At 37.3% G+C, this 65,546-nt stretch overlaps 2 protein-coding genes across 9 annotated transcripts; one reads left to right on the top strand and one right to left on the bottom strand.

Annotated features, from left to right (window-relative positions):
- Positions 1 to 15,289: 15,289 nt before the first annotated feature.
- LOC121863260 (peroxisomal membrane protein PEX14-like) lies at positions 15,290 to 35,888 on the bottom strand. Its single transcript, XM_042361817.1, has 9 exons — positions 35,870 to 35,888; positions 34,807 to 34,871; positions 34,415 to 34,558; positions 34,055 to 34,225; positions 31,227 to 31,382; positions 29,700 to 29,800; positions 23,838 to 23,955; positions 22,215 to 22,290; positions 15,290 to 17,050 (listed from the first exon to the last, which is right to left on the bottom strand). Exons 2-9 carry the CDS (start codon positions 34,852 to 34,854, stop codon positions 16,890 to 16,892), a joined length of 975 nt encoding a protein of 324 aa, XP_042217751.1. The 5' UTR covers positions 34,855 to 34,871; positions 35,870 to 35,888; the 3' UTR covers positions 15,290 to 16,889.
- A 345-nt stretch (positions 35,889 to 36,233) lies between these two features.
- On the top strand, positions 36,234 to 63,331 carry LOC121863259 (DNA-dependent metalloprotease dvc-1-like). Of its 8 annotated transcripts, none has more exons than XM_042361809.1 (8): positions 36,234 to 36,322; positions 36,616 to 36,726; positions 42,353 to 42,569; positions 45,345 to 45,549; positions 46,463 to 46,571; positions 58,158 to 58,277; positions 59,510 to 59,744; positions 61,529 to 63,331. In XM_042361809.1, exons 3-8 carry the CDS (start codon positions 42,446 to 42,448, stop codon positions 62,545 to 62,547), a joined length of 1,812 nt encoding a protein of 603 aa, XP_042217743.1. In that variant the 5' UTR covers positions 36,234 to 36,322; positions 36,616 to 36,726; positions 42,353 to 42,445; the 3' UTR covers positions 62,548 to 63,331. The 8 variants fall into 8 exon arrangements, with proteins under 8 accessions (XP_042217743.1, XP_042217749.1, XP_042217745.1 ...); XM_042361811.1 differs by having other exon boundaries at positions 36,304 to 36,322; positions 36,659 to 36,726; XM_042361815.1 differs by lacking the exon at positions 36,616 to 36,726 and having other exon boundaries at positions 36,300 to 36,322.
- Positions 63,332 to 65,546: the final 2,215 nt, after the last annotated feature.

The following is a 65,546-nucleotide window of genomic DNA, read 5'->3' as shown; positions in this document are numbered from 1 at the left end:
AAAGGCAAGCTAAAAGTGGCTGCTAAGTACGTCATGACCACGAGTGCTAGCCGTCAAAACAACACTTTTCCCTTATCTCCCTCGCCACTGTGGCCCAGGGAAGTTTATAGAGGTTCAATATATAGTGTTTCTTACTTCTTTTTATTGTTTTATCATTTAAAAAGGTTAAAAATTATTTTTGGAAAAGTTGATTTTTCTCGGTTTACCCCAAGTGGGGGATACGACCAGCGGTACCCTAGCCCGGGGCATAGGGGTTAAAACACATACCCGGTATTGTGACATTTTTAATATTTTGTGGTAGTATTTTTTTTAGTACGAATGTATTTCGGCTTTTATAATGGGAAAATGTCATCCGATATACAAAATATTGTTCAGGAACAGAACCCTTTCATAAATCAGGGAATGCCTGTACAGTATTTGCAAAATATAATCCATCCAGTTTTCTATTTCTTGAGTTAAAGTAATCTGATGAGGAGGAGGAATGCATTATAGGTATCCCTCGCTATACAAATGTTCACTTTACAAATACATATATGCTTTCACAGTACAATGCTGTACAAATGTTCTATTCTACCACCTTCTTCTCACTACACAAAAGCTATTCTGGCATATATGAATATGGTTCCTTAAGGTGATATACCAAATATACATTTTATTAATTTTTTAAAGTGTTAGGCTCTAATCTACAATACTGTAATTTAGTATTATATTACACTACTGTAGTTAGGTACAGCTCTAAACTACAATACTGTAATTTGGTATTAAATTACACTAGTTAGTATTATTTTACAATAGTATGGTAGCTTTTTGTTTGAGATCTGCATTGGGGGGTTATGATATTGTTGTTTTCTTGTCATTGGGGGAACTGTATCCTATTTCTCCCTTATGTTATTTTATTTGATAATGAATATTTACTTAACCCTTTCACAGCAAGAGGTTACCCTAAGCTGAATAAAATCGTCTGGCGGTTGCCAAAATAAAATGGCAAGTGCGTGACACGCGTTGAAAGGGTTAAATGGTTTTCAAAGAACTACCCATTCTTATAACAAGTGATACGTACTTGTATTTTGCATTTAATATTTCAGGATTAAGGTATAATGTACCGTAACAGTTTCTTTTCCTGTTTTGAAGAACTGTATATCTCTTCGTCTGGTTTCTAAAAGCAAAAAGGTGGTGGTAACCCTTAAAGCCTGGGTGATGTTCCTCTACATCCACTATAGCGACCCCTGGGTGAAGTTCCTCTACATCCACTATAGCGACCCCGGGTGACGTTCCTCTACGTCCACTATAGTGATCCTGGGTGACGTTCCTCTACATCCACTTTAGTGACCCCCGGGTGACGTTCCTCTACATCCACTATAGCGACCCCCGGGTGACGTTCCTCTACATCCACTATAGCGACCCCGGGTGACGTTCCTCTACATCCACTATAGCGACCCTGGGTGATGTTCCTCTACATCCACTATAGCGATCCCCGGGTGACGTTCCTCTACATCCACTACAGCGATCCCCCGGTGTCTCACATCCACTATAGTGACCCGGGTGATGTTCCTCTACATCCACTATAGCGATCCCTGGGTGGCGCCTCTACATCCACTATAGCGGGTGACATCCACGGGTGACGCCTCTATATCCACTATAGGGTGATGTTCCTCTACATCCACTATAGCGATCCCGACGGGGTGCGTTCCTCTACATCCACTATAGTGACCCCTCCTCTACATCCACTATAGTGACCCCGGGTGACGTTCTCTACATCCACTATAGTGACCCCCAGGTGACGTTCCTCACATCCACTATAGCGCCCGGTCCTCTACATCACTATAGCGGGTGCTCTACAACCACTATAGTGACCCCGGGTCTCTACATCCACTATAGCGATCCCCGGTGACGCCTTCTCCACTAAGTGACCCCGGTGACGCCTCTACATCCACTATAGTGACCCCGGGTGACGTTCCTCTACAACCACTATAGTGACCCCGGTGCGCCTCTACATCCACTATAGCGATCCCGGTGCGCTCTACATCCACTATAGCGACCGGGTGCGTTCCTACAACCACTATAGTGACCCCGGGTGCGTTCCTCTACATCCACTATAGCGATCCCGGTGGCGTTCTCTACAACCACTATAGTGACCCCGGGACGTTCCTCTACATCCACTATAGTGACCCCGGTGACGCCTCTACAACCACTATAGTGACCCCGGGACGTTCCTCTACATCCACTATAGCGATCCCCGGTGACGTTCCTCTACATCCACTATAGCGACCCCGGGTGGCGTTCCTCTACATCACTATAGCGATCCCCGGTGCGCCTCTCTACAACCACTATAGTGACCCCGGGTGACGTTCCTCTACATCCACTATAGCGACCCCGGGTGACGTTCCTCTACATCCACTATAGCGACCTCGGGTGACGCTCCTCTACATCCACTATAGCGACCCCGGGTGACGTTCCTCTACATCCACTATAGCGACCCCGGGTGACGTTCCTCTACATCCTTAATTTTTGCGGCATAGTTTGAATGTCTACAGTAGGCAGGACGAAGTACTTTGTATAGATTATTTATATACTTGGCAACTCGATTCACGCGTAATCTTTGTCTCACGTCTAGTGGTCCAGTTACCCACCACCTATTATGATGGAACCACGTCCTACGACATCTGGTGACCCACCTCACTCTTCCACATCTTTAACAGTGGTGCTTGTCATCAAGACTTGCTTAATTTGTGTGACATTGATATAGTATCTGGTGATGGGGAGGAAACGGACCCAGATAATGTTGAGTTTGTTGAGGTGGCCAGCGGTAAGGACATTGATACAGGCAATGGTGCTCACTCCCCCTCCCCACCCAGCCAGCAAGGTCATGGGCACTGTGGATGTAGGGGGCCATGTGGACGCCAGCCACAACAGTATGCTTGGAGTGATTGCACTAATTTAAACCAGAAATTGCAGTTTTTGACTGAATATTTTTTTTTTTTAAATATGCCCGGGGCATAAGGGTTAAAGAGCAGCCATCAGTGCAATTTACAGAAAATGTAAGAATGGCCGACATCATCATTGGACGTTTCATGTTCCTTGCATTCCATTTTTGTGCATGTGGGGGCAGAGTAGGAGTTTCTTAGCTGTAGCATTTTATTTTTTGAAGGAAAATGTTGATGAAATTCTTTTGCTTTTCTTTAAAATTTAAGGAAATCTATAAAGGCTTAACTCTACCTGTATACAGTAGTACATATAATTTTTTTTTTTTTTTTTTTAGTAAACTTGTTTTACTCTGGGCTATATTCATGGAAACACCTGCAAAAAAAATATTCACACATTTTTCATGTCTTCATAAAGAGGATTTATGAAACCACTTGAACAATCTTCACAAAGCTCTGTGCTGATGTATTTTGATAGTGTGCATCGTGAAGACTTATCCTACATATTCGAGCTTTTAACAGCATTGGAGGAGGAAAATTTCCATATTTTCTTGCAAATACTACAATTTTCAGTCAGGATGAAATTGTTAAGTTCTCAGTTGTACATCCCCAGCCTGTGCCTCTCAATCTTCATTTGTGATGCAGGAATATAGGGGAATTTGTTATTATGGACTGATAAAATACAGTAATTAGATTTTAAAATTACAGAAATATTTAAATAGAACATATTGAAAGAAGCAGATAATGATTGGATAACAGAAGCACACCGTCTTTAGAGTTTGAACAGGAAGAAGAAGGTTTATGCACGTGCTACTCTCAAGAGGCAGCAGCACTGTAACGAGTTTTGTTGTCGATCTCAAGTGAGTCGGACGTGTGCAGTGGCAGCTATTGTATTAGAGTGTTTTCTGGCTTTGTCATGATAATGACAGATATTGTTTTAGAACAAAGAACAAACATCAAGTTTCTTGTGAAACTGTGGAAAACAGGGCCTGAAATTCGAAACATGTTAACCAAAGTTTATGGGGATAATGCACTAAAGACAACATCAAGTGGATTAAAAGATTTTCTAAGGGAAGAGAAGACGTGACAGATGATGACAGAAGGATGACCAACAACGAGCAGGACTGAGGAAAACCTTGAAAAAATTAGGAAAGTTGTGCGAGCTAACAGGTGATTGATGGTGAGAAGCACTGCAGATTGACAGGGAAACAGTTAGAAATGTTTTGACTGAAGATGAGAAAAGCTTTTGTAAAAATGGTACCCCAAAATGTCCATGACGAACAAAAACAAAGTTGAAATTTGCTCAGACCTTTTGGAAAGAGAAGCTTGAGATTACCTACTTCACCAAATAATTTCTGGTGAGGAGTCATGGGTCTATCAATACTACCCTAAAATGAAATGCCAGAGTGCTCATTGGAAAACTGCAAAGTCGCCGGGATGAGTTTTTGTTTCTTAGTTAGCCTTCATCATCACTGAAAGGATTCATAGAATCTTTAAAGCGAGCTTTCAGCTGGGTAATGTCAGATCTTAATACATTTAGGCCATATGTCAGTTCTTGCACCAATTGTTTCTCTTAATTTTGAGTCGGTCTCCTCGTGTTCATAGCCATTTTGTTGTGGCACTGTCATTTGTAGAGAAGTATAAGAGACATGTAACTTTGTTTTTGGCATGTGCATTAATGGTTTGCTCTAAAGAAAAGTCAACAAAAACTCTGGAAAAAAGACGGATTAGATCGTCATACTGTAAAACCAGCTATTTAATGAACTGGCTTTAAGCCAAGCTTTAGTTTTTCAATGTTTTGTAGCTCAAGAGAATAGTGGGACACCCACCTTGCATAGTTGCAATGATCTGTAATGAAAAAATGCTGGTCATTTTATAGAGAGTATATGTGAAGAGATCAATGTCATTTTTCATACAGTAAGTTCCCGTTTAACGTAGTTCCGTTCCTGAAAACCACGACGTTACGTTATCAATTTTCCCCATAAGAAATTGATAAAATACGCTAATTACATTCCCCATTCTCCCTTTACCCCTTAAAATACATTACATACAGGTGCTCCCCGATTTACGATGGGGTTAGGGACCCAAATCCAGGTCGTAAGTCCGACATAGATAAAAAAAAAAAATTACAATGAAATACAGTACTGTACAGTAAAAGTAATAAATAATGAGGAATGGATACAGTGTGACTGAGCACTTACCTTTAATGTAGTCAGCTGAATGCACACGGGGCCCCCATAATTTTCTAATTATACATGGAGACTACATTAACTGGAAACGTTTCGGTATAGAAAATGCGCGCGTCATTTGAAAAAAAAAAAAATTGGTCACGACTGCTGCGGTCGTATGTCCCAACGGTCGTAAGGTCAGAGCAGGTCGTAAGTACCAATGGACGTAAGTTGAGGCAGTCGTAAGTCGGGGACTATCTCTATACTGTACATCAATTTAGTGGAATTTTTATAGAAAATATATATATACACCCAAAAAGATAAATAAACTAAATCATTTTGTATTGTACTCACTGACGGGCAGAGGTGGAGCAAGTGTGTGATGGTTAGTGGAGGGGAGGAGGGTGGCGAATCACTGAGACCCGGAGGTTTAAAACCTCCATTTTTGTAGCAAGGCTAATGGTCTTGCGTTGCTTTTTCACAACACTAACACTTGATGGGTGCTTGGAAGCCATTTCAAATGGTTACAGTACAGTATTTAGAGCAAAAACTTAAGCACACACGTACGCTGTGGAAGCCTAACAAAGACTGGGGATGCTTGGGGACGCTGTGACGCTCCGCGAGAGAGCATAGCACGCCAAGATGAGAGAGGGTGATGCGCCGTACAAAGTAGTCTGTGTTGGGTGACAACGTTATAACGAATCTGTCGGGACGTTGTTGGAATCATGGGTATATAAAGAGTAGCGACGTTATAACGAAACAGCGTTTTCTGGGGCACCGTTAAATGAGGACTTACTGTACAGTGGTCCCTCGGTTAACGAGCACAATTCGTTCCAGAAGGTTGCCCGCTAACCGAAAAACTCGTTAACCGTAACCATTGTTTCAATGGGTTTTTGGGTAATTGGTTCCAGCTCACCGAAAATTACATACAAACTAAAAATAAATACAGTAAAGTACACTTACTTTGAGGTGTGTATGTAGAAGACTCCTGGATGATGATGATGATGGGAATTAGAATGGGGGTGGAGGAGAAGGGAGAAGAGAAGGCATTGGGGTGGAAGAGAAGTCACCCCATGGTGCCATTTCACCCAGAAAATTTTAGTTCTCTTGGTGTAATTCAAGATTATTTTCTTTAAATCAACACTGCACTGCATTATATATTGTCAATATGTAAAATACATTTCAAATTGACCAATAATTTGCTTGAGAAAACAGAAAAAAGCGTTTAGTTGAAGAGAGTCTCAAGCAAGATGTTACCTTCACTGAAAAGACAGAGACTGACGCCTGTTTGGTGTGTTGACAGGCTGTTTGGCGTGCAAGAAACTAATTTCCTGGACTTAAATTTTGTTCAATAATTGTTAAAATGACTAAAAAATTTAATATTAAACTTTTAAAATTATTGAATAGTATAAACTTCTTGATATTTACTAAAATAGTAAGGAATTTAAGCCCTAGAACCGATTACTGTATTGGCGGACTAATACTACAGCTGGTGGACCACCAAATGTAAGCGAAAACATGTGGAAGGTCACTCGTTAAAAACTTGTTAATCGAGGGATTGCTCGTTAACCAAAGTTAAGAATCTTATGGAAGGTAAATCGCTAACCGAGGGATCACTGTACTGCTCTGTCAAACAGGCAATACAGTTCTAGAAGATAGCAAACTGAATCCATGCTTTTGCATTTACAGTACACCACATTTACCTCAACAGTCGTGTCAAAATTGAACAGTCTTAAAATTAAAATGCAGCAACCAAAACATCTTAAAATGATGCTTATATTTCAGGTTGATTGCCATCTATTAAATGAAACTAGAATTATGTATGTTTGGTCAGTAACTGTTGAATAACCTCAACAGTGGTGCTCACATTGACCAGTCTTAAAATTAAAATACAGTGACCAAGACGTCTTAAAATTGTGACTCTTATTCAAGCTTAGTGTTCCCTATTGCATAAAGCTGGTTATTTATTTGGTCATTAACTGTTGTCTGATGTCAACAATGGGGCACCACCCCACCCAAACCCAGTGTCGATAACTCATAAGACTAGCCATTCCTTCCTTTCTAAGGTCAGTTTCCTTTAGCCCCAGGGGTTAAGCATCTAGACTATCAAAATGCAAATTTCAAGGCATTAGCACTTCAGAGAGGATGTTAAAAAATTTTAAACATTTATCACAAAAGGTCGAAATCAATGATGAAATTCGCTTTTGCATGAAGTCTCTTGACTATTTCTTTTGTGTTGTAACAAACTTAAGGCAAACAGAAACAAATGCCACCAAACATAGCATAATAGGTAATGAACTACAGTTTGTGTTTTTTGATATATCCCAAATCATTTATATAACTGATAAAACTCGATATAAATACATACAGTCGGGGAGGGGGGTAACACGCTCAAGAAAACAACCTCTGGACTTGGCAGGAATTTTGCTTATCTCGATGTCAACTCTCAACGCTGTGGTACTTAACCAACAAAACATTTCACACACCCACGAGCAATAATTATAATAATTATTATTATAATTATTATAATTATTAAATACTTTATCCACTAACTTGGCATCTCCCCATCTTAAATGCTGCATTGTGACAAGATTTAAGTAATAATATACAGTATTACCCCGCCTAATGCGGTTTCACTTAGTGCGTTTTATCATATACGCGGTGCCTCGCCAGAGCTGAACTTTCACTTAACACGGATTTTTTCATCATATACGCGGTGAGTGTCCGGCTCGAGACGCTATTTTTAGATTTGCCCCACCCTCCACCCTGCCTGACTGCCTGTTTTAGCTCATAAAATTCATACAAATTACCCGGCCAGAATATAATTTACATTGCTGGAATTCTTATAATTTGGTGATCATTTTGAATATAAACATCATATATTTTGCATTAGACATACAAATTTTAGATAAAATGTTTACTCTTGAGTAAATATGTTATCTTTTGTGCAAAATATATGACATTTATATTCAAAATATTCCTGGTCTTACAAGGAATCCAGCAATGTCAATTATATTATCCTAACTTTAGTTTGAGGTATTATTTATTACAAAAAAGTTAAGTATTCTGGTTTTCCCACACATCTCCTTGGGACGGTTGGTGGGGAGTGGGGGGGAGGGAGGGACTGACCGACCATCTGTTACCCTGTGAAGAATATTTTTTTTTTTTTTATTAACTGAAGATATTTGTTTTAGCTCATAAAATTCATACAAATTACCCGGTCAGAATATAATTTACATTGCTGGAATTCTTATAATTTGATGATCATTTTGAATATAAACATCATATATTTTGCATTAGACATACAAATTTTAGATAAAATTTTTAATCTGAGTAAGCATGTTATCTTTTGTGCAAAATATATGACATTTATATTCAAAATATTCCTGGTCTTACAAGGAATCCAGCAATGTCAATTATATTATCCAACTTTAATCTGAGGTATTATTTAATACAAAATGTTAAAATTTATTTTTTTCACCCCACATCTCTTGAAGGGAGGATTGGTGGGGGGTGGGGGGGAGGGTTGGGACTGACCGCGCAGTTGGAAGAGGGGGGGAGGCAAGGTGGGGTACTTTGATTGACAGATAGTGTCCTGAAGATTATTTTTTTTTTTATTAACTGAAGATATTTGTTTTAGCTCATAAAATTCATACAAATTACCCGGTCAGAATTTAATTTACATTGTTGGAATTCTTATAATTTGATGATCATTTTGAATATAAACATCATATATTTTGCATTAGACATACAAATCTTAGATACAATTTTTAATCTGAGTAAGTATGTTATCTTTTGTGCAAAATATATGACTTTTATATTCAAAATATTCCTGGTCTTACAAGGAATCCAGCAATGTCAATTGTATTATCCTAACTTTAGTTTGAGGTATTATTTATTAAAATTTAGTGGTTTTCCCCAAAAATTTCTCAGAGAGGGAAGAGCCGGCAGTGTAGTGTGAGAGGGGGGAGGGAGTTGAGTCCATTATTTGAATGGACATTAACTTGGCGACTGTATTTCTCTATTTCTCTTAAGTATTAATTGTGTGCATGTACCATCATAAAATTAAGATGTTATTTTTACTACAACATAGTTATGTGTCTTCAAAAAGTGGAGTTTGGGGGTCGGGCCGGTTTCTATTGGAATTAATCCCATATGTTCTGTTGTTCACTTAACGCGGATTTCACTTAACACGGGACCCTCTGGGTTCTATTGACCGCGTTAAGTGGGGTACAACTGTATGCTAAAAAGTATTAAAAAGCGATGTTGAGGTTTAACATTTTCATCCTGTGTCATCAAGCATCAAGAAATTTGGTGTAAATGAACGAAAATCTCGGCCAATGATGGACTAGTTATAGTTAATTTGTGTCATAGTATTCTAATGTGAGCTGTACCATACTGGCAGTATGAGTTAAGTGTCCAGCTGATCTGTTATATCAGCTGATCACTCCGTCGATCTGGCCACGAAGTCCAGTGGCTCTTCCCCTGAGCGTTTTACACCCCTCCTGGACTGTGTGTTACTTATATCGAGTTTTATCAGTTATATAAATGATTTGGGATATATTCAGCCATACAAACTGTAGTTCATTACTTACGGTATTGTGCTATATGTTTGGTGTCATTTGTTTCTGTTTGCTTTATGTTTGGTATAAACAAAGAAATAATGAAAAGACTTCATTCGAAAGTGAATTTCATCTTTGACTTTGACCTTTTATGATAAATATTTTTAAATTCTCTAACATCCTCTTTGAAGTGCTAATGCCTTGAAATCATATGCACTTTGATAATCCAGATACAGTATTTAACATTATTTTAGAGAATAACAGGCCTGCTTCTCAATTGTGAACACGTTTGGTTTGAATAAATGGACATCTACATAAACATTTTCTATGAACCAATCAGATATTTGTAGCTATAGACGAGGGACTTGGCTTACGGGCCAGGTTAGCGTGGAAATACTGAACAGGACTATAGTTTGTGTTTAACAAAAAAGTTTGGCTGGAAATCTTTGTTTCAAGGAAATGTCACAAACTGAACAAATGTGCATTGGGATGAAATACATTTATGAACATTGGAATTTTATTGCCGATTTCAGAAAGTAATCTGTTCTACATTTTTCAAATTCTTTACCATTTTAAAAACCTGGTGGAATGCAGACACAACTGAAGTTTTCTGGATCCCTAACTAAAATTGACACCACCGTCTGGCAAATCTAGAACAATTACAAAAACTGACAATTTAGTCATTGCATAGGGTATGGAACATCACCCATACCAAGCTTGTGCTTCATGTTTGACAGTACAGCATATGCTTGAAACAGTAAAATAAGATACTGTACCATCCATTGGATAAAAAAGAATAACAGTATACAGTGATCCCTCGGTTAACGAGCACCTCGGTTTACGAAATTTTGGTTAACGAATTACCTTCTATATGATTCTTCACTTCGGTTGACGAGCAATCCCTCAATTAACGAATTCCTTACGAGCGCCCCTCAACATGTTTTTGCTTGCTTACTAGTTGTCGTATTAGTCCAACAATACAGTAATCGGTTCTAGGGCTTAAATTCCTTACCATTTTAGTGAATATCAAGGTTGTAATATTCAATCATTTTAAAAGTTTTATATTAAATTTTTTAGTCATTTTAACAATTATTGAACAAAATTGAAGTACAGGAAACTAGTTTTATGCGCTCCAAACAGCCACTCAACACACCAAGCTTGGCGTCAGTTTGTTTACAGGTTCAGAGGAAGGAACATCTTGTTTGAGACTCTTCAAAATAAACTCTTTTTTCTGTGTTTCCAGTCAAATTATTGGTCATTTTGAAATATATTTTACATATTGATAATATATAGTGCAGTGCAGTGTTGATTTAAAGAAAATAATCTTGAATTACACCTAGTGAACTAAAATTTTATGGGTGAAATGGCGGCACGGGGTGACTTCTCTTCCACCCCAATGCCTTCTCTTCTCCCTTCTCCTCCACCCCCATTCTAATTCCCATCATCATCATCATCAACCAGGAGCCTTCTACATGCACACCTCAAAGTAGGTGTACTTTACTGTATTTATTTTTAGTTTGTATGTAATTTTCGGTGAGCTGGAACCAATTACCCAAAAACCCATTGAAACAATGGTTTCGGTTAACGAATTTTTCTGCTAACGAGTAACCTTCTGGAACGAATTGTGCTCGTTAACCGAGGGACCACTGTATAATATTTCTGGTTCACCTTATGTGTCAGTTCTGTTTTGCTTCAAAGCTCTCTTTAAACAGAATACGCACTGACTTATAGCAAAGAATTATCGAGTTATTCTATAAATAATCTTAAACAATTGCTGTATATAAACAATAAATTCCCCTTTTCATTCATGGCTAGTCGTAAGTTTTATTAAAGAGTGTCGCTGAACAATATTGTAAGACTAAGAAGCCCACATTTTGCATGTCTGTTGACAGCATGAGAGGCTGAGGTTATGGATAAACCTGGTTAGGGAATGAAATAAAAAAAGACAAGCCATAATGAAGTGTATCTTAGTTTATATATAAAAAAAAATATCTTATTTCTCAGGTGGGGAAGAACATTCAAACTTGCTGGGACTGGGTTATAAAAAATAGGAAATATAATAAGTCTAAACTTGCATGATATAAGGAACACTAATGACTCATTATATACAATACATTGAGCTTTACAATAGTGAAATTAATGTAACTAAATATTTACACTTAAAAATTCATGTACAGTACACTGTATTGCAATGAGCAACTAAATGGTCAAAGATTAAATATTTATACAGTTCAGGTAGTAGGTAGATAGGCAGCTACCAAACAGGGAGGTACTATACTGCCTGGGAAGATATTTGAAGCTTAATGTGTTATTTAATGGTAGACTCTGCTGCCATATGGCATCACAATAATTGTGACCAAGTCCCAGGTTGCTGATCTGACTTTCTGCCTCATTTACACACAATTGCAGGGTCTCAATTGTTTCTCTTACTTGGACAACACAACATATATAATTTCTCACTCTTGATTTATTTTTTAAATTTTGTATTTATTTATGGTTATTTTTTTTGTATTAAATTGCTATTAATTTTATTGTTATAATAATAATAATAATAATAATAATAATAATAATAATAATAATAATAGATATTATTATTATTATTATAATTATTATTTATGATTACCGTATATTTTTGCCCCCCCCCAGGCCCTGATGTGGGTTATTACCTGTGCCCGGGTGGGCTAATGCCCGTAAAAAAAAAAAAAACTACATTTTATGTTCAGTGCTGTGATTTACAGATGTTGTCAAGGTATTTGTTAAAGGTTGTTAGATTTTCGCACGAATTATGATTAACTCTGCATTTATCTCTCAACTATGAATGATTGTACCAAAGGAAAAATAAGTATAAAAACAATAATGTATTAACAATAATAAATTAAAAAGAGTGGAAGCATATTAAGGAGAACGTACAAAATATGAATCATGGTTGGTAAAGGTGGGGCCTGACGTCACTTGGCGACTGGCCAACTGGACTTCATGTACACATGATTACACTGGAGGCCACATCCATCATCAAGGGTGTGAGCACTATGTTAAAAAGTTGCTGTAGTGGGCTAGTGGCACACACAAATCCTAGTGAGGTAACACACTGTACCAACTAGCTAGGTCGTTAGCGGCAGGCCACACAGGTTACCACACTGCAGCAGCTCCGTCACTCCACATATAAAAAGCTGAAGGATTGAACACATCCTAGTTTCATACTAACTATTTGCTTGTAACGGCGAAGGTCCCGGCTAAGTGTCATGGCCTGCCTTGCCGGCCTCTAAAACAACAGCTCGTGTAAAATGAATCTTTATTTTCGAAACATGCGAACAACAGCTTGTGTAAAATGAATCTTTAGTTACGAAACATGCGAACAACAGCTCGTGTAAAATGAATCTTTAGTTACGAAACATGCGAACAACAGCTCGTGTAAAATGATTCTTTAGTTTCGAACTCAAGCAAGATGTGAAAGAAGACAGGGTAATTCATTTACAGATGTTATAATTTCTTGATAGAGCAGCCTATCACAAACTATGTATGTTATTACAAGACAGGAATCCCTGAATATAGCACATTAATTGAGTCCAGTCAACATTATGTTACATCCATATTATGTTATACTGTATTTATACAAAGAAACCATATTATAATGACTAACTCAGTCCATGAATTTTCCCCAAGTCTCCAATTCTGAGTCTATACAGTGAGCCATTTTCTGTGGCACTGGAGCCTGTCATCCCCACATGTTAGCCAGTGCTGCATGGCCGTTTCCTGTAACACACCTAACCTGCTATCCTCTTCAATGTTTTAAGGCCATTTTCCACACTCTTGTGGTTTAGCCATAATTACTTGATGGGTGATTTTGGGCAAGTCCAAATTGGTATCCCCACACTCACCGCCACAAACCCCGGGGCACCAGCCCATAAAATGCAGGAGGCCAGGGGATAGGCAAGACTGTTAACACAGTTGCCATCAGGCATGTATTGTATAGAAAAAAAAAAGCCTTTGTTTGTTTTGGAGCCTCACGGAGAGCCTGACACAATGTAATTAGTTTTCTGCTTACTGAAATATCTAAAAGTACCAGATTAAGTTCCTATATCATATCAAAGAGTTATATACAGTATTAGTGTGATAAATCTATTGATTATTATACATATTCTGTACTGGTATTTTGTGTTAAGCACACAAAGGCAAATGTAATAAATTAAGAAAACTATTCTTGTATTAATACCCACATACGATGATGAAAATTCCTCTAACCTTTATAAACGGGAAAATTAATTGTTACTACCAGTAATTTTCATTCTACCCGTAAATTTGAGGATGTTACGTACTCTTTGTGGTGATTCATATTCTGTTTATAAATATGATATCAAATTCCTGTAGCTATGTATCTATTAATGTGACTAATATTTTTCAAGTGGTTATTATCTATCATTAAGAATGAAAACTACTCCATTTGTGACAAATAAGTGAACATGTATACAAAACTTTGTAGCCATGGATTTGATTTTTTAACACCTAAATGTGACAAGATGTCAAAAGACTGGTACCAGCATACAATACTACAGAACAGGCTGATGTTTACAGAGAAACAAACTAATTCATAAACACACGGGATACGCCGAAATTTATTTCACGAGCTGTGTCAGGACCACTTATAAGAGCGTAAAATGACCAGAAATCGAGAAGATATTTTTTTCCAAGCGCTATTCGTGGCTACGATATATATATATATATATATATATATATATATATATATATATATTTTACCTCGCTTTACGCGGTTTCACTTTACGCGATTTCTCAAATACGCGGTGCCTCGCCAGAACCGAACTTTCACTTTACGTGGTTCATCTACCCATATACGCGCAGAGTGTCCAGCTCGACGCTATTTTTAGATTCACCCCACCCGCCTGCTCCCGCGGTAAGGTTGCGCAGTGCATGTCTGTTGCGTTATCGCTGACGTCATATGACGTATCGGACTGTGATTGGCCATGCATCCCTACCCCCCTCTGCTGCTAGCTGTAATTGGTTTAAAGTAATATGACGTGTCCACCCGGGGGGGGAGGGAGGGAGGAAAGACGACGCTTGACCTAGCCGCGGCAGTTTCATCCCTCCAGGCCACACTGTGTATACGTGCATCCATTGTTCTGTGATAGTGACAGTGAAGGTGACTTTGAGGGATTTGTCAGGGAAGCCCTGACAACTGTAACTGATAGTGATGGTGATGCACCTAGTAATGGTGATTCACCTGAGGGCCAGTAATCTGCCCTCTGCCTCGGAACCAGCCTCCATCCCCGTATGCCGACCCATCTCTTCTACTAACGTAAGTGTTACACCTAACTTTTAGTTTTCCTAACCTAACCTTTATTTTTCCTAACTTAACCTTTATTTTTCCGAACCTAACCTCTTCTATATTACTTGTTTGTGCATACCATCATAAAGTTAAGATAAAATTTTTACTACAATATAGTTGTGTGTCGTCAAAAAGTGGAGTTTGGGGGTCAGGCCAGTCTCTATTGGAATTAATCCCATATGTTCTGTTGTTCCATTTACGAGGATTTCACTTAATGCGGTACCCTGTGGGTTCAATTGACCGCGTAAATCGGGGTACTACTGTATGTATATATATATATATATATATATATATATATATATATATATATATATATATATATATATATATATATATATATATATATATATATATATATATATATATATATATATATATATATATATTAAAAAAAACTGGCGAGTATAAGTGAAAAGTTAAGAGTTTACTGTTGATTCCTCTTCTTGCTGTACCCACATCATTGCATCAGTCAGTATAAAATGCAGATGACAAGAAAGAATAAATCATGAGGAAGACGATGGTATAATCAGAAAAAATATAATATAAAAAATAACGGAGTTAAAGAATAAAATGTAAAAAGTGGTGGTTAGGCGCGCAGTCACCGAAATATTTATGCCCATATTTTTTTCTTGCTATTTTTTTTTTTTTTTTTCAAAATAATTTTAAAGTATTTTTTGATGAAGGATTATTACTGTACACATACCCGGTACTAAGGAAGAGAAATAGACCAGTAAAATTTTGTTTTACAAAAATTGAAATTTTGGCAATATTTCCACTTACCACTCGGACGAAGTAGGCCTTGGCATATGCACGATAATGGCGATGGCCTTACGAATACACTTCAAATAAGCACAATATACTCATTATAATTCACCATATGCATGCCTTTACTGCATTACATTTCACCATCACTTATTATTTTTCCAAGCTAGGCCTATATATTATGACATGCTTTTGTTCTACTGTACTGTATTATGAGTAGCCGTTTCACCAATGTCCCAATTCCAAAAATATTTCACTATTTCATTTTAAATATTTCAATACACATCATTTTATGACTTCATAAGAATAAATATCGAGGTTGTAACTGATAAATATTTGGAGATAACACTTGGCCACGTGGCCAGAGCACCAACGTCTCACAAATTAAAAAATATTTCAATACTGTATTTCATTATAAATATTTCTTTACACTTCACTTTATCACTTCATAAGAATAAATGTCGAGGTTGTAAGTAATAAATATTTGGAGATAGTGGTGCAAACGCCATGGTAGCCATTTTTAAATCATGCTTGGGACACACACACCTCTCGCTTACTGAGCCAGACATATAACTGTTGTCTTTGTCTGGAGGCCGCAAGATCTACCCCATGTAGACGGGTTGCCAATTAGCCGTAAAATTTGGTTCCATGCAGGAATGTGGTGTTAAAATTTGAAGTAATTTGACCAGGAACTTTTAGAGAAAATTAGCTATTAGCCACAGTGGCGTGTCTGATCGTCAGGCAAAAGTTTAATTTACATTAATTCAAAACGCCACATAGGTGTGAATGATCCCGAATGTTAATACAAAATAGAACATTGCCCCAAATGTTCAGTACAAACCCGAGGAACTTATTAGAAAAATTATGTATCTCTAGTGGAATATGAAGCATCACATATTTTATGATAACATTTTTGGAACACTGTTTAAAATCACATACAGTAATTAATATTATAACAGAACTATAGCATTAATACTGTATAAAATAGTGTAACATAAACAAAATATGGCATCAAACATTCTTCAGCCTTAACTCCTATTACTATCACCTCTAATAAATTTATAACATGGCATAAAAATTTTTCAGCTTTAACCTAAACTACTAAGTGTCCGGTTCGCCTTGTGGACAGTGTGGTTCACTGTGACATTTCATCAGATGAGTCAGGAAAGGAACCGCTGTCACCTACACTAAGTTCATCTTTATCATGTCCATTTTCTTCTGGATCAACAGCCACAATTTCTCCTTTCAGTACTTCTTTGTCTGCATAAGCAGCTTCTGATGTAATAATCACAGCTTCTGCAGTGAAGAGGCAAATTTTACTAATTAATGGTTATCCTTCAATTTTATATCAGCTATATATGTTTTTATTAACATTCCATTATATACAGTAAATGTTTTTATTATTATTCCAGGTCTCCTAGAGGCCTTCTCCTATTACATATAAAATTAGATTCTTATAAATCTTCAACACAACCCAGTCTTGCATGTCATCTGTAGATTCTTCCATCTACAGTCCAGGTACTGTCCAGTTGTACAGTACATAGTCGTACATGCAAAACATTCTCTGTATCCCCCCCCCCCTTTAACCTTCAATCTTCCTCTGTCTCACGTACAATATCTCATGGCTTCATAACTTACTTAAAAGGCACTTAAAAAAAATCACTTAAAATTACCAATACAAGTACTGTACAGTACAAAGAAAAAGTTCATATTGAGGGACTTGTCTAAGGAAGAACCCTCTAATAAGTTGTCCTGTACAGTATTACAAGAGTCACTTGGCTTAGGGTAGTAGTGGTTAGAAAAGAATACAAGTATAATATTTCTTCAACTCATCTGAACATAGATCTGAGGCCTTAATGAGGAACATTTAATAAAAATTCATATCTGTATAGTTGGCTCCACTCCTGTGTTTACCACTGAGTTTTCAATCCCGACGGGGTTTCCTCAGCTGAGAGTAATTGTCTTGTACTAACCAGATGAAAATAATTAAGTTACAATAGGATGAGTGTATTCATATGTAAAAGAGGGCAATTACAGTGTGCCCCCAAGTTTGCGGGTTTTTACTTCGCGGTTCTCTGTTATTCGTGGATGACACCCTGGATTTACCAAAGAATGTCTGTGGGTAGTTTTAAAGGTTTTAAAGTTGCTGGCATTTTCGCGACTGGGACAGGGAGCCATTCGTTCTAGAGACAGTAATTCCCGTTACCTGTATTGTATATATGTGTTTACACACACACAAAACACATGCAAATAAATAATAATTGGAAAATCCTCTCACAAATAATCAGAAACAAATTTATTAAAAATGTGAGCCTTCCCTCAAGTCCGTGCTCCATTACTTTATTAATAGAGCACGGACTTGAAGATAGACTGTCACATTTTTAATAAATTCGTTGATGAATATTTGTGAGAGGATTTTCCAATTATTATAAATTTGTATGTGTTTTGTGTGGTGTTTGTGTCTACACAAACACACACACACACACTACAGGTAAAATAAACAATTGTCCGAAGGGCAAACACATAAAGGGAATATACATTTCTTTGTACACAAATTAAAATGTAACCCCCCCCCCTCCCCCCACAAATGTTATTCGTGGATTTGGCGATTCACGGCCATTTTAAGAACCTAACCCCCACGAATTTGGGGCCCCCCCTGTATAAGCAAATGGATTATGGATATATTTGAATCTTTATCTTGTAGAAGCAACAAAGTTTTGTTTAACCTCTTGACTACGATATGGAACTTCCCCAACTTTATAAAATTGTCTAGCGGTAGTCAGAATAAAATAGATAAGAAGACATCATAGTGAAGGAATTAATTGGCAATCAAAACAATCAGGAATTGGGCACCACATATTTACTGTAACACAAACTTGATGTTAGGAAAAAATTTTCAGATGGCAGCAGTCTAGTATAGAATCAGCAAACCACATACTGTCATTCTATTGTGTCAAACCTTGTAAGATTAAATGGTAAAAAAAAAAATATTATTATTATTATTTTTATTATTATTAAATGTGCACTGTATGATGTAAAGTGATATTATTGTCTCTTAAAGGTGTTAAATAATAGTTTTATGGACAGAGTTGCTAGTGGGACCCTCGATTCCCCCAGCCTGTACCACCCAACTTGTACTCTGGTAGTCAAATCATTGCAGACAATATACAGAGTAGAATGATGTTGTACCCTAACATTCCCATGAGGCAATTAGTATTTTTTTTTTTTATGGGGAATAGCCCACCCGGGCACAGGTCATCGACCCACAATGGGGCCTAGGGGGGCGAAAAAATAAGAATAGAAAGAAATTAAAAATAGAAAAGGAAAAGGTTATATTAATCTACACCAAGAAGATGCCAGAAAACCAGCTTTTTAAACTGAGACATTGTATGAGTATGGAAACACAGAAGAAGGCAGAGCATTCCACAGTTTGGCTGTGTGAGGAAAGAAGGATGCACTATAATGGGTTATTCTAGTGTGACCGATATCCACAGACAAATGGTGGGCACCGCGGGCAAGACGTGTTACGAGCCCACGGCCTCGCCGGCGGTACACAGGATGCCAAATCCACCGAATATTGCCAGTTAAAGTACCTGTAAAAGAGAGAGTGAAGCAACATTGTGGTGAAGAGAAAGGGAAGAAAGATTGTCAACTAAAGGGGAAGAGTTAATAAGACAAAATGCCTTTGATTCCACCCTATCTAACAGTTGGACAGAAGAAGAGCCACCCCAGATATGAGAGCAGTACTCCACGTTAGGACGAATGAATCCCTTATATACTTGAAGCAACTGCTCAGGAGTGAAGTAGCTAAGGCATCTGTACAGCATTCCCAGCTTTCGGGAGGCAGCTTTAAGAACGTTGAGGATGTGTGGCTTCCATGACATATTAGAGGAAATGGTGAGGCTTAGCTTATCTATTTTAGAATTTGGCAGATGATTGTGTCCTGAAATGTGATTGGTGGGAGATTATTTAATTTGAAAGTGTAATTGGTAAATACCGAGTTTTATTATTAATGAATATAACCAAGTTTCTACCTCCCCATTCGGAGATGCTGCACAGATCCGCATTGATAGATGTAATGATATCGGCTCTAGAAATAGATTTAATTCGAGAGTTAGGGGGAAGGGGAAAATGTGAAGAAGAGTGAAGAGTAGAATCATCAGCATAAGAATGGATAGAATTATTTGTAGTGTGAAGTAAATCATTGATAAAAAGAAGGAAGAGAGAAGGTGAAAGACCAGAACCCTGTGGGACACCACTATTGGTAGAGAAAGACCGAGAGATCGATCCTCGACAACAACTGCCATGGATCAGTTCTCAAGGAAGCTAGAGATTAGAGAAAGTGGGGGAGAGAAATCATAAGAGGGAAGTTTAGAAAGCAGACTTGTGCCATACCCTGTCAATGCTTTGGAGATGTTGAGGGCCTCGACGAAAGTTTCCCCCATAATCCCTAAGAGAGGATGACCAAAGATGGGTGTAGTAGGAGAGCAGATCACCAGTAGATCTCGCCTGACGAAAGCCATACTGGTGATCCGACAAAAGAGAAAGGCTTTCAAGGTGATGGAGAAAATGAGAGTTCCAGATAGTTTTGAAAATCTTAGAGAGGGATGAAGTTAGGGCAACGGGGCGATAGTTAGAGGGATTAGAATGGTCACCCTTCTTTGGGATGGGCTGAACCAAGGCATACTTACAAGAAGAAGGAAAAGATTGGGTTTTGAGGCAAAGGCGAAAGAGGCGAGCAAGCACAGGGGCCAGAACTTCTGCACACTCCCTCGGAACACGAGGGGGTATTCCATCCAGAAAACAATACGCAGTATTTCAAGCATTATTATGTGTTAGAATAAATATCATTTCCCACACATTCTGAGTGTTTTAATTGTTGCACCTTATACTACTCCTCGACTATCTCTATATTCTGGCGGAATGTACGTTTGACCCATGGGACACAACCCCTGGACATTTGAGCCATGGGCCATGGCCCCCGGAGGTTTGAGCCATGGCCCATGGCCCCCGGATGTTTGAGCCAAGGGCCACAGCCCCCAGACATTTGAGCCATGGACCATGATCCCCAGATGTTTGGGTAATAGGTCAAAGTGATATAAATAACAATATAATAATCTAACCTAACCTAAAGGTTCCAGGCTGGAAGGTTCTCAGGGGTATTAAGGGGATTATAATTTACAATCGAGATATTTTTGGTCCATGGCCCAAATTGTCCACTCTACATACAGCACGTTGCCATAACATCCGTGACCCAAACGTCCGAATACCATTCTGATATAAGTCTGCCTATGCCATATAGTAACCAGATAATGGAATTATCAGACAAATATGATTTTACTTCATACAATTATGATTCTTGCTTGAAATACTGAGTATCATATGTCTTTGTATTCTCATCACAATTTCCTCATTGAAATGAGAGGACAACATTATTCTACTCTGTAAAGTGTCTGCAGTGATTCGACTCCCAGGGTCTTATTTTCATCAGTTTCTAATGTAGAACCATTGTCACGGTTGTAAACAAACGAAGACAATGCCATCTCGTCTCCTCTTGTGTGTTTTAATGATCTACGTAGTATTAATGAATTGTATTGTTCATTTTGCTTATACTGTAGTATAAAGATTAATTCCATCAAATATATATTCAGTGATAAACAATAATGAATCTTTTGTACATATTCTTAATAAGATAAATGACGCTATGTTTCCTTGAATGAGCACGTATACGTTGGCGTTCCCAATCTATCTCGCTTTTTTCTTTACCATTAGTGGTTAGCTACTTATATTGTTCCATTTATTAACATTAAATAACATTACTTAAAACATATAATATTTTTTTTACATTAATTTTACTACAGCTACAACCATGGTCTTATTTTCTTGAGTTTCTTATGAAAACAATGGCGACCCATCTCCTCTTGTGTGACCATATTATTATTCATTTATATTGTATAAGGGGCTTTCATAAACATTATTTAAAGATATAGTTTGCATTTTTCATTCATTTTACTGCTTTGGAGGTTAAAGAGGGTAAAAAGCTACACAAAAGATATGAGGTTAGACTTTGGAACACATCTTATTATTATTACTTATTTTAATCGTAATTAATGATTCACCTTACACTGCAATATTGGAGGACACATTACTGTCATTATTCAAGGCTTTACTGTATTGTCACAGCATTATCCTGCACTGTAATCCCTCCCAACTGATACATTTTCCATCCTCACCCTTGTACTGTACTAGTACCCCTACCCCAACACATCCCTCCACTCTCCCTCCTGCTCACTAGCAGAATGCTTCGAATTCATACTTCAGGGTTCAGACCTTAGGGAGAGAGAGGATTGGCAATGTTAAGTGGTAAACACAGGAGTGGAGCCAACTGTACATCTCTGGTTTTGTTAATGAAAGTTAACATAAACTTTAATATAGGTCAAGAGAAAATCAAAACACTTACCAATGTCCATCTCACTTAAGTCTTCTTGAAGTTTTGTAGATTGCAAAGATGTTTCTTCTGTCTCTATCACTTCAACCTGGGATTAAAAGATAATATATTTTATGGAAAGAAGGAAAGAATGAGCAATATGAATATGACATACAGGCCCCCCAGAAGTAGCGAGGTGAAATGGATATTATAGGAATGATACTGGCAGAAAAATAATTGACAATGTGCCCTGTGCAGGTCAGTCAGCTCATACATTAAAAGAGAATGACAATACCAATTTTAGCAACTTGCATATGAAAGGTGTCTATTTTTAGAAATGAATAGAGCAACTAAGTTCATATAGAGGTGAGAAATGGACAAAACTTCATGGTATCATAGAGGATTGCTGTTGAGAGTTGTCAGTCAGACCATAATTTCAATTAAGAACGAAGAGTTCCAATAGTCACAGAAAAATAAGGAACATAAGATGATGGCAGACAGTATAAAGTATTTATTTTAGGGTAGGTGGGTAATCATTGATTACCTCAAGGAGTAGCCATTCTGCCTAGCCAGCTAAGAGGGCACTTGATTATCCTACATAAAATGGCCAGTTCCCAATCTGCATAAGTGGGTTGGAGATAGGAAGGGTATCCAGCAGTAAAACTTGTTTCAAATTTACTTTACGACTAACCCATGCAGACATAGAAAATGGGTGTAAAATGGTGATGATGAGTGCAGAACAGTGAGACCAAGACTGTGACCTAACTTCTCAAACCTTTAGAAGTCAAGACTGCAACCATTCACAATTTTAGCATTTATGAATAATCTAAGATTAGCCCTCCAGGTAGTGATGGGGTGGTTATACATCATGAAGGGTATGCTGAGGGAGATCCTATCTTCAGGTGACTACAGAGGTCCACTATCATCCGAAGATTTGCTCCCCAGGTAACACCACACACTCCTAAATGGATCCTCAGTATTTTCCAATAAAAGCACCAAACCAGCTATGCAGTGGTTCAGCTAGGGTTCATCATTCACACTGAGGAGTGGAGGTTCATTCTTTTGCATTTTTGTTACCATACTACTTTAATAACCTCATTGTGCATTCTTTTCTGTTGGCGTGGTTAAACTTCAGGTAGGATAAGCTGACAGGCCAATCCCCAGGTGAATACTGTTGTCCACTATCCCCAAGTTACCCCCCTGCATTTCTAGTGTTAACCCAAAATTAATTTTGAAAAAAGAAAGATTTGTTTGAGAATGAAAGTCTGTAGAACTTAACCTAACCTTCTCTATCCGGGTCTGCCTTACATGTATACTCAGGATTTTTTTTTTTTTGGATTAGCCCACCCGGGCACAGGTCACTGACCCACATCAAGGCCTGGGAGGTGAAAATGTAAGGTAATAATAATAATAATAATAATGATGATGATGATGATGATGATGATGATTGATGATGATGATGATGATTCAGATACCGGTAAGTAAAATTTATAATAAAAATACAAAAATGAAAATAACAAAATAATAAAGATAACATACAAAAAATTTTTTCACTGTTAACAAGTAAGTGAAATAAAAATGTTCTCACTCATTGAGAGAGCCAGTTAATGCCACATGACATAAAAGAGCTAAATGTGAAACCTAAATAAAGATCACCTGGTTCGACAAAGTGACAGATGTGACAGTAGTAGTTTCCAGAGGTTTCTCCACTGCCTTACTCCGCTGCCAGGAGGGGATGGATGGTGCCATGCTTGGGGTGGATGGAAATGTCCGCCTACGATTGGAAAAAAATAAGTGTTCTATACACATTCTATGCACAGCTCACAAAAAATATTTTTCTCCATTAACAGTATGTACAGTTTATCAGCTATATGTTATATTCTTTTAAAACATTAAAGAGTCTTGATAAAAGTTAAAGAAATGGATGGCTCAACTTGCTGGCTAATGAGCAAAACTGAAAAGTAAACAAATCAACTCACTGACTGATAGGTAAAACTGAAAGGGTCAACTCATTAGATTGACAAGTAAAAGTGAAATGCAGTAGAATATATATATATATATACAGTTAACCCTCACTTTACGCGGTCCCGCATTCCGCGTTTCCACGTTTACGCGGTGCCTTGCCAGAGCCTAACGTGCTCACATTACGCGGTACGTGAACCCCATTACACGGAGAGTGTCCGGCGCGACGCTATTTTTAGATTCGCCCCACCCGCCCGCCTGCCTGCCTGTGCTCCTCGCCTCTCCCTCCTCCTCCCTCCGCTTGGGCAAGCCACGCGGTAAGGTTGCGCAGTGTGTGTCTTTGTTGCGTTATCACTGACGTCATATGACGTATCGGACTGTGATTGGCCATGCATCCCTACCCCCCTCTGCTGCTAGCTGTAATTGGCTTAAAGTATTATGACGTGTCCACCCGGGGGAGGGAGGGAGGGAGGAAAGACGACGCTTGACCTAGCCGCGGCAGTTTCATCCCTCAAGGCCACACCGTGTAAACGTGCATCCATTGTTCCGTAAAATGGCTTCCGCCGACCACCACCACCCCCAGAGAGAAACCTTTCCTTACCTGGACCCAGCGGCACTAAGCCAAAGAAGACACGACGTTCCTTAAGCTACGAGGTGAAGTATACCATCATCCAAGAGTTGGAGAAAGGAACAAGGCAGGTTGATTTGGCGCGCCAGCATGGTGTGAACGAATCTACGATCCGGACTATAAAGAAGGATGCAGCCAAGATAAAGGAGCACATGAAGATCACAAAGTCTACAGGTGCTTCTATGATCAAGTATTTTCACAACCAGGTGCTTCTCAAGACAGAAAAATTACTTGTGAGGTACTTGGTGCGTCAGGCGCGACGGAACATGGCGGTCGACACGCGCTCTGTTAAGGACTACGCACGTGAACTGTACATGGCAGTGGCACGAAAGATGGGAACTACAGAGCCCAAACCCTTTAATGCTTCCTCTGGGTGGTTACAGAGGTTTAAGATCCGGAACAAGATCACCAATATAAACATTGGTGGTGAAGAAGCGAGTGCTGATCGTGCTGCGGCTCGGGAATTTCCTCCGTTTTTACATGAGATTATGGAGGAAGGACAGTACAGTGACGACCAGGTGTTTAACATGGACGAATCTGGTCTTTTCTGGAAAAAGCTACCTTCCAAGTCCTTCGTTGTAAAGAATGCCAGCAGGATTCGGGGCCGGAAAATGCAGAAGGAACGCATCACCGTCCTGTTTACCACCAATGCCTCCGGTACCTGTAAGCTCAAGTTATCGGTGATCCACACAGCACGCAAGCCGCACGCCTACAAAACCATGGACATGACCAAGCTAAATGTCCACTGGCTGACCGCACGTAAGGCGTGGATGTTCTCTACACTGTCCCTCTCCTGGTTTGATGACTGTTTTGTTCCCGATGTAAAGAAATTCTGTGAGCGACAGAATGTGCCATTCAATATTTTGTTGCTGCTGGACAACGCACCAGGACACTCGCCCCTACTGTTAGATCGTCACCCCAACGTAAAAGTGGTCTTCCTTCCTCCCAACACTACGTCTATATTATCTATATTACAGCCCATGGACCAAGAGTTAATCTGTAATGTAAAAGCTGCATTCTCAACAAAAAAATTCAAACTCCTGAACGACTACACCAACACCAGGGAAGAGTTGCGTAACCTGAGTGACACAACCACCGATAGCAAGAGCGAAGAAGATGAGGATCAACAGTTGGCACAGCAAAAAATACTGTTCAAACAATTCTGGAGAATATTTAACATCAAGAAAGCTGTGGACTTCTTGGTGGAGTCATGGGATCAGCTGTCTATTGCTACAATTCGTCATGCATGGAGACATGTGTTGCATGGAATACCAGGTGAGAGGAGGAGTCAATCTGTGACTGGTGAGGTTCAGAATGTTGCAGTAGCAGTGGACCTTGCCAGAGAAGCTGCGCAGACTGTTACAGTTCCAGGCTTCTCCGAGACCACCAACGACGGCATCCTGGAGGTGATCAGAGATCCTGAAGTGACTGCCGACGAGATGTTGGAAGAAGATCAAGTCAGTGAAGAGGAGGAAGAAGGTGCATCATTCTCCGAAGAACACAGTTTAACTCATAATGATATTAAGTGTGCCATGAAGTGTGCAGAGAAAATGAAGTCCTTCCTTTCCCGCGACAATGACGATGACCGCTATGAAGTCTTCAATACCCGGCTGGTGCAGGCTATGGAGCCGTACATCACGGTGTATCAAGACAACATAAACACCAGCCGTCAAAAAAGCATAACCGAGTTCTTCGCCTGCAACCCACCACAGCCAGCCCAAGCCAGTGATAGTGACAGTGAAGATGACTGAAGGATTTGTCAGGGAAGCCCTGACAACTGTAAGTGACAGTGATGGTGCTTCACCTAGTAATGGTGATTCACCTGAGGGCCAGTAATCTGCCCTCTGCCTCGGAACCAGCCTCCATCCCCGTATGCCGACCCATCTCTTCTACGACCGTAAGTGTTCCATCTAATTTTTAGTTTTCTAACCTAACCTTTATTTTTCCTATGTTAACCTTTATTTTTCCTAACCTAACCTCTTCTATATTACTTGTTTTTTCATACCATCATAAAGTTAAGATAAAATTTTTACTACAACATAGTTGTGTGTCGTCAAAAAGTGGAGTTTGAGGATCGGCCCGGACTCCATTTCAATTAATCCCATATGTTATGTTATTCACTTTACGCGTTTCTCACTTTACGCGGTACCCTCCGGGTTACATTAACCGCGTAAAGTGAGGGTTAACTGTATATATATATATCTAGCTATCTATATATATATATATATATCTATCTATATATATATATATATATCTATCTATATATATATATATATATCTATCTATCTATATAGTATATATATATATATCTATATATATATATCTATCATATATATATATCTATATAGTATATATATATCTATATATATATATATCTATATAGTATATATATATATCTATCTATCTATATAGTATATATATATCTATCTATATAGTATATATATATATCTATCTATATAGTATATATATATCTATCTATATAGTATATATATATATCTATCTATATAGTATATATCTATCTATCTATATAGTATATATATATATCTATCTATATAGTATATATCTATCTATCTATCTATCTATCTATCTATCTATCTATCTATATATATATATATATATATATATATATATATATATATATATATATATATATATATATATATATATATATATATATATATATATATATATATATATATATATACATACATACAGTTGTACCCCACTTAACGCGGTCAATTGAACCCAGAGGGTCCCGCGTTAAGTGAAATCCGCGTTAAGTGAACAACAGAACATATGGGATTAATTCCAATAGAAACCGGCCCGACCCCCAAACTCCACTTTTTGAAGGCACATACCTATGTTGTAGTAAAAATAACATCTTAATTTTATGATGGTACATGCACACAATTAATACTTAAGAGAAATAGAGAAATACAGTCGCCAAGTTAATGTCCATTCAAATAATGGACTCAACTCCCTCCCCCTCTCACACTACACAGCCGGCTAACAGATGGTCGGTCGGTCCCTCCCTCCCCCCCACCCCCCACCAACCGTCCCAAGGAGATGTGTGGGATAACCTCAAACTAAAGTTAGGAAAATATAATTGACATTGCTGGATTCCTTGTAAGACCAGGAATATTTTGAATATAAATGTCATATATTTTGCACAAAAGATAACATAGTTACCTAGAGAAAAATTTTTATCTAAAAATTGTAAGTTTAAAGCAAAATATATGATGTTTATATTCAAAATGATCACCAAATTATAAGAATTCCAGCAATGTAAATTATATTCTGACCGGGTAATTTGTATGAATTTTATGAGCTAAAACAAATATCTTCAGTTAATAAAAAAATAATAATCTTCACGACACTATCTGTCAATCAAAGTACCCCACCTTGCCTCCCCCCCTCTTCCAACCGCGCGGTCAGTCCCAACCCTCCCCCCCACCCCCCACCAATCCTCCCTTCCAGAGTTTTTAACATTTAGTATTAAATAATACCTCAGATTAAAGTTAGGATAATATAATTGACATTGCTGGATTCCTTGTAAGACCAGGAATATTTTGAATATAAATGTCATATATTTTGCACAAAAGATACCATAGTTACCTAGAGAAAAATTTTTATCTAAAAATTGTAAGTTTAAAGCAAAATATATGATGTTTATATTCAAAATGATCACCAAATTATAAGAATTCCAGCAATGTAAATTATATTCTGACCGGGTAATTTGTATGAATTTTATGAGCTAAAACAAATATCTTCAGTTAATAAAAAAAAATAATAATTCTTCACAGGGTAACAGATGGTCGGTTGGTCCCTCCCTCCCCCCCACCCCCCACCAACCGTCCCAAGGAGATGTGTGGGATAACCACTAAATTTTAATAAATAATACCTCAAACTAAAGTTAGGATAATATAATTGACATTGCTGGATTCCTTGTAAGACCAGGAATATTTTGAATATAAATGTCATATATTTTGCACAAAAGATACCATAGTTACCTAGAGAAAAATTTTTATCTAAAAATTGTAAGTTTAAAGCAAAATATATGATGTTTATATTCAAAATGATCACCAAATTATAAGAATTCCAGCAATGTAAATTATATTCTGACCGGGTAATTTGTATGAATTTTATGAGCTAAAACAAATATCTTCAGTTAATAAAAAAAAATAATAATTCTTCACAGGGTAACAGATGGTCGGTTGGTCCCTCCCTCCCCCCCACCCCCCACCAACCGTCCCAAGGAGATGTGTGGGATAACCACTAAATTTTAATAAATAATACCTCAAACTAAAGTTAGGATAATATAATTGACATTGCTGGATTCCTTGTAAGACCAGGAATATTTTGAATATAAATGTCATATATTTTGCACAAAAGATACCATAGTTACCTAGAGAAAAATTTTTATCTAAAAATTGTAAGTTTAAAGCAAAATATATGATGTTTATATTCAAAATGATCACCAAATTATAAGAATTCCAGCAATGTAAATTATATTCTGGCCTGGTAATTTGTATGAATTTTATGAGCTAAAACAGGCAGTCAGGCCGGGTGGCGGGTGGGGCAAATCTAAAAATAGCGTCTCGGACACTCACCGCGTATATGTGGAAAAAATCCGCGTTAAGTGAAAGTTCAGCTTTGGCAAGGCACCGCGTATATGCGAAAACGCGTTAAGTGAAACCGCGTTAGGTGGGGTAAAACTGTATATATATATCAAGTTATACTGTACACTGATGACAAAAAGAAAGAAAAAAAGGTCAACACATTGGTTCATGAATAAAATAGGAAAAATGTCAACTGAATGATGAATGCAATAACTAGTTGGGTCAACTCACTAATAAAAAAAAAGCCTAATAAGAAAGGAAAAATCACACACTGTCTGATGAATAAAAAATAAATAAAAATTATCTCACCGATTGATAAGTAGCCCCTTCAAAGAGGTTATTTCCCCCTTTAACTGATCCAACTGCTTGGGTGTGACATATCCTTGGTTATCTCCCCTGGTACTTAGTGCCTGAAATAAAAAAAAAAACTCTTGAGTTTCACTTTACTAATTACTTTTATTCATCACTTCATAACTTATCAGTTTGCTAGCCATTTGGGTGGTCAGTCTGTTCTTTGTTACCTTCATTGTCAGTAGAGGAGGAAACCATAGTACCCAGACAAACCTTAAGATGTTTGGCAGGTATCACACTGGATAAAACCCTTCCCACATCTGTCCCGGGCCAGAGATTTAATGCAGGACATAGTAGTTAGAGATCTGTCCATTACCACTGAACCACCAACAACCCTTGTCTTCATGTTCATCACTTGTTAGTTTTATAATTGATCATAGTCAGTCACTTTTCAGGGTTTATGCATGAGTGAAGTGAACATTTCACATAAGAGAGGAGTACTTGCAAGGACTGAACAAGTGTTCAGGAGGAAATATGAGAGGGAAAGGGATAAAGAGAAGTACTGTACTCTACAAAGCATGTGTTCTCTCTTAAATCAACATTATGGATCCCAAATCATTGTATCCAATAACACAAAATACAACAGGAATGATCAAAGACCAGCTACAGCAGCCACATTATTCCAAAATTAAAAAATGTACTAGAATATTTTCTTACTCTAGTTCTATACAAAATATAATTCTAACAAAGCTTATAACCCAAAGGTCATCAATAGGTGACCTATGCTTTTCCACCAACTAGAACACACTTGCCAGGAGGTTAGTGTTTAGCAATAGGTTACAATGCCCTTATGGAGTACTGTAATTATTACAATAAAACTCAATCAGAAAAAAAAAGTAAAAGGAAAGATTCAACCTCGTAACCTGTACCTGCTTCAAAGGTCAACAAGGAATTCCTATTTATAACTGCAAAGGGTGTGAGGTGTATGTGAATTGACAAATAGTGTTTCACTTGCTTTCAAAGTAATCATGTGGCTAGGAATTTGAATCACTGATTCAATCCAGGTTCAATGACAGAAAATGCTATGCCACAATTACCCTTGTCTTTAAAGGTAATTTTCAAAGATTCCTCAACCCTTCCCTCTGCTGTAAAATCAGTTTCGTGTTTCAACCTTCCATCTCACAACACACACAAAAAACCCTAGAATTTCTTTCAAAAGAAAGGAACAAATCCATTTCGCATTGATCTGTACAAGATTAACAAAAAGTCCCAACATTTACTTTCAACAATACCCTTCTTTCTCTCTCTCTCAAGCCATTTCCTAATGTATTGTGGGGTGGCTGAAATAGAGTAAACACACTTTCTCACCATTCAGTTTAGCAGGTGTATTTTGATATGGTGTTCCCATAAGCAGCACATCCACCCCCAGTACCATTTAATCTCATGGTCTCGAGTCATTCATACTGCACACACTATTTCGTCCTAGATGAACAGAATATTTTTTTTTTCACATTCATCCTACATAATTAACATGAGTAAACTCACCTGAATGTGGACATTCTGTGCACTTATGGTATGATCCAGGGAGGCCAATGTGGTTTGTATCTCCTTCAAGACAGTTACGACTGACTGTTGCAGCTCTGTCATGCTCTCATCCACTGTCTTCTGACGTCGTCCAGTCAGCCAAGGACCCAAGTACTTCTACAACAACAATGTGATCATCAAAATAAAGACCTAAATATGTTTGCATAGACAATGTCACTCCAAGGACCCATGTATTTCTGCACAGGCAATGTAAGCTTTAATTACAGGGGTAACAAGGACCTACATACGTCTTCAATGGTGAAAATAAAAAACAACAAAAAACATAAAGATTAGGCACCCCAGATTATTTCACCTGATGATTAAACACCTTAATGCTAACCTTACCTAACCCCCAAGGTAACTTTAGGGTGCTTAATCATCAGGTAAAATAAGCTGGTGTGTCTAATTTTACAATAAAAAAAAAAGAGAAAATCAACTGATTCTTCATTTACATTCTTATCATTAACTTTTCAAATTTATGTAGTACAGAAATCAATGTACTGTATAATTCTGACATCTTTATGTTATCCAAATTCTTAATGTGATTCTTGCACTCTGCTTGAGAAAACAACAAACACTTCTACTACCGGTAACTTAATTCTGGAGGACAATTCTTCAGTTAACTCTTCCAACCAGACTTCCATGCTGATGTTTTACTTGATTAAAAAAATAGACCACTAGTATTTTCATTAAATCATAAATAAATTAAGGAAGGAAAATAACAAAATGGAATATGTAAACAGTAATATCTCCGTTAGCCAGAATCCCTCAAATCCGGAACTCTCCGATAGCCGGAATTTAAATTGTCTTGGAAAATTGTTCCCAAAGCCAGAATTTTCCGGAAAAGTCCGCCTTTGGAAACGATTTTCCGAGGGGCACATTTTCTGAAAAATTTCAATAAATTTTTCCCGATACCCAGAAAATTCTGGAAAATTCCGGGGATGGGGGAGTTTTTTCGGGTTTGAGAGATGAAAATCGGGAGCATTTTCTGAAAATTCAGAGAAAATTTTTCCGTTACCCGGAAAATTCCAGGATTGAGGGATATTTTCCTGGTTTGAGAGATGATGTAATAGACAATTTCTGGAACTTCCGAAAGCATTTTTTTGTAACCCGGAAAATTACAGAAAATTACGGGGATGAGGTTTTTTTCCGGTTTTGAGAGTCGTCTCGTTACCCGGAAATCTCTCATTCCCAGAAGTGCTCTGCACCAATTGTTCCGGCTAACGGGAATATCACTGTAATTGCTTTTCTTTTTGAAAAACAGTACTGTAGTAGGTGTAGTAAGTAGGTATCAAACAGGGAGGTACTACCGCCTGGGAAGATATTGGAAGAATAATGTATTGTCTAATGGTAGACCCTGCTGCCATATGTCATCAAAAAAATTGTGACCAAATCCCAGGCTGCTGATGACTGACTTTCTGCATCATTTACACACAATACGTATACAGAAGGTACATACAGTATATTGTTTCTCATTCTTAATCTGTTTTATTTTTTTCTATTTCTGTATTTATTTATTTATGGGGTTTTTTTTTAACCCCTCAGGCCCTGATGCGGGTCAGTGACCTGGGTGAGCTAATCCCTATACTTTTTTCCCGCTTGTGAAGGGTGGATCAAGGATTACACAAACCTCAGAAAAAAGGGAAGAGGTGGGTACATAAGGTGCCAAAACACCAGGACCTGAGGAGTGAGAATAAGTGTTTATCACACACACACTACCTAAAAGTCTCCTTTACTGTAAAAAAAAAATTATCAAGATAATAATACAAAAAGGGGAAAGAAATCTAAATGGAACTCTTTAGTTTGAATTCAATTTTGCTACATACTCCCATGAAGTCAGTGCAATGCAGTACCTATATTCAGCTGTTGTTTTTGTAACTTGCTTGAATACTTTGCCATGTTAGCTACTTCCTCACTCATAGCCTCGAGGAAAAGAAGTATTAAACTCAGGCATTTCAATTCATTATAGGCCTAGGCAATACTGTAGAAATTAGGTACCACTCAAACACCCTTTGAAGTGTTAAAACTAGGATCATTTGCTGGAATATCTTCACAAGAAGTAAAATGGGGGGATAATATTATGGGGCCCAGAATCAAAAGTAGCACTGGAGCCTGGACAAATGTAAAAAGTAACAGGAAAAAGGTATTCATAATACAGGTAATTCACAGTTCTTCATAATAATTCACTGTACATATTGAGTTGTCACATTCATTCATTACCATAGTCATATATGAGGTAACTCCACTAATGATCCATGGTCATTTTTTGAGAAATAATTATCTAAGCTGACACCTCTTGACTTATGGTATCTGTCCAGGTCTTTCATGGTCTCATATAGAAGCTACTTTCATCTTTATTGGCATACACAATTATCTGACCCATCTGTCACTTGCTAGTTTCATTGTTGTTCACCACTTTCAATAGTTGGAGTCTAATGGATTGGCCACAAAAAAAAGTAGTGTTTATCAATGAACAGGTAACTGTTCTTCAAATGACTCCTTAGAATAGATTCAATAGTCTTGTAGGTGATACGTGTAAGATTGAAAGGTCTGTAATTAAGGTACTGTACTGGCTATTTTCCAATTCCTTTCCTGGATGTATGTACAGTAACTCATAGTGATAAAAGTTCTTAATAATTAGTGATTGTTTTATGTACTGTTTGTGAGTTAACTACAGAGACATGCAGACATTCTCCTACATAATTTAGGTCACTGTACATGTGTTTTTCTGCCTTACAAACAACATATGTACTGTACAGTACTGGGTAATAACGATGAAGAAACCTCACCTGATATATATGGTATATACCATATGAAGCACCTGTCAAGATGAGGACAAAGTTGCATATATCACGAATCTTTATCCACACTGAAGGATGAGAGGGTAACATATAGGCAGAAGCAGGGGGTCCAGAATATGAGCCAGGGTGAGGTACCATCATGCTACTCACTGCTGCACCCTATAACATAACAAAAGATATTAATAAATCTATTTCTTCTATTCTATTTAAGTAAATAATTAATGTCACCAGCAACACATCGTTAATCACACCTTTTAAAAATATTATAATGATATATTGTTTATGAAGTGGGACTTATTACATTTTCCTCTAGATCACTTTTTAGTTTATATAATCAAGGTCACATACCATTGGGGCAACTGTTTTGGCCTTTGCGAATGCTGCCTCAATTTCTGTCTCAGTTAACCCTTTCTTATGCAAAAATGCAGTTTTCTGGTCACTGGCATGGTTTATTACACTTGGGTTCAGCAGAAACTTGGCAGCCTCATCCACCTAATATACAAATGACACACCAAGGATTAAATACTGCACAGTACTCAAAATACTGAACACACACAAAACATACAGTAATATAAAGACTAATTCAACATTAAAATATCTCAGACATCATGCCAATGAATTAGCATTCTGAATTCCAAGATAACATACATCCATGAAGTTATACCGGTATATAAGTATCGTACACTTGTGGAGCCCATACAGTAGGTGTACAGTACAGCACATCAGGTAGAATAACTTACCAGTTTCTGGCGGAGTGCCGTTGTTTCCTCCATAGTGTCAACGCTCATGGCTGCCTCTTCATGCTCTGGGGGCAATTTGTTTTTAATAAAATGAGGTAATAACAAAATATGCCTATCTAGATAACCAACAAACCATATTGGGTGGAATTTGAACAGATGAGCCAAGTCAATGAACAGTCACAAAAAGTAAGTTTAATGGAACAGTTAACAAACTAAGACAGTCTTTTAAGAGAAAGCTGAAAGCATTCTTGCAGATTACATCCCACTTAAACATTCGTCTGTTTTATGCAAATTAATGTAACATAACCTAATCTGATCATTTAACTAAGATAGTAAAAATCAAATAAAACAGACAATCGTGCAAGTGGGATGACACCTTCCTGCAGACCATCCTTGATGAATCTCCTATTCCACAAAGGCCTAAGTCAAGAGCAGCAACATCCAACTCCACAATGGATCAGTTGATATAGAGCAATTTTAAAAGCAGATGTGAAGGCAATGGACTTCCAAGCTGACCCTGGTAAAAAATGCAACATGGGACAAGGAAGACAAGCAAGTAACTGAACCTAACAGAGTCGGGCAGTTTTGGTCATAAGGTTGGGCCTGGGCCATTTTCTCCTGTCACCATTCATTCCTACAAATACTACTAATAAATGGTGGTTTTTATCAAAATATGAACTTGTACAGTACGTATGAGGATTTCATTCAATAGGTATCCCATCTAACGTACAGTAGGTCCTGGTAAATTTTTATAAGTGGACAACCATGGAAAAACACATTGCTCAACAACCAAAAAGTACCAAAACTAACCTAACCTAACATTGTAACATAACCTAACATAGAGGTTCATTGGTTGTCAACTTGCAAAATAAAATACAGTACCTACCCTTCAGCGTTTCCCCACTATCTGCTTTATCCCCTTATGTCAGTGGGAATTTTCACCACCTGTACTATATGTTTACCCTACAGTTTATGATCTTTGCCTCAAAAACAAGGAATAACGTTGCAGTTCACGAGGAAATTACAATAAGTGTAATGATGACAAGCCGAAGCACACACAAACCATTCACCGTTATCGGGTAGTTGTAACCTACCAATTAATATTCTAAATCCAAGTCAACTGCTGACCTACTTTGTCATGTTAAATCCTAAAATAACTGGGCTATGTACAGAAAAGTTACCATTTTAATAGAAGCGTATACCATCACTACTTCTCATAGTCAAAATGTTATAACAAAACAAGATCCTGTATTGGCAAGAGTTACTGTAATAAATATTCTCCCAGGACGAACACTCCAACACCGATCTTCTACTGTGCAGAAAACAAAGAAATTAAATTAGACGTCTATGAAATATTCAATTTTTAATTACAATTAATGAATTTTATTAGGTGAATTTACTTGGATTTGCTTTGTTTATACATGATAATAACAAGATCTCTGTTTACTCTACGTAAAAAAAAACTGGGTCAGTGGAGCATCAGCTGAGTTGTCCGGCAGGTATAAGAGCCACTACGGTTAGTTAAGCACAATCTTACAAAGGCAATTATATAACAGACAATAGCTTCATATATATTTTTTATTCTATGAAAATCGTCATAGATAATTATCAACTTTGGATTCAAATTATACATAAATAGAACAAGCAAGTATATAATGGCAAATAGTATGTCTAGCAGTCTTAAGAGGGGAAGATATTGTTGGGCTGGTTTATGAATTTTACCTTCATACGATTTTGTCATAAATAAACAGCTCGTTAATAATTATAACAAATGCATTCACTAAAAATGTGTGTTGGTGTAATTTGAAGGTGATTATAGTGATGCTACCTTTTGTGTACAATGGTGAACAAGAGTTGATGAGGAAGGGACGCGTGTGTTGGTCATCAGGTCCAGTACAGGTTATGACTGTGTCCTCACAGGTTAGTGTACGTCTTCTGCATTTCCTTAAGCCTTACCATATAAGATGAAATTAGTTTCTAGTTTAACAAATTTATTGACAAAGCTTGGAGTACAGTTTGCCTCTTCTGAGTAATTCGGTTAGGTCTTGACACTGAGGGTGGTATCAGTTCTCACTGCCATGCAGGACAGAGGTTCATACACAAAGGAATACATCATATTCATTAGCAGTATATATAGGCCAGAGTCATGTGGGTGATGTCACTGTTCGCTGCCATGCAAGACAGTGGTTCATATACATTGGATGTCATATTCAATTTGAAGATTAATCAGTGTGGGCTAGTGTATTTGGGATAAAAAGCAAGAATGTCCTCAAGCACCCCCGATTCAATGTAGTAATTACAAAGTTCATGATACAATAAGCCAGGTGGCCTGAAGTCTTTGACAGTGTCACATTCAATAATATAGTGTTCAAGTGTATGCTTTAATGGTTTATCACAAAGTTTACATGCTGAGTGTTCCGGTATGGGTACAGCATTACTAACTTGCCTGACGTGTCTGTATCCTAGCCTAATTCTGGCCACGGCTATGTCACATTGTCTGGTTCTGTCCTTATGCTGGCCATCCCGGTACCTCTCGTCACAAAATTTGTCATATTTACTAATGCTACAACTGTCAGGTCTCTGCATTTCTCATTTCTTCTAGATCAGAGTTCATAATTCTGCCTTGAATGTTTTTAAGTACAGCATTGGACAGGCCAAGGTCACGGTCAACATTTTCTTTCTTACATGCCTCATTGGCCAGTCTATCAGCACGGTCATGATACCTAATTCCAACATGGGACGGAATCCACACAAATTTGATACGAGAGTTGTTCTCATTGTCAGTTATCACATTTCTTTTAATATCACATACTACTTTAGACATAGAGCCTGACGGGCTGTTCATTGATTTCAAAGCACTTTGAGAGTCACAGAATATCACCCCACCTCCTACAAAAACGAAGGTCATATGGTTAGGTTAGGTTTGGTTTTCCTGGTTGGTTAGTTGGTATTTTATTTGGTAAATATGCATATTACAGCAACCATGGAATTTAAAAAAAAAGTTTTCTGGTGGATTTTGATGTGATTAGTTCAAATCTGACCTTTGATTTTGTCGGAAATCAGAAATCACTCATTTGTGATTTAGCCCTCCCCTCCCCTCCCCTTCCCTTCCCTTCCCTTCCCTTCCCTTCCCTGTAACAAAATTAGGGTAGAGCGTGGTAATTCGGGGTTTTGGGTAGGGGAGTGATCTATGGATTATACAATACTACAACCAAACTAAACCTTATCTAACCGGGGGCTTCGCCCCTGGACCCCCGGTGGCTTTAGCCGAGGACGGATATGCTAGGTAATAACCCAGAATCACGTGTTCAGCGTACACAATTATATAAATAGCTGTTACAATGTTTCTTACCTTACGCTGAGTGGCTGCGGCCACTCCCAATTTGATTGGTGCCCTCCCCTTCCCCCCGGCACATGTGCGGAAGGTTAAGCGAACGTACGAACACACACAATTTGAGCAACAGCATAGAGGCAACAGGTGCTCTGAGTTTATTATTTTTTTAAATTTAATAACTTCCTTATCAATTTGCGACGGAAGTGTAATACAGGGTATAAGAAAATTGTCAAAGAAAAAATAGTTCTATCGATTGAGTTTAGTGAATTCTGTGGTTGCTGTAAACTGCATTATTACCACCTAACCTAACCAAACCTAACAAGGGGGGAGGGGCTCTGCCTCCACTGGACCCCCCTTTGTTCATACCCCCACATCTTGGACAAAGAACATTGTTCAGTAATACACTGTGTTTTCTACAAAAAAAATTGCCTCACAATTTTTATGATGAAACTCTGCAAGTGACATAAAATAATCTTTATCACAATGGTGGCACAGCTTTTCCACCTGCTCAGCCATATCTGGTACTGAAAATTCAAATCTCTGCTTCCGACACACGCACACATTGTTCATTGGCTAAGAAAAAAAAACTCTTGCCCAATAATAAGTCTCCTATTGCTATAGCTTATAATAAGAAACTCCCACACCACCCCCACACATGCACTGTAAATGCTTAAGGAGCACTGACTGAGGGGGTTCAGACCTTCTTCGCCATATGTAAACAAATCTTGGCGACACTTGTGACTGAACAAATATAATAATATTGAAAAATTAATATCTCGGTTATCCTTAATTTTCGGTGGAAATATCATAGAAGAAAAAGTCTTAGAATTGTCTAAACTTTACGAAATACATATTAATAACAATGAAAGAAAGACCGGTGTATGACTATAAATTCACCGAAACTCTGAATTATTTATTCTAAGGATATTATCGCTGTCTGTTTTAAACCCCGTTGATTTTTGCGTTGCTTATGCCAGGTAGTAGGCAACTACCAAACAGGGAGGTACTACCGCCTGGGAAGATATTGGAAGCATAATGTACTGTATTGTCTAAAGGTAGACCCTGCTGCCATATGGAATTACAAAATTGTGACCAAGTCCCAGGTTGCTGATTTGACTTTCTGCCTCATTTATACACAATTACAGGGTCTCAATTGGGTAAAATTGCAGATTACAGCAACCAAAGAAGAAAAATATTTTGTTTTTCTGATGGTTTTTGATGCGATTGGTTCAATTTTGTCATTCGATTTTATCGGAAATCACTCATTTTGAATTTAGCCCCTATCCCATGATAGTTCTATCGATTGCGTGTTCTGAATTCCCAGTACTCTGTGCTTGCTAACTTATACTAGATAACCAAACTAAACCTCACCTAACTCCCTAGCTGGAGGTCAGCCTCCACGTCCACGAGAATATAAATAGCTGTTACAGTATTTCTTTCCTTACTCCGGGTCAGGGATCAGAATTCGTTGTGGGTTCCTCTGTTCTCTTAATTTTCGTTATTTTTAGAATTAAATAATACAATAAACTTTCAATAATCAAAATCACACCCAGCACATTATGGCTCCATGTTGCAACTGATTAAAAATGTCCCGCATCTTAGCACCCATGGCGAATATTGAACGCTAATTGGTTGAATCAAATGTTGAGATTTTTATTGGATTTGATTGGCTGCTGTCCCTCCACCTAGATTTGATTGGCTTTGGCCTCCTCCTATTTGATTGGCGGCCGCCCCCCCAGCACATGCACAGGAGGATAAGCAAACATAAGAGCTCACACAATTTGAGCCACAGGTGCTGTGATTTTATTATTTTTAAAATTAAATAACTCCCTTATTATTATTTTGCAACAGAAGTGTAATACTGTATTAGATAATGATCACCAAAAAAAAAATAGTTCTATCGATTGAGTGCAGTGAATTTCTGGAATTCTGTGGCTGCTGTAAACTGCAATGTTACCCTCAATTGTTTTTCTTACTTTGACAACACAACATACAATTATTTTTTCTCACTAGTGATTTTTTTTCTGGTCCTTTATTATTATTATTATAATTATTATTATACGTAATAATAATAATAATAATAATAATAATTATTAATTATACATTTTGGTATTAACTGTATTTCACTTGTTGCCTCTAAATGAACCTCTGGAATTTTATTGTTGCAATCAGTAGTTATGACAATTCTAAGACTCTTTTCTTCAATGGCATTTCTGACGCAAATTGTGTATAATCAAGATATTTAAAAAAAAATTATGTATGTTCATACGTGGCAGTACACATGCAAAACATCGAATGACTGTGGAGCTCCCCAGTTAAGTTAGGGTTTTGTTTTCCCGATGGTTTTCGATGTGTTTTTAACACTTTTTACATTGATTTTTGTAGCAAATCTCTAGATTCTAAGATGGGAGGGGGCTAATCTCAGAAACTATTGATTTGCTCCTCAAATGAAGGTCAAATTCATTCATAACACATCAAAAACCATCAGAAAAACATATTTTTAACTTAGATTTTGTATAGTGACAACAAATTAAATTTTACCCAGATTTTTGTTTCGGTTATCGCTATGTCTTACCGACTGTTTTTGACATGTTTTAAATGATTTTGATCTAGTTTAATGTAACCTAACCAACCCAGGAACTACAGCATATCTAACCTAACCTAAATTCCTAAGATTTCCCAGGTGACTGAAACAAAAATAATAGGCTTACTGATTAGATAGATATATGTTTATTCATTAAAATCGCTATAAATGTTTCCGTTGATTCAGCATGTACTATATATTGACAAGCTCTGGCAAACCTTGTCTGTTCGGGTAACCAACTGTGCCATCACATGGTTATTTCCTGTGCTGTCATATAAAGTGTAGTAAATCATATAGAATACTAAGCTTGTAAAATAATGTGTATACCTGTAGTTTATATATGATGCTTTGGAAGTACTGTACTTCATGCTGACCTATCCCAATCAACTTAGAATACTAGTTAGCTTGCTTCCACCCCCCATAAGTCAATTATTCCACAAACGCTAGCATATGAGCCGCCATCCTACACAACTTTCTCAAGGTCGTCTGTGTCCAACCTCCTCCAAGGTTCATTTAATCATCATGAAAAACTGCAACTATTTTTTTTGTCTTTCATCCCTAAATCATATGCTGATGTTTGCAGAATAATTGGTAAAATTTGAGTTTCTATCATCGCTGTATTTATATATCCAACCTAACCAAATCGAATGTAACCTAACCTGACCAGACCTAATGTAACCTAACTTAACTTAGCCACAGAACCCAGGAACTATATCTAATCTAACGGGGGCTAAATTCCTAAGATTCCCCAGATGACGGAAACTAAAAATAATACCGAATAATTACCAAAAGACTCCTTTATATTAAAAACCAATGAATCCATCCTTAAGCAACCCTTTACTTTACAGTCTTTTTTTTTTTTTTTTTTTTTTTTTTTTTTATCCTCTTCGCCACTAATCGGCTTCCCAGCCACTTGGGTGGTCGGTCACATCTCTGTTACGTACTGTTGGCAAGTACTGGGTATCTACTGGTTCCAGAATGTATCTGAATATGCACCAGTGATGGTCAAGTCTGGTCTTGAAAGAGCTCTTATTTACATAGCAGACAGATGATTTTATGCCCACCAAGATGCAAAGTGACTACTTTAAAGCAAACCTAACATTTCATCATGCACATTTGTAAGTAGTACTACTGTACTGTAATTCATCTAGTGTACTGTGTTTGCCTTCTCTTGTTATCAGTAGAGTTCACAGTCTTGCCAGTCATCAGCAGGAAACTATCCTAATGGTACAGTTCCTTATCAAGGAAAACCATCTGGTATTTTTAATAACTGTGTCTAGCTATTGTTAGGTTAAGGAAGAAACAAACCCCTTATTTTGATGAATTTTTGTTTCTGTTCCCAGTTTAACTAAAAGTCAGCCACAGAAGTGAAATCATTTCACTTCAAATTAGTTTTTCCCAATTCAAATATATTACTGACTGTCTCATCATCTTACTTATTAAGCTGACAGTTATCAAATGGGATAAGTGTGACTTTGCCTATGATAAAGTGTTTAATATTAAGTCAGCTTTCAAGAGTAATACAAGCCTCTTGTGTAGCATTCTGACCATTTATGCTTTGCTTTGGAAGGTTTTTCACTTTCATCATTCTTTTACTGTGAAAAGTAACGATGCAATACTTCCAACAGGTTGAAAAATTTGGAGGTGTGAAGTCCTGGTGACAGACAGTCTTCTGACCTGACAGCATCTGTGTGAAAACGTGAAAGTGACACCAAGTCAATATGAGCGAGATTGACCTTATGATTGCACTACAGCTGCAGGCCCAGTTCGAGGAGGAGCTGCGGGTCAGCCTTGAGAAACAGAAACAGGAACTACTCCACTCAGAAGCAGTTACACCATCTCTAGGTCTGGTACAGTACATTATCATGCTTAGTTGTGAAGGACAGTATCATTAATTCACATAATTCTAAAGTTTTGCTAAACATTCCAAATTAATTTTTGGTTTCATTGATATTGCTTCATCATCCATGAATAGTGTAACAATTTCCCATACTGTATATGTTTTCTCCTCTTTATTCATGAAACTTTTACTATACCTGTTGTTGTTCAACCATATCTGGAACACCATGTTTAATCACTGTATTAATGAATACTGAAGTATGCAATCTATCACCTTATTAGAGTGTAATCTCATGTAAATCCCAGCTGCTTTACCAGCTCTGAACAGGATTTTCTATCTTTCAGTGTCACATTACACACCCAACTCACCATTCCCACATCAGCTCACTCAAGCTTCTGCATATCTGCATATGTTATTCTCTTTAAAGTATGTTTGCTCATGTATATTTACACCTCCTGGGAAAGCTGATCTTTGTTGCTTAGGAGACTGTACAAAAATATGTTACCTAAGCTTATATGTATATATACCCTATAGTACAGTACTGTATACTTGAAAAATACCTTGTTTAGGAAGAAAATTCCTTGTTTCATCGTCAACATTTGTTTTACAGCCATTTCCCAAGACTGTCCCAATAAAAGATCCTCCAAGAAAATATTTTGACACAATATAACAATGGGGATTCAATTCTTTTATGAAAAATAAAAATAAAGAAATGTTGATACTGGAGTAAAAAATCAGTTCTAATTAAGTTAGAAACACTATTTTTTGTAAATAATCCTGAAAAGTTTATATAAAAGTTTGGTTCAATAAATTATTAAAAAAATAATAAAAATCTACACAATACTGTCTGTCAAATGGAGGTATTTTTTAGGCACAAGGCTGTGAACAAATATATTTATGGTTAGCAAAAAAGTGTATAAACTTTTATTTGCAACATGTTATAATTGTGTTTGAGTAATTAATTTGGTACCATAATGATCCTGAATAAATTCATTACAAGACTGTTCCAATAATAGATCCTTAAAAAAATATTTTGACACGTAAGAAATGTTGATACCGAGTCAATAAAATTAGTTCTAATTAAATTTGAAACAAATTTTATGCCTAAGTAATCCTGAATAGTTTATCTAAAAGTTTGGTTAAATAAATACAATATATTAAAAAAAAACTATGATACGGGCATGCAAGACGTGAATGAAGCTGTGTCACAGCCAAGACGGTGGAATTTTCCACTGCACTGGGGATAGCTTTCCCAGAGAGTTTAAACTACGCATCTCGCTCGGACATACACAAGAGATGTATTTATTTATGCAAACACTTCTGTACGTATACAGTACTGTACTGTATACAGGGAGTCCTCGGGCTATGAAAGGGTTCTGTTCCTGAGGACGTATGTAAGTCGGAACACATGATATATGCATACTGTACTTACAGAATAATGTTTAAAATCCCACTATATCATAGCCTTAACTTAAGACAAAAGAAGAAATAGAATGACAAAATACAGTAAATGAAAGTAAAATAAAAGCCATCAGGTAAATAAAATACTGTAAATTTCAAGATTAACCCCATTCGTATCGGAGGGCGTTCGTAAGTCGGACATTCATAAGTTGGGAACCTCCTGTATTGTAAATATACAAAATAATGTATACTACTAATGTACTGTAATGTACTCAACAGCAAATGCTGTTGTCTTGAGCCTACAGTAGGCATACACACTCCTGAATGTAATACATAACATAACTATAATCTCTCTTTACTTCTCAACACATGTGATGGAGGTGGAGTAGGGGATCAGTGAGTCTCATGTTACTGGCCTGACCTGACCTGATGCAATGTCAGGTCACCCATTGCATATAAACTGTTCTCTCATTTGCAGTGGAAAGGTGGGATATTGGTGGTCTCATATTACTGACCTGATGCAATGCCAGGGTGGAGGATTAGTGGGTCTGAAGATGCCTTGAATAAAGATAAAAGCTTAGGTGTTCCAGTGTTTCCCACTTATTGAATGTACTGTACAGTATACGTAGCTGTAAATACTTTTTACATCCAAACACTATTTTTTGCTGATGTGTCTTGGTACAGAAATGTACAGTACTTGTACTGTACTGCACAACACAAATTGTACACAAAAACAGTAACTAGCGAGGGAACAACCTTCTACAGTGACAGCAGAATATGAACTAAGTGATCCAAGCAGCTAGGCCACCCACGCGCCTGACATGTGGGGACATGTTGGAGCACGATGCAAATCACGCAATCTCGGAACTCCTGGAAAATCTATTCTCAGGTCCAGAACAGAGAGGTTTTCTCCGAACCTCAGAATTTTTCTGGAAAATGTACCTGATTTTTATCTTCTGAAATTCATTCATAGACCTGGAATGAAGAGGGTTTTCCCCCAAAATTTCCAAGCCAGATTTCCATTTCGGCTATTGGAGAGTTCTGGGGATCGGGGGGTTCCGGCTAACGGAGAGATTACTTATGTGCTTTACTGTAACATTTCAAGTCTGGTCAACCAAGAAATAAGTGTCATGAAAGAATTCTCTCTCAGCTAGTTTTGTATGGTGTCTGGATAATCACATGTTATGAACACAATTATTATTATTCTTCTTGGGGTACAGTAATGTTGGAAGGAAAAATGTGCTATATGTAGGTCACTTATGAGTTCAATAATAAATAGCTTCTAAAAATTGTAACATCAGTATGTAGCATAAAAGTGGTTCCCTTAAGATTTATAAATGTGTCATTGTTAATAAATGCTGATGTTCTCCTTGACTCAGGCTCCATCCCAAACAAGTGGAAGTATCGAGGAAAACTGCTGGATGAGTCGCCTCAAGTGAAGTTGTCAGTGTCTCTCATTGATCCATCATGGGAGATGATTGACCCAAACCCTGATATTCATACGCTCTTTCTCACCTTTAATGACCAGTTCTTCTGGGGACGATTGACAGGGGTGGAGGTCAAGTGGAGTCCAAGAATGACCTTGTGAGTGTTCATAATATGAGAGTATAAAATTAGTTATAATCAGTTACCAGTCCCTATGTAATTTTTAATTCTTATGAACTTCTTGTTGTACAGCAATGATAGTACACAGAATGTGTCTGTGTGTCTTTGTGTAGTTACAAGATAGAGATAACTTAAGGTAATTCAGATTTTCTTTCCTGTTCACATGGTTTGATTGTTTTAGTTTAACGAGATAAAATATTTAACCCTTAGGCCCCGGGTGACGTTCCAGAACGTCCACCTAGTTCCCCCCGCCCCCCCTTTTTTTCTCTCTCTCGATTTTACCCCGCGAGGGGGGTGGGGTACTGCCAGCAGCACCCTAACCCGGGGCTTAAGGGTTAATCAAATGAAAATATTAGTGAATTGTATGTACACTTTGGAAAAAAGTATCTTTCAGGAGGGGGGCCAATGAATTTGGAACTGAACAATCCTGTTGTCTCGCTAGGGTTGGTAGGCCTGATTGTGAGACATTTCCTACCTATTATGGTAGGCCTAATTTAGTTAATTCATTCAAAATATAAAATTAGTTTGTTGCATTATGATTGGTGAATAACAGTATGCCTCATGGGCCTTATCAAAAACCTTTGTTCATGGTTTCATTTTGTTTTGCACAAGATTTGTAATGAGTTTTTTTTACTGAGTGTACATAATTAGTGAAGACATATGGTTCAGCTTGCACAGAACTTTACTAATTTATAAAACACGAACCATAACTTAAAACAAACCATGTTAAATGGTTTTAAATTAGATTGTTTAAAGTTAATATTTACACATTCTAGTACAGCAGGTACCGTTTGAGTACTTGCAGTTGTATAGGTTGAATCTACAGTCTTTTTGTGTGACAAGAGTTTGCCCCAAATTGTTGAGCTTAAGGCAGATTGTGGTGTTATTACAGGTGTGCTGGAGTGTGCAGTTATGAGGGTCATGGAGGATTGTGCTCTGTCCGTTTGTCTGTGCCGCTGCTGAAACTACGGCCCCGTAAAGACCTGATTGAAACTTTGCTGGTATGGCGTTGTTTATGTGGTTAGCCTTATATTTTGTTTTGTTCTCTCATATATCTGACTCATGAAGTTACTTTGTAGGGATGGTTGCGAAGGAGATCTTATTAAACCCTTCGCTCAGAGGGCCAATATTGTCGACAAACATGCTATCAGAGGGTGGGTGAGGGAGAGGGCATGTGTGAATGCATACTCCCATCATGCAGCTGGCAGCCCACTGCCCACCATATGGTGATCAGTCTGTTACCAAACAAGTAAAAAGACCAGGCTGGCCACTCAGAGAAAAAGATGAGAAAACTGATAAATACAATAAGCTCAATACTGTACTCACCCCAACACAAGGGTAAAAGAAAAAATACGACTGGTCCCAGTGGGATATCAAAGTTTCATGGAATAAGACTACAGTAAACTCTTGATAACTCGGCATTTCATATCTTGGAATTTCGTATAATTCGGCACATATACGGTCTCATAATTTACTGTAAAATAACTCTGGAAATGCCGAGTTATATAAAATTATATGGGAAAATCATCACATTTGGGCACATGGGTAACACTTGCTGTGTTGCACTCCATGCTTGGCCAGTCTGGTGTTTGTTATTGTTGTGGTCGGGTGTGTGCTGGCTCACTCCATCCAGTACGTGGACATGGGAAGGGAGGGTGCTGTAGCACCTCGATATTTTAAGTATAAGTACCATACATTGCACCACAGAGTATCTAGGGCACCAGAATTAATACTCAGCACTCCCTGGTAAAATTTGGCTCTTGCCATACTAACCCAGTAACACCTAACAACATAAGAACATAAGAATGGAGGAAACTGCAGCGGGCCTATTGGCCCATACTGGGCAGTCCCGTTTACACCCAACCCCTATTGCTCATATGAGCATCCAACCTATGTTTGAAGCAATTCAGTGTATTCGAGTTAATGATGATATTTGGTAACTTGTTCCATTCATCCACTACTCTGTTTCCAAACCAGTGTTTACCTATTTCACGCCTAAATCTAAATTTGTCTAATTTAAAACCATTGTTACGAGTTCGCTCCTGGTTGGATAGAACCTTCCTCATTATGTCAGGCCAGCCACTGTATGCAGAATGTCTCTACTATTGCGGTAAATCCAATGTCGTAGATTTTATTTAATTTACAGTGCAAATCATTTAATCTGAATTCCAACTCTGAATCTTCCAGGTATCCCAACTTTGTCCCTTTTGGTAAAAATTCTAATTTAGTCCTTAAATCCTAAAGCAACTGAAGTCATTTCTTTGCGTGTCTGACATCTATAGCTCTATAGCCACTTTTTAAACAAAAATTGCTGCAGTAAACAATAAAACTGATACATAACATTTCATAAAATACAATACAGGCATCCCCGGGCTATGGAAGGTGTGTCCTTGAAAATTTGTCCGTAACGTGAAATTCCGGAATGCGAATTCAATTTTCCCATTGACTCTCATTATATAATTGGAGATGCGTTCCCAAGGAAATATTTTCGGCAAAAAGACGCAATACAAGCACATTTATGAATGAAGATATTTTTTTTTACACATACAGGTAGTTCTGCTATAACGCGATAATTGTGTTCTTGTAAAATATCGTGTTATAGAAAATCGCGTAATAGAAATAACAGGGCTTATGGAGAAAATAGGGTTAGGTGCAGATTACTCGAAATCGAAAAAATTTAGTAGTTAGCCTAACACAAAGGATAGCACAGTCTAAATAAATGTTACATTCATACCTAATAATGAAATCATACAGTAAATGTAACACTTTACCTTGAAAAAATATGAATGTAACTTGATGGGGGAGAAGGGTGATTTTGAGGTTGATAACATCGAGCTTCTCTTCAAGTGTTATATCCTTTCTTTTACGATCATCACCGGGAATTCTATCACCAGAACGCTTCTTGGAGATATTCTTCTTTACCATATTCACAATTAATACCACAAAATTGGAGAAACAGTAAGCAAAAATCGCGTTATAGCAAACAAGCGTTCGCGTTATACAAATATCGTTCCTAATTCATAAATCGCGTTAGAGCAAATTCCCGTTATCAAAACACGCGTTATAGCAGAACTCACTGTACATTGATTATTTTATGATACAATATGATAAATGTATAAAACACTTGAATTTAACTTAACACAAATGTTGAGTGCTGCGTTAGGTGAGGTGGTGAGGTAGGTGGTGCAATCGGAGTTAATGGGAGGGAGATGGAGGGGCACTACCGGCTCCTGCCTCGCCCTATACAGGTGCTCCTCTACTTACGAACGAGTTACGTTCCTGGTGCTTGTTTGTAAGTCCAACTTTACTCTTGTAGATACCAAACATATTGTAAATAATGAAAAGATTATGGATATTTAGCACAGCTGTACTCTTTCTTACAGCCTTAAAACCTGGCTCACTCTTCTCTTAGGTAATGTTTGTTCTATCTGGAATTTTCTTCAAAATAATCCAGTCTCATTCACATTAAATACCTGTTCTGGCAGGTAACCCCCTCAGTGATGATGTTTGTACAGTATCTCTGAAAGTTTGTAAGTTGAACATTCTTAAGTAGAGGAGCAGTATTGTAACAACCACCAAGAAATCCACACAAAATATTTTTATAATTTTTTTATTTTTTTCTAATAGTATTGAAAAAATTAATTAACTTAAAAATTTACCCAATATCCGTAAGGACGAATTTTTTGTCCATATCCTGAATGTGTTGGTCGTAATTTACAAAATCCGTAAGGGCGAATTTCCGTAACCAGAGTTTCCGTAACCCGGGGGATGCCTGAAACACATTTTATGTACAAAAAATAGCTCCTTCCACACTCAAACTATCATATAAGTGATGCTACGGTGCAGTCAGGCAGCCAACCAGCTGACTGAGATGTGTACCGTATGTGCGTGTGCCATGACGTCACATAGTAGGAAGGGAGGCAGGTGAGTCAGCCACACAGTACAGCTCACTGAGTGGCCTTCACATATGTTCACCTCTCACACCCACCTATGCTCTTCATTTTCCATATTTTATAGTTTTATATTATATTTTCATTATTTCTAAGCTACATTAGATTATTTAAATATTTACTCTTTTGCTCTGTAATAAAGAAGACAGTTTTACTATACTGTAGTGCATTTTTCTTAGCTGAGTAAAGATGCCCCGCCCCCTCCTCAAAAGTCACAGCTGATTGGCTGTTGGAAATCTGTTCGATTTCATCCTGAAGTAATGATGTACAGTCAACCCTCACTTTGCGCGGTTAATATAACCCACAGGGTACCGCGGAAAGTGAGAAACTCATAAAGTGAACAACATAACATATGGGATTAATTGAAATAGAGACCGGGCCGACCCCCAAACTCCACTTTTTGACGACACACAACTATGTTGTAGTAAAAATTTTATCTTAACTTTATGATGGTATGCACACACAATTAATAATTAAGAGAAATATCAATAATATTAGGTTTTTTAACACTTACATTAGTAGAAAAGATGGCTGGGCACACGGGGATGGGGGGTTGGTTCCGAGGCAGAGGGCAGATTATTGGCCCTCACCTGTATCAATTGTATCACTATCCACCACAGAGGCTTGCAGGACCTCTTTGTCAAACCCCTCAAAGTCCATATAAGTCCATATCCTCACTATAATTATCACTATCACTGACTTGGGCCGGCTGTGGTGGGTGGCGGGTGAAGAACTCGGTAATGTTTTGATGACTGGGCGACCTTGTGTGCAGCCTGCTCACGCCGCTTACACAACATGGCGCATGGCGGGAGGTTTGGATCCAAAAATGGCGCGGCTCGCCAGCCGCTCTCCGCGTAAAGGGGTACACGCACCACGGAATGTGAGCATTCCGGTTTCGGCAGGGTACCGCGTAAACGTGGAAACGCAGAATGTGGGACCGCGTGAAGCGAGGGTTGACTGTATTTCTAAATCAGTTTATTTATAATCACTAAAATATTACAAGGCCCCTGAAAATTGGTGGATGAGTGTGACAGACTTGGCCGCTTGATCGGGAAATAAAACTGTGAACAATTTCATATTTCAATGATTCTGAATTCTTAAAATGTTAGTTTTTGTATAATGTAGTTTTACTGTTACGTAATTTGTCTTAGTATGCCTTATTGTAGGTAAAAATAAATATATGTTAAATGCGCCCTCCGAAAGCGTCAATTTGCTACCAGAGTTAAACAGTTAATACATGAACAACATTTCTGATAAACTTCCTACGTGCTCCTGTTTGAAATAATGAATATATGTATCTTTATATAATTTAGTTAAATATCTTTCTCATCAGAAACGGTCATCCCAATGATTATAAATAAACTCATTTAGAAATACATCATTACTTCAGGACAAAATTTAACAGATTTGCAACAGCCAATCAGTTATAACTCTTGAGGAGGGGGCGTGGCATCTCTTCTCATCTGAGAAAAATGCACTTTAGGGTGGACTATATCCTTAATGATATAAATTACTTGTTTATTTACATACTCAGACCTGAACTGTACAGTGTGTAGAGAAAACAACTAGGTTTTTTTTTTAATTTACTCTTTATTTTGTATAAGTGACTAAATTACAGTACTAGTATATATAAATGCTGCACTGTTTACTGTTTATATAGTGTTTCCCCTCCATCACCTGCGTCACCTACCATTCTACTGCGTCACCCACCATTCCTCTGCTTCACCTACCATGCCTCTGCTTCACCTACCATACCTCTTGCTTACTCCAGCACTTCATTCTTTACCTGCAGTGCTGTTAAATGTTACTTTTTTAAAATTAGTAATTACATGTATACCTATATGGGCCGATAATTTTTTATTACAGTACTGTATTATTGTAGGGGGGAGGGTGCCTCGATAAGTTGGAATTTGGGATAATTAAGCAAAGCCAGAGCCCCATACATGCCACGCTATCAAGTTTTACTGTACACATACTGCCATATCAGAGCAATTTCACCCTCCCAACTTCTCCTAGTCGTGGAGATTAACCCGTACAGCGTTAACGGCATAACAGTTACACCGATATGCTTTCGAGATAAATGAATAAGTACTGTAAAATCTCTACTTATAATGCAAAAGTGAAACCAAATAAAAAATAAATAATTATAAAATCATACAAAAAAATACATATTGGTGAAAATTATTATGAAAATGAGTGTAAATAATACGAATAAGGATAAATATATTGATGTTCCGAAATCGAGATAGACGATAAATAAAGAAAAAACAGCTACGTACAGAAAATGAAAACACGGTAATTAGTATACCCGGTAATTCCACTCTCACTCGATGAAAAACGTCAAGACCCGTAAAACTCTACGGGTTCTACTCGTAAACTATCAACGCCGCGACACGTTCACCCATTGGCGTAACTACACCTTTCATGGTCTGGTGAGTTGCTAAATGGTGTTTTTCCTTCATTTTATGATAGTGTAAGTCCAGTTTCAGACAAAATCCAAAAGTCGAAAAATTGCCAACTCCAACCGAACATAATTATATTAATTTAGCTGACGCCGTACGAGTTAAAGGACGTATCTGGTACATTCTTCTGGTGTGATACTTGATGTATGAAGTCATACCAGGTAAGTCCCTTTGACTCAAGTAGTTAAATTTATGGTTTATGGCAATAGTGTTTTTATACTTGTACTGTACCGTGGTCCCTCGGTTAACGAACACAATTCGTTCCAGAGTCGTTCGTTAACCGAAAATTTCGTTAACTGAATCTATTATTTCAATGGGATATTGGGTAATTGGTTCCAACTAACAGAAAAAGTACATACAAAGTACCGTATACCAGTAATAAAATTAACAAAACATTAAATATAAACTAAATACAGTACTGTACTGTACTGTACAGTATACTGTACAATAATAAATAAAAAAACAATAGAATACTGTATTTTAACCTACTTTGAGGTGTGTATGTCGTATTCCTGGCAGCTTTGTTTACATATCAAACAGCTGATTGTAAAGGCAGTTGGTGATGACATGCCGTATTCTTTATAAAGAGACCAACAAACTGGATGTTCACTCCACTGTAAACAAAGTTAAACTGAGAAGCATTGTTGGGTGATCAATCAGCTGATTGGCGCACAAAAACTGTTCCCTGTACTGTATATACTATCAATATGTTAACTAAATTTCAGAATGACCAATGATTTTAATATACAAAATGCAGAAATATTCAAGAGACCAACTTTCTTGATATTCACCCCACTGGAAACGAATGTAAACAGAACTGATTACTGCATTGACAGACCGGCCGATCAGTTGATGCGCACAACAAAACGTGTTTGTCGTAAGGATTTCGTTAATTGAACTGAAAATCCTTATGGGAGCAAATTCGTTAACCGAAATGCCTTTAATCGAACCATTCATTAACCGAGGGACCACTGTACAGTGACCCCTCGTTTAACGAACACCTCGGTTAACGAAATTTCGGTTAATGAACTGCCTTCCATAAGGATCTTCAATTCGGTTAACGAATTTCTTACAAACCGACCTCAACATGTTTTCGCTTGCACTGACCGGGCAACCAGCTTTAGTATCAGTCCGCCAATACATTAATCGGTTCTAGGGCTTAAATTTCTTACTATTTTAGTAAATATCAAGAAGTTTATACTATTCAATAATTTTAAAAGTTTAATATTCAATTTTTTAGTCATTTTAACAATTATTGAACATAATTGAAGGTAAAGTGACTAGTCTAATGCGCGGCATCCAGCCTCTTAACAGAGCAAACAGGCGTTAGTCTCTCTCTGTTTTCACTGGAGGTAACTTCTTGCTTGAGACTCTCTTCAACTAAACGCTTTTTTCTGTGTTTCCAAGCAAATTATTGGTCGTTTTGAAATATATTTTACATATTGACAATATATAATGCAGCGCAGTGTTGATTTAACGAAAATAATCTTGAATTACACCAAGAGAGCTAAAATTTTATGGGTGAAATGGCGCCATGGGGTGACTTCTCTTCCACCCCAATGCCTTCTCTTCTTCCTTCTCCTCCACCCCCATTCTAATTCCCATCATCATCATCATCATCATCCAGGAGCCTTCTACATACACACCTCAAAGTACGTGAACTTTCTACCATTTTTGTTGAATTTAGGAAATTTTCGGTGAGCTGGAACCAATTACCCAAAACCCATTGAAACAATGGTTTCGGTTAACGAATTTTTCGGTTAACGAACGACCTTCTGGAACGGATTGAGTTCGTTAACCGAGGGGTCACTGTATATACAATATGTATACAGTACAGTAATATTTCCATTAGCCCGAATCCATCAAACCTGGAACTCTCCAATAGCCGGAATTGAAATTTTCTCAGAAAATCGTTCCCAAAATCCGGCTTTGGGAACTTTTTTCCGAGGGGCACATTTTCTGGGAAATTCCAAGAAAATTTTGCCAGTTCCCAGAAAATTCCTGGGATGGGGGAGTTTTTTCCGGGTTTGAGAGATGAAAATCAAGCGCATTTTCCGGAAATTCCAAGAAAAATTTTCCAGTACAGTACAGTACCTGGAAAATTCTGGGGATGGGGGATATTTTTCTGACTTTGAGAGATGATGTAATGTGCAATTTCTGGAACTTCTGAGAATATTTTTCTGTTGCCTGGAAAATTCTGTGGATGAGGGATTATTTTCCAGCTTTAAGAGATTCGTCTCGTTACTCGAAAATCCCTCATTTCCGGAAGTGCTCTGCACCAATTGTTCCGGCTGACGGGGATATCACTATATACAAACAGTAGTGCCTTTTAACCTCAGATCAGTACCATCACTTAGTTTGGAGTTAATCTGATTTCCATAAATTCTTAAGCACTGTATACACTGTAGTGTGAATTTTGATAGTCAAATTTTGATGCAAAATGTAGGGGGTTAAATTATATATGTGTAGTTTTTTGAGGGGTTAATATTCATGTATTTCCATGTGTCATTTACAGTAAATGATGGCTACCTGGTTCATACACACAGTAGGCTAAACTTACCAGTCTGCTCCTTTAATATGGGCTTGCCTACCATACCCAAAGATTCTTTTTTTATGTTGCTACATGAAGAACAGAACCCCATTCAGTATATATGCAGATTTATATCTACAAAACCTGATACAAATGACGATTTTCAGAAAAATTTTCTTTCGTTTGCTCTATCTGTACTTGGTGCTTATTTTGAGCATTGCAAAGGAAGATTTGATGAATTCAGAGAGAAAGAAGTAATGTGTAAGTGAAATATTAATGTCAATATGATAAAGGTGTTTTGGGATGGGAGAACTTGGTCTTAAAATATGGATGGTGGATAGTCTTTGATTACGTACCTCAGAGTTGTGACTGTACCTTGCCAGTTATTTCCATCTAGTGCATTGGCATTGGGAAGGGCATCCAGTCATAAAACTTTGCTTCATCATGCCTGATGGCATCCTCTGTTTTCTGTTGCATTTTCTGGGTTTGCGATGGTGAGTGGGAGATAGAGGGTGGTGGACATGCCATTCTGGTTTTATCCAACAGCTACCATCAATTTATCACTGCTAAGCCTCACAAATATATGGAAAATGGCCATAAAATGTTGATGTTGGGGAACGACTACCCAAATCTCCTCTCTTTTAGGTGAACCTTTGCCAATACCAGTGTCCTTTTTCATTATGAAACCTGTTGTTTGTGCAGGTTTGGATATACTGGATGTCTTGAGTCCAATCAAGACTATAAAGTAACTAAATATTGTACAAGAAAGTAGTGAACATGCTTTTTTTTATTTTCTGAGTAAGTGTACCTTATTAAAGAAGCTTATCCAATCCCATGCTCATATCATGTCAGAGATGGCATGGATTATAGAAGTTTACACAGTACAGTACAGTGGTCCCTCAGTTAACGAACGGTTCGGTTAACGAATTACCTCCCATAAGGATCTTCAATTTGGTTAACGAACAAAACTTCGATTAACGAAATCCTTACAAACAACACGTGTTGTTGTGAGCATCAGCTGATGGGCTAGTCTGCCAATTCAGTAATCTGTTCTATGTTTACATTCGTTTCCAGTGGAGTAAATATCAAGAAAGTTGTGCTTTTTAATGTTTTTGCATTTTTTATATTCAAATTATTAGTCATTTTAAAATTTAGTTAACATATTGATAATATAGGTAGTGCAGGGAACTAGTTTTTTGTGCACCCATCAGCCGCTTGACTCAGCCACCAGGCGTCAGTTTGGGTTTGTTGACAGTGGAGTGAACATCTATTTTGTTGGTGTCTTGAATATTTTTGTATTTTTACATTGAAATTGTTGGTCATTCTGAAATTTAGTTAACATATTGATAATATATAGCACAGTGCAATGTTGATTTAAATAAAATAATCTTGAATTACACCTAGTGAACTTAAAATTTTATTGGTGAAATGACGGCATCAAGCATGGGTCCCCTGAAAGGTGATTTCTCCTCCATCCCCATTTCCTTCTCTTCTCCCTTCTCCTCCACTCCCACTTCTAATTCCCATCATCAACCAGGAACCTTCTACATACACACCTCGAAGTAAGTTTACTTTACTGCATTTATTTTTACTTTGTATGTACTTTTCTGTGAGCTGGAACCAATTACCCAATATCCCATTGAAACAATGGATTCGGTTAACGAATTTTTCAGTTAACGAACGACTCTGTGGAACAAATTGTGTTCGTTAACCGAGGGACCACTGTATACAGTATTTTATAATAAATAGCTCTGGAAGTTATGATACAAAGTACAGCTCCTCCCCGACTTACGACCACCCGGACATACGACCACCTCAGTCGTACCAAAATTTTGTCAAATTACGTATTTTCGAGTCCCAACGTCAGTGATCGAGCCGTGTACTGAAAAAAATTTTGTTTGTAATTCACTTTAAAATGACTGGCAAGCTTAAAAGTGAGAGTTTTGTGGTGCTGAGAAGAAAAAGAGACACACATTTTAGATTTTCTATGTATTATTTAAGCATTTTCGACTTACGACCTGGATTTGGGTCCCTAACCCCGTCGTAAGTCAGGGAGGAGCTGTAGTGTCAACAAAGAGGTGATACATTATCTTTCATCTAAACAACATGAATTTGCTGGATATTTCCCTGTTTTATATATCTTTATAATTAAAGACATCTATCAATTATATAATTGATATTATAATATCCAAATCTTAACTCATTTATGGTTGAAAACAGGATTATGTAGTCTTTAAGGTCCTGTGTGGGGTAGTGTCAGCTGACTGAATGAGGCATTGTTTACATTGGACATTTAATTCACTGTCAACAGATAGCAGCACCTCCCTTCTTCCCAACCATATTGTGGGCTGGAAGGAGATATAGAACAGCAATATTTAAATAATATTTTGTGGTCATTGCAAATATGTGTGTGATGTCTGCTTGGTGTATGTGTGTGTGTGTGTGTATCAGTACAGTGGTCCTTCGGTTAACGAACACAATTCGTTCCAGAAGGTCGTTCATTAACCAAAACCATTGCACAATGGGATTTAGGGTAATTGGTTCCAGCTCACCGAAAATTACATACAAAGTAAAAATAAATGCAGTAAAGTAAACTTACTTTGAGGTGTGTATGTAGAAGGCTCCTGGTTGATGATAATGGGAATTAGAAGTAGGGGTGGAAGAGAAATCACCCCATGCTTCATGCCGTCATTTCACCCATAATATTTTTAGTTCACTTGGTGTAATTCAAGATTATTTTCTTTAAATCATCACTGCACTGCACTATATATTGTCAATATGTAAAATAAATTTCAGAATGACCAATAATTGTACTGTAAAAACGTAAAAATAGTTTATGTTCAAGAGAGCCACAAGCAAGATGTTACCTCCACTGACCAGAGATACAAACTGACACCTCTATGGGTGAGTCAAGTGGCTGATTGGCGCACCAAAAACTAGTTTCCTGTACTGCAATTATGTTAAATAAGTGCTAAAATGACTAAAAAAAATTTAATATAAAACTTGGAAAATTATTGAATAGTACAACCTTCTTGATATTTACTCAAATGGGAACGAATTTAAGCCTTAGAACCTATTACTGTATTGGTGGACTAATATTCCAGCTGATGAGCAAGCGAAAACATGTTGACATGATTTCGTAAAAAATTTGTTAACCAAATTTTTTTTCGTTAACCGAATTGAAGATTCTTATGGAAGGTAATTCGTTAACCGAGGGATCACTGTATTGTTCCAGTACGAGTGCTGCCCTCTTGTGGTCTGCGTGTGAATGAGTTGTGAATGAGTTAGTCTCATGCTTCATTGTACTATAGTGAATTAGACAGTTTCCATTCCTTATATGTATTGTAGTAGATGACTTGTTTGTTAAATAATATACAGTAGTTATTCTGAATCCTGCCGTCACCTGTACAAGTTACTCAACAAAGCAATTCTTCAAGTACGTGTTTACTTACCCCACCATGAGCGAAGAAAAACTAAACAATATGCATTTTATGCAGACAAGAAAATTATTTTGTGTGCACACAGATGTATTTTCTACAGCAAAGTGGTTAAAGTTCTTCTTTGCCCTCCTATTACTTCCCGTAGCATGAGAAGATCCACTTATACATCTGCCTGTTTCTGACCTAGTTATTTTTTTCCCCATAGCATGAGATGATCCATGCCTACCTATTCGTCACTGCCAACAACAGAGACCGAGATGGACATGGTCCTGAATTTCACAAACACATGTACCGCATCAATGAAGTGGCAGGAACTAAGATTTCGGTTAGTGTGTGTGAAACTGTCATTTAAAAAAAATTCATTGGTAAGGAAATTTTTGGCAACAAATTAGTAACTGTATAATATATATTTGATAATGCCAGCATTCATTGCATGGGTCACTAAAAAATAAAATTGTTTGCATTCAGTTCTCAGCATAATTAGATTCTCATTTGTTAAAGACCTAATAGATTCACATTAACACTTGATGTCAGTGTTAAAAGTATAAAATATTGACATTGTGGTATAGAGGAAAAGCCAAACTCATACAGTTCAAACTTTCAGAGTCCCAGAGAAATAGATTAAATCCTGTAGTGGTACAGGATTAATACACTACAGTCAAAATGGCTGTGAGAAGTATGAAATTGATCAGTCTTGTCAGTTTAGTGTCTATATTAGGATTAATCTCACTAATCAAAGGATGTAGCCCCTTAGAATGGGAATCAGGTATTGACCCCTACTCCCCGAGCTAGGGTGCCGCTGGCCGAATCCCCCACTCAGGGTAAATCGAGAAAGATCATTTTTCCAAAAATATTTTTTAACCTTTTTAAATGATAAAACAAAAAATAAGTAAGAAAAACTATATATTGATCCTCTAGAAACTTCCCTGGGCCACAGTGGCGAGGGAGATAACGGAAAAGTGTTGTTTTGACAGCTAGCACTCGTGGTCACTATGCACTTAGTCGCCATTTTCTGCTTGCCTTTGTGTCCGGGATGGCCAGTAATGCATATATTTACTGATCATAATACTTATTTCCTATAAATAATTCATTTAGAATATTTTATTTGCATTATTTTTCATAAAAAGTGCTTGGCGACACACAGCAGTCTGTCGCCAGGCTGTCTTTATGTTTCATAGAGCAAGTAATGCATCCAAATAATTATCAGAATAATAATTCCACAAATAAATACATTTATAACATAATCATTGCATTATTTTCCAGTAATACTACACTACAATACAACTAGTACACCACTTTTAGCAATATTACTTTGATACAACATGATAAAATGGACAAACAATGAAAATTAAAAAAACAAAAGTAGGTACTTACATTCCAGAAGCTTCCCTGTGGCCGAGTGAGTGGCGTGACATGCAAATAGTCACTCTGGAACCTGATAACACGCGTTGGACATTCAAACAATGTCGCGAAAAGGCGCACGTTCCTGAACGTCAACTGGGGCGTAGGCGTTAGAGATATTTTATTTAAGTTTTAAAACATGAACTATACTTTCAGGTTTACCATAGTTTCCATGATGAGGTGAGCGTTTATCGACAACACATATGGCAGTGTGATGGGCCATGCCGGACAAGGAGACCTTATTTTGGCTTAGTAAAACGAGCCATGAATCGAGCACCTGGGCCACGTGACCCATGGTGGGAGAGGCACCGGCAGTCCTGTGGGGGGACCTACACCAAGATCCAGGAACCTGATGGATATGGTGACAAGAAGAAAAAGAATCTTCTAACAGGTGAATAGGACATACAAAATTGCAATTATGTAATAATTTTTGTCTTAACCAAAAAACCTAAGGATTAAAGAATTGTATCCATGATGTGGTAAGGTTCTGCTCTTGTTTTAGTATACAGTACTGTACATATCAAAGCTGAAAATAAATGCTGATTGTGATGGCCAAGCATTATTGGTTGAACATGATGATAAACAAATGTAGCCTCATTGTCTAGGCTCACTTGCTAGCCGGGCTGGGTAAACTGTCACTGATTTCACCTTACAGTATAGAAAACAAGACTACAAGTGTGCTAGCCCAGTGATAAATCATGTCTTGCCTAGCTCCACAAATTATAATGTAAGCTGGTTCTCCCATAAATTTCCATATCATATCTAAAAGAAGTTTGTTCATTGAATTCCCCTGTCCTAAAACAGTTGTTGGTATAAACCAAATTCTTGTTGATATGTTACTAATTTTTTTAATCTCCATAACTTAGGTGGTTTGCATGATTGGGGCTCTGTACCCTTCGTCTGTTTTAAAACGATCAACATCATAGGTTTACTAATAAAGCCAGTCTATTGGAACTACAGAAACAAGGCTGTAACAAGTAATTGTAGACTATTTTTTAATAATAATATTTATCAATAGTTAATTGAGAAATACAGCTGCCAAACACTGAAAATACATCTAAGACACAAGTACAGCTGCTCCCCGACTTACGACGGGGTTAGGGACCGACATCCAGGTCGTAAGTCGGAAATGCTTAAATAACACATAGAAAATCTAAAATGGGGGTCTCTTTTTCTTCTCAGCACCACAAAACACTATTTTTAAAGCTTGCCAGCCATTCTAAAGTGAATTACAGATGGAAATTTTGTCTGTGTACTGACTTTGGGATTCAAAAATACGTAATTTGACCAAATTTTGGTACGACTGAGGCAGGTCGTATGTGCGGGTGGACGTAAGTCGACTAGGTTGTAAGTCGGGGAGGAGCTGTACTACACACTTACTGTACATGTAATGTAGTGCACAATAATGATTTGTGAAAATAGTAACCAAATGGAAAAAGTTATTAAAAGGGGTATCACATTGTGCACAATCTATGCTGTTCTTGGTAAAAAAGAAAAAAAGAGGCTCTTCTAATCACACGCTCAGTTATAGCACCATTCGCGTATTGCCATCGCTTGGAGTAAAGCAGTAAAAACTATGGCATGTTTTATCACGTTAAGCTCTTCTTAAGATACAGTGGATGTCTGAAATCCCATAAAGCATTGCATTCCCTCATTTTATCAACAAGGGAAGTTTCAGAATCTTGGCCAAATAATTTGTGAGGCTTGAGAATCCATGCTGGCTGCACTCACTGGATGTAAACAAAAATCAAATGAAATATTATCTGCAACTTTCATTTATATCTATAACAAAGTTAATATTCTTATGATAATATTTTGCATTAGAATCACTTAAAAAAATTTATAATAATTTGTTTTAAAATCAATGCCTTCAATTATAAGACCTAAATTGGACCTGGAATGCAGTCAAAACTAAACTGAGAACTCCCTCACTTACTATTTACCTCTGATCTCAGTTTTCAGTTGAAAATCTGACCAACAACAGCAGTAGTGCCGTGTTTGCTCCCAAGGAATATGGTATTTTGCCCAGTGTGATACCCCTTAAGTAGTTAGGCCCAAAAAACACTATAAATTGGATTTGTAGTCAGATACCACCCAGTTAGTACTCTGTGCATATGGGTGCTTAATACAGTATATGTACTGTACTTATTAGAAATTGTTTCTTTTTATTTTCAGGTACAAAAAAGAAAGAGAATGATCGTGCTGACATCAGAAACTATATAGATTTTAAAGGAAAAGGAAATTCCCTTGTGGCTGGTACTTCGGGTTCTTCACATACATCCAGCAAGCAGGAAACAAGTATGAAAAATATAAACAAAAAAAATTGTTTTTCTAAAGAAATTATTCCAAACTTTGGTGAGACAAGTAATAATAATGGCAATAGAACTAGTGATGTAATTGACAGCAATAGATACTGTGAAGGAAAGCTTAAAAACATACACAGGCTAGCAAGCACTTCATCTGGTACAGTTTCACATGTAAACATTGACAGTGCAAGCAGATCAAGAGTGCATGGATTTGGTGGTGGACCTCCAGCACATAAGAAACCCCGCAGTACTCCAGGAGGATCTACCATGGGAAAACCAATTGGAAAGGCAGCAGGGAAGCCCAGCAGTGGATTTGGTACTGGTCTTGCTATGCGAGGTGGTGGTTCAAGGACAGTTACAGTGAAGGGAAAGACTTCCACCAAAACTGAGAGCCAAGCAGGTGGTGGTATAAAAACAGAAAGTACTACACCAGAGACAAGTAAATTCCAGGGACAAGGTTTCAATCTAGGAGGGTCAAGAACTGGGGTGTCCAGGTTGCTTTCTCTCTCTAACTCATCTCATCCGTCTGATCCTCACACAGCATCTGCTTCTTTAGGTGAAACTGAAATTTCTACAAATACTGAAGGATCTTTTCACACTGTAAGGAAAGAGAAGCTAAATGAGGAACAGGGCTCTTGGATCTCAAGATCACCTACAAAAGGAAAGAGTCCATTGAAAGGGAAAAAGTCATCTCCAAACTTTCAAAAATCACTTGATGGCTACTTACTTCCCTCATCTTCAAAGCTGTCAGACAGTGGTGAGGAAGATTTTGCAAGGTGTCCTGTATGTGATAAAGCTGTTTCCAAAAGGAAGATTAATCAACATCTTGATGAATGTCTTGGTGAGTTTGATGATGAAGACAATTGGAACATCAAAAGTAAAAATTAAAATTGCTCAAATATAGAGAAACATTCCATACAAAGTGTAAAATATGAAACTGTGTTTAATGTAAGTAATGAAGATGAAGCTATGGTAATTGGTGCCTGCAGTGTGTCAGAATCATCTTTTATATCTGAGGACAATAACAAAACAAATTCACAGGAGGAAATGTACCCATGGCCAGTTTGTAAAGAGTTGTGTACACATTAAAAAATTTACCAACACTTGGATACTAACTTTTAGTAATTTCCATAGGGATTTTTATTGAAACTTTTTTTTTTTAAGTTCTGTACAGTATATAGTAAAGTCTCATGATACAGAATATAATAAAGTCATATGATTTGGCATATATTAAAATCTCATGACAGCATATAGTAAAGTCTCATACCAAGTTCTTAAAATATTGTACTGTGTTTGCAAATTCACTAATATTGTGCCATAATGCTTGATTTCATTTTCTGCAAAGTTACTGATGCAGTTCCTTGTGCAGTACAGAGGTATTTAGAGAGATGAAAGTTATTTTTTATTATAGAAACACATGTTCAGTTTGGGTCTCATGTGCTGTCTAAACTAGTTTGTATTGTTATTTATCATGCATGACTTCATTTTGCTGGTTTTTGTTTTTATATAAAATTTTTATCGTGAATTTACTTATGACGGACAAATTCATATTTGTGTATAATATTTTAGCTTTTTTAAGTTGCACTTAACTAGAATTGAGTCTGTACAAATCATCTACCCTATATTATTATGTGATATTAAATAAATATCTCTCATTTTACTTCAATTTATAGTAGCTTATTTCATTTACCTATCGTGTATTCCTTATAATATGGCATACTTCAAATAATATATACTCTACAGTAATATTAAAATAGAAATCTTGATGAATTTAGGGCCAGGGCATATAAAAAGGGCTTCCTGAAATGTGTGCAATTCATGCACTGTACTATGAGTTGACGGTACAATATTGTATAAAGTACAGTGGGTATGATTTTATTGTATACTGTACTAATTACATAAGTAACGATGCTTATAACAATGATAATTGTGAAGATATTTATTATTTATATAAATGAATAACTTAAATAATTTCTGATTACCTGTCATGATTAATTTTGCAAATAACATAAAGCCTAACGTTCAGATTATATTAGACCCTATTATTTTTTATATATATTTATTAGTTACCATGTAGTCTTGTTAAAACTACCTGTTTTTAGGCGGTCGCCTAATTTTTAATTTAAAATAAAATTAAATGCATGAACACGAGAAATATGAAAAAATAGCTACAGGTGCTAATAGTTTTTTTCTTTATAAATAAGAATTATTTATTTGCTTTATTGTACAGAAATTTATAACAATCTGATAGTATGAGTGTGAGCCTGTAAACAATGATAGACTCGTGATAGTATGAGTGTGAGCTTGTAAACAATGATAGACTCGTGATAGTATGAGTGTGAGCTTGTAAACAATGATAGACTCGTGATAGTATGAGTGTGAGCCTGTAAACAATGATAGACTCGTGATAGTATGAGTGTGAGCTTGTAAACAATGATAGACTCGTGATAGTATGAGTGTGAGCTTGTAAACAATGATAGACTCGAGTATAGTATGAGTGTGAGCTTGTAAACAATGATAGACTTCGTGATAGTATGAGTGTGAGCTTGTAAACAATGATAGACTCGTGATAGTATGAGTGTGAGCTTGTAAACAATGAGACTCGTGATAGTATGAGTGTGAGCTGTATGGTATGAGTGTGTGAGCTTGTAATGATAGACTGTGATATATGTATGATAGACTGTGCTTGTGGGCTTGTAAACAATGATAGACTCGTGATAGTATGAGTGTGAGCTTGTAAACAATGATAGACTGATAGTATGAGTGTGAGCTATAAACAATGATAGACTTCGTGATAGTATGAGTGTGAGCTTGTAAACAATGATAGACTCGTGATAGTATGAGTGTGAGTTTGTAAACAATGATGGAGCTGTGAAACTTAAAACAATGATAGACTCGTGATAGTATGAGTGTGAGCTTGTAGAACAATGAGCTTGTAAACAATGATAGACTCGTGATAGTATGAGTGTGAGCTTGTAAACAATGATAGACTCGTGATAGTATGAGTGTGAGCTGTAAACAATGATAGAATTAGTATGAGTGTGAGCTTGTAAAAACAATGATAGACTCGTTAGATAGTATGAGTGTGAGCTTGTAAACAATGATAGACTCGTGATAGTATGAGTGTGAGCTTGTAAACAATGATAGACTCGTGATAGTATGAGTGTGAGCTTGTAAACAATGATAGACTCGTGATAGTATGAGTGTGAGCTTAAACAATGATAGACTCGTGATAGTATGAGTGTGAGCAAACAATGATAGACTCGTGATAGTATGAGTGTGAGCTTGTAAACAATGATAGACTCGTGATAGTATGAGTGTGAGCTTGTAAACAATGATAGACTCGTGATAGTATGAGTGTGAGCTTGTAAACAATGATAGACTCGTGATAGTATGAGTGTGAGCTTGTAAACAATGATAGACTCGTGATAGTATGAGTGTGAGCTTGTAAACAATGATAGACTCGTGATAGTATGTGAGCTTGTAAACAATGATAGACTCGTGATAGTATGAGTGTGAGCTTGTAAACAATGATAGACTCGTGATAGTATGAGTGTGAGCTTGTAAACAATGATAGACTCGTGATAGTATGAGTGTGAGCTTGTAAACAATGATAGACTCGTTATAGTATGAGTGTGAGCTTGTAAACAATGATAGACTCGTTATAGTATGAGTGTGAGCTTGTAAACAATGATAGACTCGTGATAGTATGAGTGTGAGCTTGTAAACAATGATAGACTCGTGATAGTATGAGTGTGAGCTTGTAAACAATGATAGACTCGTGATAGTATGAGTGTGAGCTTGTAAACAATGATAGACTCGTTTCTCGTACTCCAGCATGTATCCAGGGTTGCCAACGTTAGAGTTATAGGTTATAGTACATTTAA

Source organism: Homarus americanus, unplaced genomic scaffold (assembly GCF_018991925.1).
Source record: "Homarus americanus isolate GMGI-L3 unplaced genomic scaffold, GMGI_Hamer_2.0 scaffold46197, whole genome shotgun sequence".
In the NCBI taxonomy this organism is placed as follows: domain Eukaryota; kingdom Metazoa; phylum Arthropoda; class Malacostraca; order Decapoda; family Nephropidae; genus Homarus; species Homarus americanus.
Note: the sequence above shows the minus strand (reverse complement) of the source record. Positions and strands in the feature narration are given on the sequence as shown.

Excerpts from the sequence above, each read along its gene's own strand:
- LOC121863259 (XM_042361809.1), top strand. The coding sequence starts at position 42,446 with ATGAGCGAGATTGACCTTATGATTGCACTACAGCTGCAGGCCCAGTTC. Across the intron at positions 45,550-46,462 it reads TGGAGTCCAAGAATGACCTT|GTGTGCTGGAGTGTGCAGTT; the intron begins GTGAGTGTTCAT and ends GTGTTATTACAG. Across the intron at positions 58,278-59,509 it reads TGGCAGGAACTAAGATTTCG|GTTTACCATAGTTTCCATGA; the intron begins GTTAGTGTGTGT and ends CTATACTTTCAG.
- LOC121863260 (XM_042361817.1), bottom strand. The coding sequence starts at position 34,854 with ATGAGCGTTGACACTATGGAGGAAACAACGGCACTCCGCCAGAAACTG. Across the intron at positions 29,801-31,226 it reads CACAGAATGTCCACATTCAG|GCACTAAGTACCAGGGGAGA; the intron begins GTGAGTTTACTC and ends TTTTTATTTCAG. Across the intron at positions 23,956-29,699 it reads AAGGGGCTACTTATCAATCG|GCGGACATTTCCATCCACCC; the intron begins GTGAGATAATTT and ends TTCCAATCGTAG.